The following is a 72,089-nucleotide window of genomic DNA, read 5'->3' on the forward strand; positions in this document are numbered from 1 at the left end:
ATGAAAGATTTAGGCTTTAGATCAGGACTGATGTTTTTTGCAACTTGGTTTTAACCTTTAATCCATCCAGGACTTCACTCCTTCTTCACCTTGTAGTACCCTAAGTTACAAGCAGCAGTAGTAAATACAGTACCTTGTCATGGTTACTTCCTTTGGTCTTCTTTTTCACTGGCTAACACGGAAACATAGGAATGACATACTGTAGGTATATGAGTCTCCGTGCTCCTAGGCCTCTCATTCCTAACCTGGGGATCTTTCAGCCATCCGCTACTGAGCGCTCTCAGCCAGTCATCTCCCATTGAGATTCCCCCATAAACTCCACTGGCTGTCTAACTCACCATGAGAGAGAGAGATACACTCAGACAGCCCTGTTCTCTCCCTAGAACAGGCCACTTATTGTATTGATCAATCCCTTCCGGGATTGCGCTGCAACCTGCTCATTTCCAGGTTCAGACATTATCTCGGCGTCTCATTCTGAGACCCTGTCTTTCACTGTCCCCATGAGAGCCTAACTCCCTGTGAGCTCTGACACTCTCTCATACACTTGACAGTGAGGGTTCAACCCCCTAAATCGACCAAGAACTGAGACACTGAACTCTTATATAGAATACTGACTTCATCCAGGTGATGAATTAGATTCTCTAAAAATCGTCTGCATATTTTCCACTGTAGTATCTGGAGTGCCTGACCAGTGCCCTGTGTTAACTCAAGCCCTCCACTGACACTCCAGCTTCAGTTTCCCTCTTACAGGATGCTTTTTAAAAATATATTTTTTTTTATAAAAGAGGGATAAGGATAAAGAGAAAAAGAACAAGAGTGGGTCAGATGTGGCTCAAGCAGTAAAGGTGTTTACTGGTACGTCTTGAGGTCTGTGCCCCTGACATTGCTAGTTCAAGCATGGGCCGTGTCTCTTTTGGCATGCCAGTAAGCCCTTCTCTGCTCTTTCAACAGATTCTCCTGAGTTCTTCTGAGTGAGTTACTGTGGAGCATGAGGCATGTAAAAAGACAAATGGCTCTGCAGATGGGTGTGCCAGAGGTTCATGTAAGTGTGTACTATTTTCTCCTAAGCAAGAAAGAGGAGTCATTGCTGGAAAGGTGAAAGCAATTGCCAATTTGAAATTGGGTTGTAGAAAATTAACAGTACTTATATATATACAGCATTTCCCTTGTATCTTTATGTACTGTATATACTGTATATATTTCACTTTAAATAATACAAGACTTAAGGATCTAGGTTTTGTTTTTTTGTTGCCAGTAAAAATGCATTAAATGCTTAAAAATATCAACCTTAAAAGAATCAGTCACAAGATTTGTGATACAGCAAGCAATAGGGAAGGAAGTCTGTATTAGACTCAGGACTTTTGACTTAATTTAGCTTTTTCTCAAAATTACACCACTATAAAAAAACTTCAAGCTTTAACTCCATTAATTCCCACAAGGTAAGAAAGATTTGTGAAGTCTATTAGTGAGAAAAGTCAACTACTAGATCATTTCTCTCCAGGTGGAAATCTTTAGAATCAATCTTGAAGTTGCTGCTGGGGATTCTAGATTAAAGTAGAGTAGGTAAGAGTTTAAACCAGTGCCTTTTACATTTAATTTCCAGTTGTTTACTCCTCAAGTTCTGTCAAGTACTTCATTTTTCCTGTGTGAGACAAAATGTTGCTGTTTTGGATAGCTTGGAATTGAAGGTTAAAGACCCTGACTATAGGTACAGTACCGTCACACTTTCCATCCTCACACAAGTGAACATGTGAGTGCGTATTATGGCCCATACAGCAGTAAAGGCAATGGCTTCTACTGTTGTAAGCCATTAAAAGGAGTCACCATTTTGACATTTCAGAGGCATGACTACATCCATCTAAAGTTATATGGCAAAATAAATCAATAACATAATAGAAAGTGCTTTAAACAAATTTAGAAAGCAAATTTAATGTCTTCTAAAATGTCTTTATTGTTTTCAGTGAGTGGTTCAGAAATAAGGCAACTAATGCATCTACAATGTGTTTTTCCAACAGTCTCAAAGGGTAACATGACCAATGGACTAACCCTTAATATCTAGTTTAAGTGAGATAAAATAGTATCCTTCAGGCTCTGAGGCATAGATAAAGTAAAAATTATTTAGGTCCCAAAGAGGCTCTTACAGTATATCACGTACATCTTTGTGTCTGTCTAGTCTTTATCACTATTAAACACACCTGGCCCATGCTTGCAGGTAACACAATTAAACATTTAGACCAGATTAGCAGACATACCAGAGGCATTGTGATGTACTGTACCCTTCTACAGTAAATTATAAATGTTAAGAAGCTTGCATATTTTAATTGAATCAGTAGATATACAGTAGATAGTAATACACATTTTGAGAGGGATAAATATTTTTTAACAATGCTGTGGGACCACTCCTTAGAATTTTTTTGTCCAAAAACAGAATTCTGGGATAAGAAAACCAGTAGCTTTAAAGACAAGATCTGCATTAGTAAGCAGTTACTATAATTATGACAGGCCATTCTTGACGATCTTTAGAGTACTGTATAATTGGTCTCTGTTCATGCATGAACCAGGAATTGAAGCAGTCCTAAGTAACTAGAGATGACTGGCTCCTATACACCTAGCAAAGAACACAAAAGGGTCACTTAAGTCAACCTCATAGATAAAATCAGATACCTAGAAAAGAGATTTTAACTTTTGTGCAGTATCTCTCATCCACTAGGAAGCACACATCTCTAGCTCAGAGAGTCTGGAACTCCTGGTTTTTGCGATAAGATGCAGTTTTTACAGTATCTACAATCACTTACTTCTGCTGCTTTCCTTGACCTCTGTAAATACAAGAGTGTGAAAGACATTAACAGAAATTAGACTCTACATTTTACACAGGGAATCCTTTTTAGACAGAACCAGGTAACTGACTGATAGCGTCAAAGCAGAGGGATTGTTTAAAAGCTCCATTAAGTAATTAGTATTAAAATTATAGGTACGTCTAAAAGTCTTTTCAAGTGTATTATCAATAATTATTTTCTAGTGTATTACAAGATGATGGCTAGGGAAGCTCTACCCTAACCTTGCGAGCGAGGGGAGTCCCCTCTGCCATGGGAGATCCCAAGGTATGAATCCTTCAAGTCATTCTGAATAGAGTGTGCATGTTCCTCTTGTTGCTGTATGACTTTTCTCTTGGTGCTCTTGTTCCCCCACCTTTCAAAAGTATGCTGTCAATGTTCGATAAACTGTGTAAACTGTGCCTTTGTGCTTCTGTGTGTCTGTGTCCTGCAATGGGCAGGCATTCTATCCATGGTCTAGTCAAGCTCTGTTCCCTATTCCTCCAAGGTAAGCTCCAGGTTGCCATGAACGTTTCCAGGCATAAGTCACTTACTGAGAGTGGATAAAGGGATATTTTTTTCAATTCCACTTATCCCAACCTTTATTCAATGCAGAACTCAGACACTTGATCAATATATGAAGCCAGACATTCAGATCAGTTTCCTGAGGGAACATAGACCTGGTGTATTTTTAGTAGTCAGCTGTTTAGTGAATGTGTCAGTAATTTATTTGGAGATGCTAAAATGAAAGCTTAGACAAGGCTGGGATCTAAACAGCAGTTTGTAGTATTTGAATTTCAAGCCTTTATACAATTACCTTTCATGAACAAGACTTGCAAACTGCATGCAATATATGGAAAATGTTCAACTGAAAAGAAACTTATGTAAGTACTGGTTATGCAGTGTTCATCAAGCTAAATAATATTATAGAAGTGCAAAACACCTAATTCAATTGCATAGAAAAATACTTAAAAACTCCAGTTCAGCACATACAATCCCACATAGGAAAGCTTAATTCCAATACAGTTCTGATTTTTTTCCCCACTTTCACAGGTTTCAAACTTGCAAATGTATTAAAATCTTCATTTAAAGATCTAAAGGTAGAACAGAGTCGATATCATGCTGAATCACCCCCCCAAAAAAAGAAATAGGGTAAGTCAAATCAAAATGGTAGCTGTGCATGTGACAATGATACAAACTTTCTGATCACTACATTGTAGTTCACAATACAAATCAATTCTACAAGACCCTCTCAGATGTCCAAATCATTCTGGTTCTGCTTACAAGCTTCCCAGCTGCATTTTTTCTAGATGGCCTCTTTGGAACACAGTTTTGGTTTTGAGTTTCTTAATGCTGCTGGTAAAATGTTCCAATGACAGTCAGCTCAGTGCATAGACTGGCAGCTCTGCCAAACAGAAGAGCAGACTGGCAGCTCTGCCAAACACAGGATCTGAACCTTTAGTCTGGCATACGGTTTGGCATATGTTATTGGATGTTTGGGTGTTACAGTACGTCTTCAGGGCAGCCACAGTCTTGCTTGCCAAATGTGGAAACACCAACATGTATTGTAATTTTGTTTACTGTATATCAACTTCACTCCAGAGGCCTGGACACTAGTAAATAATGTTTGCTTCATTAGAACACTTATTGCAGAGTTTTTGTAAAAATAGTATCTAATAACAGCAACATTCCGGGTAGCCACAATAATCGCCGAATAAAAAGCAAAAGGATCTAATGTATATAAAATATGATAGGGTCAGCCACTAGTAAACTAATTAATGTGCTTAGTAATTTTTGTGCTCAGCAATTGTTATGTTATACTTAATCTAAAACAACTTCATGCATGTTGTCCAAAGTAATTAAGAGGAAATATGTTAAAGAGTACATTGTTCATTCAAGTTCTTGTTTTCTACAAGTATTGTTTTTTGTAAACAGGACTGTGAAAAGATAGAAGGCCTGACAGTTTACAAAAATGAAATAATCCTTAATGGCAGAAGGAGTTTTGAAAAGGACTGCAAAAATAACATACTAACATAAAACATAACATAAAACAAAGAGGCTTATGAATTTCAGTTTAATAAATCGACTCTTCTTATGGTCTTCAATGAAAGACTGCAGTCAAATCACTAATTGAAATTTACATATTCAAAGAATCATTATGCCTTTACTTCATTTGCTTTCAGCTGAAGTCTTTCTGCTTTCAACTTAAGTCTTGTTTTGAAGCATTATGATAGATGCTTAACAAAGTATATATCTTGCAGTCTATTACATTCTTTTCAATTCTTTCGAGTGTGTGTCACACAAAGTCCAAAAATCAGACTAAATGTAGACATGAAGCAGAGAAATCAATGCTGTTCTAAATTAAAAGCATAAAGCTACTCACAGCTGAAGCCCAAACAGTGGGTCACTTTCAGAGAAGAGTCCTAAATGAGAAGACAATTCACGGCTTGTTGATTAAGGTTATGAAAGAAAAAGAAAGCAAATTGAGTATGTATATTCCACTTGTAACTCTAAAAAAAAACGTTTTTCTAAACATTTCTTGAAACAATACGCATTTCTGCTGTTAGACTTCATTCCTTTTTGTTTGTCTGGTCACTACAGAAATGTACTGCTGCTGCCATCTCCTGGTCACATTGCCCTCTACATCTTTTCTGTCAAAATGTAGAACAGGATCTGCAGTTACAGTTGTTTTAGCACCAGTTTGACAGGTGTTCAGCAAAGTGACAGTCTCACATTAATCTCCTGTGGTCAGGGTAAAATCAGGTGACTTGGTTTTGTTCTGTAATGTTTTCTGTAATTCTAGAAAACCATGATACTTCACAGTACTGTTGGACATATTCAAAGAAAAATACAATTACTTACAAAGTACAGTAAATGCTCATCAGGAATTATACACATTTTCATTTTAAGATATGTATGTTTATGGATCTCATGTAATTATAATGGATAACTATGCAATCTTTTAACTTAAAAAAAAAAACACTGAACTGTCTAACATAATCTGTCTGTTTCACCTTAATAAAAAATGTCAGTTAATATTAACAGAAATAATTAATTCATCTGTCTAGTTGTATACATACAGATATTATAGGATTGGGCTGTTTCCCTTTATTTAAGTTTTGGTCCAGAGTTCATAATTATAGTGGAGTACAGGAATTTAGTGGTATACGAGGAGTCATTCTTGAATCAGGGAATAGAGGTTTGATGGAATAAATATTTAGAGCACACATTTATTTGGAGGAACAAATAATCATATTCAAAAAGAAAACAAAAACAAATATGCAGATTTGTCATTTAATACAAGTACAGATAGAACCCATCTTTAAATCAACTGATTGGATGCATTGGCTTACAATTTACAACTGTACAATTATAGAAGAGAAATATCACTCATTTAAAAATAGACAAAATCACTCAAGACTGTTTCTGGACACCTTGGGTATCAGTTATTTCCCTTATGTTACATGCTGCTATTCTTCAGGTACGTTAAAGTAAAACAACAACAGATGGAAATGTGTAACATGGTGCCTTTCAGTGTTTCCTGTAGGTTATCATGTGGAAAGTCTCTCCAAGAAAAAATAATGGGCACAAATTTCTCTTTCCCTCTGTTGTTCATTCTTTAGCCACTGAAAATGGATGGGCAGGTATGTACCTGTAAATTGTTCGCTCTTAAAATTTATTTCCTGTCAGCTGAACTAAATGTTTAATGTTGTTTCATCTCAAGGCTATGTCTGACCCACTTTTATTACCCAGGACTCTCGTTTAACTATAGAAGCACATGTTACCAGCCTCCCTGATTAATGCTTTTTTTTATGCCTTGATGTGCTGTTGTTCTTTTCTTGCCTCGTGGTAGGCAGGTTCTTAAGCATTTAAGTGGTGGTACATTCAAATAGCCAAAAATAAGGAATTAAAATGCAACATGATTTTATTTCTAGAACATAACACGGTATGCAAACATTTATTACTTAGACAACACAAAGTTCTAAAACATAAAGATTTTGCCAAGTAAGAAATTAAAGTGGAGTGAATTAAGCAACAAAACAGAAATATTTTCTATCTAATCAGTATTGTAAGTGTTATTTTTAGAAGTGTATGTAAATACAGTAAATACATATACAGTATATACTGTACATGTACTGTCTAATAAATATAACAAGTCTCCATGTTGGTTTAAGTTTATTTAAGTCAAAGGGTGCTAACAATAAAATGTGAAACTATTAACTTTTCACTATTTAATATCCCCGTGGACAGTTTTGAAACTGCAGGCTAAAGCATGAGTCTGAAAGATAGAGTACACAGGAAAAAATGATTGCAGTTTATCCTGGTTATCTGAACAAGGAATATGTTTGTACAGCACAGCCCTAGGTAAGGGCAGACTCTGAAAAAATGTGATCATGGACTAAATGTGACTGTTAGTGATAAAAGTGCTGATTGGAATCATCATCACCATATCAGTACTGATATGAGAGTGCTCTGAAACACTTTTCTTAGAAGATGTACAAGTATTTTCCTTTAGATTAAAACAAAACATTGTATCATACATTCAGAAGACAGTGACTTACTATGAGAATTTCCTTACTAGGGTAACTGACAGAACCTACCCTCAACCAGAATGGTCCCAATTGTCTGCACACACAAAACGTCACAAAGAAGTAAAGTCCAAGAGCACCATGCATGATCTTTACATATCAAACACAAACTTAATTATACCCTTGTCAGAATGTGCAAGGAACAGATTTCACCACTGATCGAATCAATTACATAATTAACTCTCACTGCATAGCCCTTTTCAGGAATCTGAGGCTGTACAGAGGCCACCAGCTATAACTACAAGCCGTTCTTAAACTGGCCTGCTACAGTAACCTACTGTTGTATGGTATACAATGTGTGCTAATCATAAAAGTGCAGCTTCATTCCACCTTCTATCTATCACCAGCTTTGTACAACTAGCTTGTTTGGCCATGTTTTCGACCAAAAAGATGATGTCTGAGTAACTAGTGAGTTGCCATGCTGACAAGATGATTTCTCTTATTTGGACAGATGACAAATCAGTCAGTCAGAATTTTCTCTCATCCACCATAACCAATTTTCAAATGAGCATGGACCGAGAGTTAATTTTAGTCTTTATTGCAGTAGAGTATCTGACAGGGAGATGTGGGGCACCCATGCAACACTGTCTATAGATAATGTATTTTTATTTTGCTTTTAACAACACAGTATGAATGCTGTAGTACTACAAGTAAAAAAAGTGAGGCTGTGCCAACCACACACTTAAGCAGACAGAGCTCTAGATTGTATGTGGAGTGAATGATGAATACCTATTCAAAAACTCTTAACTATTGAAAGGTCAGATCCCAAGAAGGAAAAAAAAAGAAATTGTATTATTCGTTAAAAGTCGGGATTATACAGGCTTCTTGAACTGTTGCACTGTATTTTGATTACAGCAAGTTTCATCTCAGTGGGAACATTATACTTGAAAGGTCATGCTCAATTGAAAATAATGGATTTGACCTTTTCTCCCCCAAGAGTTGAAATGATTCTTTTCGTTATCAGTCAGATCTCAAGCCAGCCTGAGAGGCACAGTATTGTGTATTTATATCAGGAGAAAGTTTGTTTCTCTTTTGTAGTCAGACTTTTATAATAATAAATGTGAAATCTATTGTAAAAGTTTATTGTAAATCTATTGTAAAAACTGGGACTCCACCATTGGGATTTTCAATAAAATTCATTTTTATTATTTACTAAGAAAAGTGTTACTGTTTAAGTGGAATCATGAAAGTAACATCACACAATGATCAATACGCATTGCTACTGACATGCCAAACTCTGTGCACTAAAATTAGCTAAACAATAGCAAAAATATGTGTGCCACTGAATAAGTATGGGCTTTTACATAAGAAACTGTGGCCTGATTTGTGGGCTTAAAATAGATCACTATTTGGGGACTGAATCAGGCATTAGCAATGTACGAGGCTTTCCCAGTCCTGTTGCAGGAACCCAGTGATGCAGTGACTTACTGCTGGCTTAAAACTGCTTCACTATTAATGGGGACACCTCTCCTGCCAACTGCTTAGTCCTGGCTGTTTGGGTGAGAGAAAAATAAGTTTAGTGTGAAGCAACACCCCTAGCTGTGCTGTATTACGCATACTTAGACATTTGGCTGGGAGCAAGGGAACTGCACTTGCAATTTATATTCAGGGAGCCCCTAGTGAATTACACAGCAGGTCAGCTGTGAAATTGAGGCTGTACTTTTTGTTAGGCCTTCATGTGCTTCAGAGACAGGGCTGCTTCTTGTTTATTATATCTGTTTTTTTTATTGAATTTTTCCCAAAAGACTTTTTGGGCAGGAAAATAAAAACTTTTCTTGGTCACTTCTGTTTTGCCAAACATAGATGAGAAAAGACACAGAACTTTGTGAACAAAATGTCGCAGCAAAATGTGCACCGCTACAATAAAAAGGATGGTAGGAACCACACCTACTCTACCAAGGTCCTACCAAGAAATTTGTTTTCTACATCTGCCTGGTGACAGACTTATTTAGACTAGACGCTGAGGATGCTATTTGTGTCATTGTCTGCATATGCTAGTAGGTGCGATGATTAACTTTTTTTCAATTGTCAGATTTTAGGATACTGCTAACTACCTTGAGTATTATGATTAAAAATTAAAACTTGTAGGAATGTTCTTTGAAACTTAAGCTACTGTAAATTTCTGTGGATAAGAGTGAGGAGCAAAATGGAAACAAATATTATGATTTATTCCAATTGTTGATTTTTAACACTAAATACAGTATGTTTTGTGCTTCTTATATCAAGTGCTAGCTGGCCATCACAGTGAGGTGAAATTCTCTAGTCCAGTGGTTCTCAAACTGTGGTACGCGTACCACTCCTGGTACGCAGAGCGCCACCAGCTGGTACGCCATATGACCCTGGAACTTTGTTGTGTGTACTGAAAAATCGGGACAGGTTTTCATATTTTCTATTTTAAGACGTGTCGAATACGCAGCTTACGTACTACAATACAGCGCACACTAATACCTGAGTGGACGCAGAGCTACAATGTAATTCTATACCACTTTATAGGAATGCATGCTATGAATGTAAGTGACCAATTGTATTTAAAAAAACTTATCTCCAGCAAATAGAGAGGTAGGAGAATGTGCGTGATTTTGGAACAATGCCAAAGTTGTAATCACAGGAATGCATAGAAATGCGTGCTAGGAACGCCAGTAATCTTGTGAGCAGAGGAAAGCGTGATAGATAACAGAAAAATATTTAAGAACTGTTCTAGGTTAATTTGAGAAAAATACACCGAGCGTCTCTGTGTTTCGCTCCATTCGCATGAAATAAAAACTTCTTTTAACTTCTGAGACGGACTCCTGAAACAGAAACGGGACAAAATGCAAGCTTGCGGATTGCTAAAGCAGGTAAGCCCCACACTAGTTTTGAAGAACCTTATTTAGTTGGCAAAAGAGCGGACAGCTCGACCTGCTGCCCCCTCTGAAAGACACAGTCACTCATAGAATTATTGAAATGGCGGATGAAATCAAAAGTACGCTGGTAGAGTGCGTTAAGATGAGCAGATGCTTTTCACTGCAATTAGATGAGTCTGTAGTCGATTTGGCCAATTCGCTCATTTACGTTAGATACGAGTTTGAGGGTATGTCCCATGAGGACTTTCTGTTGTGTACACTGCTACCAACAGGAACTACAGGAGAGCACATATTTCAGCTTCTGAATGAATTTATCGAACAGAATGGCATCGACTGGATAAAATGTGTCGGAGTTTGTACAGACGGTGATAGAGCAATGAAAAACTGACATAGCGGTGTAGTTGCACGAATTAGAGAGGTTGCTGCAGAAATGAATGGACGCATTGCAACATCCACCGCGAGACCTTTGCCATCAAGAAAATGCCTGACGATTTAAAATGTTAGACTCAGTTGTGAATTGTATCAAGGCTCAAAAAATGAATTCACATCTGCTTTGCTTGACTAAACAGGCTCACCCCTCTCACTGAAATGGTGCTTTTTTATTGTTTATTTGTATTTGTTGTTGTTCCTGTTTTTTTTCTGTAAAGGACTTTGAGAAGCCACCTTTAAAGGCACTATATCAAATAAAGTTTATTATTATAATATGTATTATATGTGTGTGTGAGTGTGTGTGCACACGCGCTCATGTTGGTCATTGAGAATTTCTGGGGTTCCTGTGAGAAGATGATTCGTAGGTGGTACTTGGATGCTTTGGTTTGATCAGGGGTGGTACTTGGTCCAAAAAGTTTGAGAACCACTGTTCTAGTCAATGAACACATAAAGGAGAAGGAGCTAAAGTACAGTACAAATGGCTTCTCCATTGTAATTCAAACCTACTGAACATGTTTTTTCAAAGCAGGTGAAATTTCATTTCAATCTTTAAGCTTTCCCCTTTCTTCTCAAGATACTTTGAAACACTTCTATGTAATTATGTGGTATTGTATTTTGCGATACAAAGTTCCGAATTAAGAAAATCTATGCATTTTTCATAACAGAACTGGAACTTCAAAAGGAGAAAGACTTGAAAGGTTAGTGACCTGACCAAACACTACTTAAAAGAAGACATTTTTCATCCCACAGCTTAACAAAATATACTTAATGTTCTTTTATTTCTGGGTAACATTTGCACTGAATCCCAAAAATGTACATTCAAGGTGATTAAAAGTAGAACTTTGGCCTCTTATCACTTTTAATGGTGTGGATGAAGATTTGATTAAGGCTGCTTTCTGTTGATATAGGGTAAAACACACTTGTTTTACATGTATTAATTCTGTGGATGAGTGCATGTTTGTACAGTATGTTTCACTTATTTATCACATATACAGTATTTGGAACATATTTGTTTTTTCTATTAAAAACACTATGCTCCCTTATCATGCAAACTGCATTTCTTCATATTGCTTCTTTGAAATGTTATCTAAAAGATACAAAAACATCTGCCAAATACAACCTATTATTAGTAGTGATCTGGTAAAACATTTTTGTCCTCCATGTTGCTTCAATTTTCTGCATTCTAATCACAGAAAGGAACATCACATTTTCTGTGGGAGTCTGTAGTCAGAATTTTGCTATAAAAACTGAAGACAGTCTCCTGTCTTCTTATTGTGCACTGGTATTAATTTAATCCCATTTGAGTTATTTCTACACTAAATTTGGCAATTACTTCAGAATACACAACCCAACCAGTTAAATCAACAGCACTGAAGATATTTGCAGTAAATCCTACTAAAATGTCAAGACCAGCTGGAAATTATCCCACCTAAATATAAATTAATTATCTTAAGGAACTGTAAATTAAAAAAATCATATCTTACTGACTTAGAATACAATTTGAAAACAAAAGAAATGCCATTCAAGGCTTAACATTATTAAAATGTATCATGTTTTGTAACTAAGGTCTGAAGAAGAGTTCTTCCACTTTTTTATCTTGTAATTCTTAGGTTATCTTACAATGGAAAAGTCTTTAAGAATCCTTAACATTTGCCAGCTGCTCATTATTTTATTAAATATGTATGAATGTTAATGACCCCATATATTAGTTGTAGCAGATCTGTCATACCAATTGTCATTTATACTTTTTTCTTTACAAAAAAATGAAAGTTTTTTTATTTTAGTCAGATAATTAAAAAAAATACTCTGAAACTGCAGACATTTTGTTTTTCATTGAAAACCCAATGGTCAATACAGCAAAGTTGTAGTATTTCTTAAATTTAAGCTTTTGGTGCAAATATGATCATAGGCACATTATAGGCCTACCCTTATAAGGAAAACAGAGCCAAGCAAATTAAATGATAACTCATATTCTGGCTTCCTGCATTGGCAAAAACATGGTTTCCTTGGTTGGTGGGACTCACTACAAACACAGGTACTTAAGCTGCACTGTTAGCCTGTCGTATCTTGATATTGAGGTTCTATGTCTGGGAACTGTATCTCTTGGAACTGTTTCCTCTTCTTTTTTATTTACTTTTCTTTTCGGAAAGCAAGGAATTCATTTTTCTTTTGGTGTAATGACTCAACATACATTGACCCATATGACTGTGGATTCTGGGTAATGTACTTTTAGTCTAAGGGGCTTTGAAAGCTGGACTTTTAATCAGAAACAAGAAGCTGGACTTTCCAATCAAGCACACCTTATAAAACACTTCCCGAGTTACTTTAGTATGCCTATCATACTTAATTAATTGCTACTGAACTGTTTTCACTACTAGAGTATGCACTGCAAGAAAACAAATTCAGGAGCATGTATAGCCACTGAGGTGTGGTGCTTATTCTACTTCCAACTACTATGCCACTAATAATATAATCTGATTTGTTTCTCCTCCATGCTTCAGCACACACATACTGTATGAGGCCACTAAGACTATAGGCTATCATATTTGCATCATATAAACATCTGATTTAATTTGATCTTATTTGTCTAAGAGTTGATTTCAATTACAGTACAGTACCTCCTGTGAGTTAAAAAAAATGATAAAATTACTTACATAAGAAAAATGTAGGTTTACAACTATTGTAAGGCACATTCAACCTGCAGATAAATTAACACAATACAGAGAACTTCAGAATACTCTGAAATCAGTAGATAAACTGATTCTCCAGGGCCCTGTGAATGGAAAAGATGTTAAAAGCAGAATGTAATTTGGAAAAGATGAGGAAACATTGCCCTCTAGTGGTATTTTATGCATGGTGACCATTCGAGCAGCCACTCTTGAATTCATAACAGAAAAGGCACTACCATCTACCATAACATAACAAACTAGATGGGAAATGGCTGAAAAATCAAGAGCACCAGCCTTATTTGACAATAAAATGAAGCATTAAACCTGTTAAATGTTCAACACTTGCTCATTGCCTCCTTTAATTTCTTCACTTCCACAACTTCACAAAATAAATCCACAACAGGATTTTTTCACTATTTGCATAGGTGTAGCTGACAGAAAAAAAAATGAAGATCAAACAGCATCATATGATATAAATAAAATAATTCCTGCCTTTGAGTCTTAGTTGTTTGTTCATGGTTCTCTCACAGTAATAGAAACCAAATTCTGTACAGTGCCTTTGTAAATTTGAAAATAACACTCTCTATAGACATATTTCATATATGCCATGCACAACATAGCAGAAGCCTTTAATATTTTAGGGGGAATTTGTCTGTTTCAGGCAGTTCTGGACAGCTGGTAAGTTTAGTCTAGGGCATTAACCAATGATCAATTAACATTCAATAATTATAAGAGATTAATTCTCTCAGGTTTTTATATTTGAAAACTGGCCATGCCCATTCAAACAGCTTCCTTCAGGACTATATTTCATTGATGTATTCCTTTGCATCTCAGCATGTGATCTGAGAAGAAGTGCTGTGACTGCAGGCACTGATCAGTTGTACTTACCTCAAGTCCTATAATATGAAACAAGAATTTTAATGGAAGTCCACAATGATACACAGAATGGATAATGCTGTGCTCAGGAATCTCCCACTGGTAATTTCTCTATGGTAACCTGGAGTGCTTTATTTTAACATTACACAAATCTTTTTAATATGCTAAAGTTGTCTCCAATTCTTTCATCCCATGAGGGTTAGTGTTGTAAATAGGTTCTGACTAGTCTGACAGTGCTTTATGACAGAGTAAATGAGCATAGTTTTTTTCTTCTTCTTCTTCCTTCTTTTTGTAATGAACTGCTCATTGCTCTTGAGACTAAAATTCACTTTGGAAATCCTGCACAATTAATCCATTTAGAAAGCGCTGTCAGCTCTAAATTGAAAAAAGGAAGATCTTTTGTCATCCAACAAACTCTACCTTTTACTGTGTGAGGCTAAGACTCGAGTTGAATTTCATTAGTGTTTACAGTACAAGTTGATGCTACAATAAGTGACTTCCATTATAAAATGCACAGCTACTACTGAACACTGTGGAAACATTATTAAAGACTGATGTATTATCATAAGGTCTGTGTCCCTGGATTTTGCTTTTATTTTAATAGAACTAGTCATTGAAAATCATGATACCAAAAAATTGCATAAATGATAGGGAACTGGCCTTTTGTTAGTCCTAACAAATTTAACAATAATCAAAACCGAGTACAGTACTGTAAAGAACTGAGATTGTCAAACAGCTTACGTGTGACCAAACCCAACTTTGTAGTTTTGTTTAATTGAAACAGTCTTGGCTTCTCATTAGGGTGACACATACCCACAATTTCTTAATGTTGTTTGGTCTGCATTCCTGATTCTGAGATTCCAACTGGCACAATTTCACTTCCTGCAGATTCTTGCATTCTATCTCTTCTAGTCTAAATTTCTCATAATTATTACCATAGCCTTGTCTGGTATAACCCTTAGTGCCCTTGCCTCTGTATTTTGGTGTTTGTTTCTGTTCCATGATGCCCATTTTCTTGCCTGAAGGGTCAGAAAGCTTTGTGTTACCTTTTCTTTTGTGAATGTGAAATTAGCAATTACATCTACAGTATATGTTCTTATTGGTTGTGGTCAGACTGCCAAATGGTTTTCAGGAACATAACTTTACAGCATACATTGATGCAGCACCTGAAATAATAGCTACAAATAAATAACATAGTATTAAGATTGCTTTTCTTTATGTTATTCACCTAGGTCCCAAGGCCAGATGGTACACAGCATATTTCACTTACCTACTGTAGTTTGCGGGTCTGGAATACAATAGAATGTATCATGTCCTTTTCTACATCTGTTTTCCGGCATACCTCCACAATAAAAGTTTCCATTCCTTTGGCAAACTTTTGACTCCAAGAATTACTTTGAAATTGAATGACTGCATCTAATTTATAGTGTGCTTTCCTGTACCGCCTTCTTCAAATATAAGTAATAATTGAAATTAATTGAATTGAATTTCAATTCAGTAATTGGAAAAAAAGGTTACAACAATGCCAACTGTTGAATCACAAAGATAAATCATTCTGTACTCTTCTAATTTGATCACATTAATATCAAAAGGGTTGAAGCACACGTTGTATTTGCTGAAATCCATACTGCTTGATATGTGCATGAAAATAAGTCACAACTGCAAAAAACAGGAGGCCTGAAGTTGAACAGTTGAAATTATAATAATCCAGCCAGGGAAACTAAAATTACAAACTCTTGCCTGACTTAAAACAAAAGATCTGATTAGGGGACCATGGTTACTTTTCATAGCCTTAAATGTACAGTATGTACTTTGCCAGCACTATTACTGGTATTTTTAGCCTTCCACCCCTTTCTGCCCCTAGCCATAACCTTACCTTAAAGAATAACTGTACCACAGAATAAAGGAGGGCTCCCCCATGAGCTGATTATATGGCGTAATATGGAAATGAGCATGCTCCTTCCCGGTCCACTGTTTACAGCTTATATTGCCTCATGACCTTTTCAGTATCCTATTGGTATCTTTACATCTATTTCTAGGAGCAATTATTTTGCCGGAAAAAGCATTTTACAGACAAAGTATCTGATAAAACAGCCAGCAGATTTCATTTATTTACTTCTTGCATACATCTCTATGAAGGAATGTTATTTTTACATTTTCACATTAACATTCAGTCAAAGGAACAAAAAATCTAGTAAGCGAATCCACAATTTAAGACATCCAATTACTCTAGGACTCACAATTTAGGCCCTGCCTGGTGAGCAAGCATTTCTGTTGATTTGCAAGTTCCACAATGCAAATGCGACAAAACATTCAATTAGCAAATGTCTAACTGAAGGAGAAACATTACAAATATATGAATTAAGAGAATGAATATTAATAGCTCTTGCCATTTCACAATGCAGAGCAAAGCAGAACTGTCTAAAGAGACTTCTAATTCTACCTTTTTACATATAGTATATAAGCAATAGAAGATAATGGTGTTTTAAGAGCAAGCTAACTTTGACTTTATACAGTATACAGTATACAGTATACAAAAGGCAGAATTAGAATCCATCAAAATCTCCCCCTCTAGGGCAGTTTTAACCACAGGATACAGCTTCTGTGTTTGCAAAATGTTCTCTTTCATGAATTTTCAGGTTATGTGTATGAAAGCAGGTTGATCTCATAGCAGCCATCCACCTTTAAGAAAAAAAACAAAAAGGCAAAACCAGTTTTAAAAACACATAAACAGTATACTAATTCTTTTAATCATCATATATAACCCATTTGTATAAACAATTTAAATTGCATCTCTTCTATACTGTACATTCATCATTGCTTTGCATTTTTTCCCAAGGTACTGTAGTAATCAGAATGATTCAACAAAATAAATCCAAAATGTGCACTTAAACAAATTCTGTAAATGATGTTGGCAAAACAAAATTAAAGAGGTATACAAAGATAAAACTGTTCTGATATAAACAGCTGAAACTGTTTTAAAGTTCAAGTTTCAAGTTTTTTATCGCTATTCCCGAGATTCAATAACCTTTAAAAAATGCCTACCATAAAGTGTTTTCAAATGTGTATCATCAAGACCATTATTTAGCATCATGATGTTCTCTTCTATATAGTATGATGAGAAGCACATTTACCAACGTAAGATGGTGTATTAGCTTAGCAGTTTAGCAGCTACAAGTTCAAAATACATACAGTAAATAAAATAGAAAGATGGTAAACATCTGTAATTAACTCACATCAAAGCGGCCTATGCGTGCAGCGGTCTGATTGGTCTGCATTACTTCTGTTAAGGCCCACATTTGCTGGATACTGGATGACACTTTTTTGGGATCAGGTATTCCCTTGATAACAAATAAAGAAATAATACACATTAATTGTGTTAATTGTATATAACATAATCATATCATATCATATACAACATACAGTGTCTGGTTACAATGATTAATACAATACATGTATTTTATCAAATAAAGAAATAACTAACCTGTTAAAGCTATTCTTTGCTTATTTTAGATCACACAATGGATGCTTTTGAATATTACTTAATTATATACAGTATGCTCAATGCATAAGGGTATAATGCATATATGGAGTGACTTAACATTAAATTGAATAAATCCTGGAATAATTATATATATAGTTACATGCAAAGTAGTTCGACATGACTCTCTGTGTCCAGTCTACAAATTGGATTCAAGAATCTGCATAATATTAACTTAATTTGTATGAGACAGATCAAAAGTTCAACACATTCTATATAAAAAACTCTGCACTAAAAATTACAATCAGAAGCCAATGCTGTATCTTAAGAAACAATGGATTTCAAACATTACTATTAAGTTAAACCTAAAAGATAACAATTGTCTTGCAACAACAATTCTACCTGTAGTTATCCACCAAACCAAGAATCCAGAACAAAACATCTTAAATATTTCAGTACAAATGATTTGAGCATATCATTGCTTGAACTCTTAATTAAATTATTCTGAATTTCCATTAAAGTCATAGAAAATAATTAAATTATAACTAAAATATAACAGGAAAGTGATCTAATGGTGGAACAGTTTTCAAAGTGTTAAGAGGATAACAGATGTTATTATTTTAGAAGAATTTGATATACAGTATATACAAGCAGCAGAGGGCACTCTGACACTACAGTATCCAGGCCTCCGATGTACCATTATAAAATAGCTCTGCACTAAATGTACTGTAGTACTGTACATGCTATACAGCAATACTTTGCCCACCACAAGGTTTATGTTCTTGAAAACAGCAGAAAGATTCTTGGATGTTAAACATAAGACTGCCGGGAAAAATAGGGTTAGGGGAACTGAAGTCACAAATGAAGCCCATAAACTTTCTATTTTCACCTCCATTAAGTTAACACAAATACACCAGAATAAAGTGAAACGCAATAGATATCAACAAAACAACAACACACTGTCCATGTCATATCCTAAAAATAAATGGTAAAAAATGTTAGAATAAAGATTTCTTTTTAATATTCTTACTGACCAGGCATACACCTCCAAAGTGGTTCCGCATCCTTTAGCAGCTTCATCAGCATCCAAACATTTCCTATACTACTGTATATAGGATCTTTATTGGGAACAAAGGTTTTCTCCTGGCTAACCCTTCCATGAATGCAACTGTTATTCAGATTGTGTTATATTGTTGAGGTAAGAACAAAGACATCAACTGCAGCAAGAGAGGCCTGGAGATTCTTGGGTGTGATTCTGGTTTTTTTTTGGACATCATGTATGAATTTTGTTGTTGCTCTGTGAGAATAATTTTGAAAGACATCTACATCTAGATAGAGCCACCATGGTCTTAAACTGTCTTGTATACTCTTTGTCTTACAGTAGACTGATGAATTCCAAAATGTTTTACTATGGTTTTATATCTCTCTCTAGACTGATGACCACTTACTGTACAACACTCTTCCTGAGGTAGTCTGAGGTCTCTTTAGATCGTGGCATGGTGTATTACACTAATCTGTATGGATAAGAACAAGTTGACTAGGTTTCTTACCTTTATATAGTAGAGGGCCTCACAAACTTTTTTTGTGGTGATTGGCTCTTTGATTAGTTACCTTGGTAAACTATTACTTTAGCACTTGGTTATACTTACAGTTCCTCATTCACTGAGCTAATGAACCTGTGGTCCACTTACCTTCGCACATGCACTAATTCTTATTTACTTATTTCTTTTTCTATTACATGCATCAATTCATCTAAATAATACATAGAAATTGTGGACGTAAACCCTTTCTTTTCGAAATGTATGGACTAATTTTGATTAAAGATGGATTTTATAGTAACATTTAAAGAACTACAATAAACAGCACTGTACAGTACAAAACATTCAGATAAGAACCACTGGCAACACCTGCCCTTACAGCATTCTTCTTTTTCTTCATTGTGAGAATTGCACTAAATTTTTAATCAGTATATTGCACATTCAAAATACATTAACAATTATCCACATCCAATGCTGCAGTGCAACATTTCTTATCTGTGTTTCTTTGAACATAATGTAAAACACTAGGTACCAGATAGGCCCAGGAAGAGATAAAAAATGTTCTTTGTTTCACATTTCCATATACAGTGGTGTGAAAAAGTGTTTGCCCCCTTCCTGATTTCTTATTTTTTTGCATGTTTGTCACACTGAAATGTTTCAGATCATCAAACAAATTGAAATATTAGACAAAGATAACATAAGTAAACACAAAATGCAGTTTTTAAATGGAGGTTTTTATTATTAAGGGAAAAAAAAAATCCAAACCTACATGGCCCTGTGTGAAAAAGTGATTGCCCCCCCTGTTAAAACATAAATCAACTGTGGTTTATCACATCTTTGGAAAGCTGAGTTCAATTTCTCTAGCCACACCCAGGCCTGATTACTGCCACACCTGTTCTCAATCAAGAAATCACTTAAATAGGACCTGCCTGACAAAGTGAAGTAGACCAAAAGATCCTCAAAAGCTAGACATCATGCTGCAATCCAAACAAATTCAGGAACAAATGAGAAACAGAGTAATTGAGATTTATCAGTCTGGAAAAGGTTATAAAGCCATTTCTAAAGCTTTGGGACTCCAGCGAACCACAGTGAGAGCCATTATCCACAAATGGCGAAAACATGGAACAGTGGTGAACCTTCCCAGGAGTGGCCGGCTGACCAAAATTACCCCAAGAGCGCAGAGACGACTCATCCAAGAGGTCAGAAAACACCCCACAACAACATCCAAAGAACTGCAGGCTTCACTTGCCTCAGTTAAGGTCAGTGTTCATGACTCCACCATAAGAAAGAGACTGGGCAAAAATGGCCTGCATGGCAGAGTTCCAAGACGAAAACCACTGCTGAGCAAAAAGAACATTAAGGCTCATCTCAGTTTTGCCAGAAAACATCTTGATGATCCCCAAGACTTTTGGGAAAATACTCTGTGGACTGATGAGACAAAAGTTGAACTTTTTGGAAGGTGTGTGTCCCATTACATCTGGCGTAAAAGTAACACAGCATTTCAGAAAAGGAACATCATACCAACAGTAAAATATGGTGGTGGTAGTGTGATGGTCTGGGGCTGTTTTGCTGCTTCAGGACCTGGAAGACTTGCTGTGGTAAATGGAACAATGAATTCTGCTGTCTACCAAAAAATCCTGAAGGAGAATGTCCGGCCATCTGTTCGTGACCTCAAGCTGAAGCGCACTTGGGTTCTGCAGCAGGACAATGATCCAAAACACACCAGCAAGTCCACCTCTGAATGGCTTAAGAAAAACAAAATGAAGACTTTGGAGTGGCCTAGTCAAAGTCCTGACCTGAATCCGATTGAGATGTTGTGGCATGACCTTAAAAAAGCGGTTAAGGCTCGAAAACCCTCTAATGTGGCTGAATTACAACAATTCTGCGAAGATGAGTGGGCCAAAATTCCTCCACAGCGCTGTAAAAGACTCATTGCCAGTTATCGCAAACGCTTGATTGCAGTTGTTGCTGCTAAGGGTGGCCCAACCAGTTATTAGGTTTAGGAGGCAATCACTTTTTCACACAGGGCCATGTAGGTTTGGATTTTTTTTTTCCCTTAATAATAAAAACCTTCATTTAAAAACTGCATTTTGTGTTTACTTGTGTTATCTTTGTCTAATATTTCAATTTGTTTGATGATCTGAAACATTTCAGTGTGACAAACATGCAAAAAAATAAGAAATCAGGAAGGGGGCAAACACTTTTTCACACCACTGTAGCTACTTACCAAATAGCAATGATTTCAACCATTTACAGCATATTACAATAAAAAGAATTTTCCTATTTGAATAATTCTAAAATGAAGGTGCATCAAGGTAAATGTATCCAAAAAAGCCTTAATTGGTTTTATAAATTCACATATTCAGCTCAAGGTTAATTTGGATTTCAGAGGACCTAATGGTAACACTTGTTCTATCCTCATTCTTTCACATCAGGCTCACAGGAGGTGCTTATGAAGAAAATCTGAGAAAGACTCCCCAGTTGTCCCTTACACTCTCTTTGGTACGGTTATGAACACTGTCAGAAACTTGGAACTGATCAATAGCAATTTGGGCACTGTCATCCAACTGTGAATTCTGTACAGCTTTCCTTTCACCACTGTCAATTTTTCAATATTAATAGTTTTCATTAAACTGCAAATATCCACTGCAGTGTTTCAGATTATTTTCAGCTTCAGTGAGAGACATTTTGCTTTCAAACAATTAAATCCTGGGATACTGTGCCAATGCAACATCATTTGTGAGGCCCTGGCCAAGACTGGTGTATTACTGCAATGTGTGATTTCCTGATGGTGTTACTCAAGTAAACCTTACAATTCCTGCAGGTGGATCTTGTAGTGGAATTTGAGAACAGACTTTAAAAAATGTCTTGAACTAATTGCTTCTTCAGAAGCATAATTCATTTTGTTATGTATTGAGATTGGCCTTTTTATATATACAGCACACATATTTATTTCCCTCGCATTACAGCTGCACAAGAGGTGTCTGGCAATGTTTTGCATCCTGTGCAAGGGACATAAAGTACAAGCCCAGCCAAAATATTGTCTGGTAAACCTGCAATAATAATACCGAGTGCCAAAGTGAGCTTCTCTAAGCAGGTTGTCCAATTAGAATGGATTTACTTGCCCATTATCGAAATTTCAAAGATAACCAGATTTGGATATTTATATTTCAGATTAGTGGTGCAATAAACACCATGTGGAGCACAAGTAATCTATTGTTTAATTAATTTGAGTTGCTTAGACAAGGATCCTACGAAACCTCAGCTACAAGCTAACACCTGACTAAGATCAATGAAAGTTACATAGAAAGAAACAAAGCTGCTGTACAAATACTACAACAAGACCAGCCCCACTACTGCATCCCTGAAAATGTTTTAAATGTGATTATCATATCCATGCAGAATTCTATTAAGAAATATACTATAAGAAAAATAGAAAGCAAACAACACATCAAGTCTACATATATCTATGAATAAGGCCTACATTTTTACAGTGCTCAGAGAGCTTTGATTCTACAAGTGGTAGCATCAAAATAATAGATCTACTCTGAAGTCAGGAACTTATGTAAATTGCTTAAGGAATGTTAAGTTAACAAAGTTATAGATTTCAGAATTAGATGCAGCAAGAATGTACTTGTCATACAAGACAACCATATATGAAAATAGAAAAAATGTTTCAAGAGACAGCTTTGAACTTTTGCATGTTAAGAGATTTAAGATCTTATTGATTTTATTCCATCTACTGTATTAAGAGGAATGAGTTGTTCAGTGCCATCTGCAGACAGACTATTACCATAGCCTGCTGAGTTTAATGTCTGGGAAATTGCCTGTTTCTATTTGTGATTTATTGAATTCTTCACTAGGATTAATATTAAGAGAATGTATTATCAAAAACTCCAATGTGCCAACATTAAGACATTACAAATAATACAATCTACTGTCTATCTTAAATTCAAGGTATATTTATCTTCTTGTGTTACACCGCTATAATAAACTGTTATTTAAGCGTACAAATTTATTTTAAGTCTAACCTATAAATGGGTGGGCTTATACAGAGTAATGAATAGTCTATTATTATCAACAGTAAATGATTAAAAATAATGAAGATCACAAAAATTGCGCATGATCAAAATCTAGGACTATCTGCGAGAGCTATACAATATATGAACAAATTAATTTTCTATGTGCCAGGCTACATAATGGATAACAAACAACAATGAAGGCATTCCCATTTGTAAGAACACCATTAATTAACATTCAAGCATGATGAAGATAGCACCATCAGCTTGGATATGTAGCCCCTGGTTTGTATCCATTATTTTGAAACTTTTTCACATGAGCCATTGAAATTGCATAGTTTATCTTTATGCTTTCTTATAAACCTACTATATGCATGAAATTTAGAACATTTATAGCAACACAGACATTGAGAATCTCCCAGTGTTAGAGTTTGTTTACTGGAAAGTGTTTTTATGGTAGTCTACAAACAAATTCAAGACAATGTGACTTTTTTTAGCTTGTGTTAAATGTGCTTGTCAAGGCCACCTATTTACATAGTATTGTTAGAAAAAAAGAAGACAATAAAACTGCACATTATAGAATAATATAACTATCAGGATAACCAATTTAATGTGAACATTATAATGGTGCATGCCTATTTTTTCAAGCCAAACTATGACATTTAGCAAAAAAGACATTAAGGGTAACTGTGAAATAAAAATGCAAAACTTTGGGATAAATGTCCTCTATTTAAGAATTTTATGATGGGTGAATGTAGAACATTTACAGCACTTAGACTTGATTTGTTCTGACTGCAGTACCTGAGAGCCAAGGATAAACATAAAATACCAATTTAAACTTAATTATTACTTAATTAAGAAGTGTTACAGGATAATCCATCAGAAGTGAATTCAGGACCTGGCTAATGACCCAGTTTAAATTGGAGATCTTTTATATTTATTGTCTCTTCTCAAAACCCAAATACTGAGGAAGCTTCAGTTCTTTCAACACTGAAATTTTGTGAAGGGAAGAAAGCATTTACTGCTATTTTCTTGATTTTACAAGTATTTTATTTTCAAACAAAAAGAAAAAAATCGTAATGTTATACTTCAGTTATTGTTAAATTTGAATTTAAACTGAGAAACTTTAAATAATGCTCAGATAACATGGAATACACATGGCTGGATTCTTTAACAAAGCACTCTTACACAAAGTGGAAAAGATATATACTGTATATATAATATGTGTAATATAAAATGTATACAGTACACATTACTCTTATAAATTGTAAAGAACTTACTTCTTGCAAATCTGGAGATTGGTCAACAGGTGAAAGGTTTGAAAACCATGATGGAAAGTTCTTTTTTGAATCCTGATAAAAAATAAATTATTTCTATTAGTATCCAGTGAAAAATAAACCAAAAACAATCATTTAAATCTTGATAATTGATTATTTTCCTTCAATAAAGGCTTTTAAATTTGCAAATAATGCACATATTAACGTAATTCGTAATTTTGTATCAGTCAACATTATTTTTTAGAATTACGTTAATATGTGCATTATTTGCAAATTACATCTACTTTTAGAGCCAGCCTAGCATTCATAATTCAAAATCTGAACACAGATGATATATACAGTATTTATAACATTTTTTGTGCAACTGTAACACTCCTGGCATCTGTACTGTATGTAAGAATTAAATGTGTCCAGGTCACCTACCTCGTTTACACAATCAAAGATTTTAATTTCTTCCAGAGTGAAGGTTAGCCATGATGAAGAGGGCTGCCTCAAGATGAGACGCACTGAGGTCACATCATCCGGTTCAATAAGCATCTGCAAACAAAGGATAGTTGAGCACAAGTATTATAGCTCTATATTACCATAGTTTACACATTCATTGTAAAATGTGTTTGGGTTTACTCTGAAAAATATACAGTATCTTCCTCAGAAGAACTAATGTGACACCTAAACTGAATTCAATTTAGCAACTTAAAGATAGATAGATAGATACTTTATTGATCCCGTGAGGGAAAATTAAAAATTAAAATATCCCACCCTACTTAATAAATTGTTGTTTTTATACTCTAACTTTAATTTTTAACTGATGCATTTAACTACCATGATTTAAAGAATTTCCGGTATATCATTGCAATTATTTTAAGAAAACTGACACCAAACTACAGTAATAACAGTGCTTTTAAATTGAGACTACAGATAATAACAACATTCACAGTATAATACAGTCAATCCACTATGGAAAATTACCACCAATCTGTTGGTAAGAACTGGCAAATAACCTGAACGCATGCCATGCCCTTGAAGGGACCTACCTAAATAAGGAATGGTTTTCTCTCAGGTCACTGAGAGACAAGGCACTAACGGTATTTAGGCCAGACAACATGAGGCCATTTCAGGTTTTGAATACTATCAAATATTTATCATTGCTAACATCCAGTCTGTGTTTCTGTTGTCACATCAAGATTTTCTTCAGATATGACTTGACATTACCAATATTCAGTAGCTCAGACTTCCATTTATTTATTTTACCAAGTTAATGTGAATGCTGCATGCTCAGTGATGGGCTGATGCAAAAACCTATTCTGACAATGCCCTTGACAAATGGAATTTTTGCTCTAACCTTGACACCAAAGCTTTTTGTACCTTTTTAAGAAAAAAAATTGATCTGTAATTAGTTGACAATGCACAATTCCAAAATGTTTCTAAGCATATAATGAACATATATACTGTGTATGTATGTACTGTAGCCTGCTTGTTTCTGTTCCATTTAGACTCTGGCCAACAACATCTTCCACCACTCTAAAGAATATTTTAAAAAGGCATGTTATGACAACACAGTGCCAAAAGTGAAGCAGCATAGTATGTTATATTAATTGTCTGTTCTAGTAAAGCTGTATTTTTTTTTGTCATGAATCAGATCCACCTCGATCAAATGTTGTCGGTTGGAGTGATGGATACACAAATTTACCCAGAAATAGGTGCTGATATCATGACAGGCCAATTTCTTTCAAAAGGGAAGAGAAATGTGAAGCACTAATTTAAGTACGCAAAAAGCATGGGAATTATGAACTGTGCATCCTAATGATGAGGTGACAGCACCATCACAAAATTCTGTATGCAGTGTTACTGCCAACAACAAGCTGCATTATTCCAGTTTATAAACAGATTACTTTAAACCAGGAGTACCTTAAAATTGCATTGCATAATATAAGAGTTCTTAAAACAATACAGTTATGCAAATACCACTTCTATGCAAAAGGGTAAGGGTTTAAAAAACAGCATAAATGCGCTGTTATTTTTTTCAAGTTGGAATAAGTACTTTTTTATTATATTCCACTCACTTTGCAATATCTAGTTATGACTCACCTTTATGGAATATCTTAGGTCCTTATGTGAAAGTCATTTATCTTTTTTTACGCTACAAGCCCCACAGTGCAATTCAGGAAAGTTACTGATAGATATGAAGTAGCACATCTCTTACTGGCATCACTACAAGCTTTCAGGAATCCAGCAAGGAGCTGAAAGACCTTTTGATATATTTTTGAAATACCTAAATATCATATGTAAATTATCAAAATTTCACTTGTTTTAAAAAAACAGGAAAGACAAATTTCATCTGTTACATAATTATTGTTTAAACTTTTTAACTAAGGGACTCTTAGCATCTTGAAAGACTTCAGCTAAACCTTGCTGTCTAATTGTGCTGATTTCTGTGTTGAAAAGTGGGAATAAACTTACCACTCTGCTAAATGTATGAAGAATATAGGTTCATCTGTGGTAGCTGTACCAAAATGGTACAGAAAATAAACATTCTAAAGAAAAAACTGTAGTATAATTATAATTATGATAAGTATAATTTTTAAGACAATTTTTAAAAGTCACCAGTGTGCTTCTTTTGGGGAGTTTGACTAATAATGTGTGAAATACATTAAATTACTGAAAGCTTTAGAAAAAAAATCCCTAGAAAACAACCAAGTGATCTGAATGGATGCAACGAGATTAAACTAAATGTGTTTTTAACAGCAACCATTAGTTCAAATGTTCAGTTTCATGATAAGATTGGCAAGGGTTAATTCAGGTCTGCTTAAAAATAAACGTGTTTCAGCTGACTTGAGAATTACACTGAGGCCAATCTGGTGACCAGTTCTACTGTACAACCCTGAAAGCAATTCAATATACCTCTGGGACATTCAACTGTAAATACAGACCGTGTTACTCTTGATGAATTTAGAATTTATAGTTATGATGAAAGAACAAGTAGACTAGTCTTAGCTGTCAAGGTATCCTATTAAGTAGATCATCCCAAAAAGAATAAGTAAAAAACAGGTTGAGTGCAGTAGTTCTCACACAATTCAAAACCATTGCTGGAAATATACAATACTTAAGACAGGTGTAATGAATCATATAAGCATATAATACATAAGCTCAGATGCAAGATATTAACACAGACTACAAATGTATTGTTCTTCAATTGATACACTAAATGTATAGTAAGTAGTGGGTTTTGTCTTATTAGAAATAACTTGGTGAAAACTGTGCTTTCCCTGGACTCACCTGCTGTCTATAGATAGAGAAGTAATCCTGGGATCCTCTCTCAGTGTGTGGATTGGGCATAAGGCAGCAGTCTTTCAGGCCAGTAATCCACTTCAGAGCATTCTCTGGAGATTCAGGGTCCTGTCTCTGGAGGCGCACCGTTAGAAAGGCAGTGTAATAGTTCTTAAAAGAAATTTCTTGTATCTGAGAAATAAAAAAATATATATTATTGAAAAACAAGAGCAAGTCTGGTGTACATTATATTTATATATTCAGTTAATAGCGTGCTTCATGCTTCCACGGTACAAAGAGGATATCTGGTACAACATTCTATAAAAAGAACCAGAGGCTACTGAGTGTATGATGTAGTTAAACTATATGTCTGAAGTGAACACTGGATCTTCAAATCCTGGCAGTTATTACATGTGTTGTGGTGTTTTCAAGCACTAGAGGAATGGCTGAACTGGATGGGATAAACCCAATGTTAAATCCTAGGCCTTCTGTTGTGTTTTGAAGGAAACGGATCATATATTTGTATTTGCACATTTTGCGTCATTGGTTATTCATACAAAACATGTAAAAATATAATGTTGGGGAAAATTCATTTTCACCATCATAACAAATAAATATGATGCTGTAAGCAATTCAAAATGTATAGAAATAAAAAGCAGGTGGTGAGAAGTTGTTGCTGTAGCAGGCAGGTACAACTACAGTACATTTTCAAGCAAAAGCAATTTCCAATATCCTTCAGGTCATATTCCAGAGCCTTGCATGTAAAAGACCAACATTAAACCAAAGGATGATCATAAGTTCAGTTTGGGCATACAGCATGTTTTATTTACAAATAAACCTTAATGGAATTTTGATCATAAATCCTAAACTCCCCAGAAGACCCTGAAACTGTAAGCCTAAAACTGCAAGTGAAGTACACTAATGTTTTATTAATGTATTTTGAAATGTTTAAATGCTTCTGTGTTTTATTTAATGATTGGTTAAAACTGCAGTAGACTGATTCTTCCTTAGACCATAAAATCTACAAAAGAGTACTGACATTGAGACAGCAAGTACTGTACATCTGAATTGGGAGATACAGTATGAAATGAATTAAACTTCAGCTATACTGTAGGTTGCACAAAGAGCACTAAAGCACTAAAACAATCTAAGACCTTACATACAGTAAAACCATTTTTTCAAACAGACTTTAAGCCTTTTGCATGGATTTTAGACTTAGGTTAACACTGGTTCATAAACAATTCTTGGCATGATCTGACTGATAGGTCTCAGCTACTGGTACCATGTCTAAGTTCAAAGGACTACAATGTGGCTACGCCTTTACCTCTTTTAGGCTTTTTATATCACATCAAATTCTCATCAAGTTCAGCCAAGACCATTAAATGCCAACTGAATGCATCTGATTCTCTAGGATCTTATTCTATTTACAGTTTCTTTTAATCTAAATAAAGTGCTGCCTTTGACCAACTGGGCCAGTATTATTACTAAATCCAGGTCTTGGTTGAAAAAGTGAAAGGCGCCAAACAATCACAGCTTACATCCCTGCGTCAAATGCTTCATTTCTTCAACTTACATTGACAGTCTGACCCTGTGGAAATGTGACGTCTATAACAAAGATCCCTGGCCTGGACATGTCGGTCTTCACATCTCCCATCTGCAGGGCCACTGGTCGTTTCACAGTGCATTCTACAGTGTGCTCACTCATTTTTAAAAATGTCTCCAAAGAAGAATTAAAGCACAAAATTAAATATAAATGTATAGATTTTGTGTACATATATACTCATAGTTAAATGATAAAAAATAAGAGAAAATCGAAAGAAAAGGAAGAAAATATTATTTTATTGTTTATGTTTTATAACAGGTCGATCTTAACACCTGGGTCCATTTAATGGAAATTTCCACTGTGCAGTTAGGCTTCCAAAAAAGAAAGCACTGACAAAATCGTGAGATTAAATATTCGTTTTATGAAGGATGAAACTGACAACATTCTGTATCTAAGCAGAGACAAAGTTTGATATTAAACAGTATAAGCATAATAAAAATACAACAGACATGACAGACATATTAAAGGTACAAAAAGCAGTTAATATACTGTAAAGCAACTTTCTAGGCCCCAGTTTTATACTAACTATACTAAAGGAAACAGAAGATGTCATTCATAAAATATTAACAAAACTCTTCAAACAGTCACTGAAGACAAGAGTAATACTCACTGACTGGAAAATTGGAGTAGCATCCATCCTAAAAAATAGAAACAAAACCAGCAACATATCACCAATAACTCTTACTTCTACTGAATGTAAAGTTATAGAATGATAATTATAACTAAAGAGGATCATGTACTGTATATGGCAATAGTCAAAATTGATTTACTGTACATAAGCTAATGGTGTTCTCTGAAAAATCAGTTGCAGGTGAGGATACAGACGTAATAGGAGTATTTAGATTTTCTATTAGCTTTAATAAATTTCTTCATAAAACTAATTTTTAACTTGCAGCCAGTCAGTAGGCTTTCAATGTAATGCATGTCTTGAAATTAAGAACAGTTCAATGGATAAGCAACAGGGAGTATAGTTAAGAGTGAATGCTCAAACTAGACTAATGTAATTAGTGCAATAACACACAGAACTGTTTTGGGACCACTGCTCTTCCTAATTTACAACAATTATCTATATTCTGGTATAGTTAATAAACAAGCCCAAATCCCATATTCCAGATGACACCAAAATGAGAGGAAAAACACTTGCTGTAGTGAACTTGAAAAATGACATTTAATGTTTAAAAAGTGCAGATTATAACTATACAGTATATGTATTTAGCAGGCACAAACTATAAATATAATGTTGAAAACATGAAGCATGAAGAAGCTACTATGAAAAAGATCAGGGGTTTTGATGAGGACAACTTCAATATACTTCTGTTACCAGCATTGTCCACAAATACATATTAAATACAGTACTTTTCTTTTCATATTTTTATGATGTATTGTGAGAAACTTTCAGATGGTATGCTTTCACGCTAGAGGATTGAGCATACTGGTTTATGTATTTTAGATTTGCATCTATTTGATAGTTAAAACAGACATTTATCAAACAGAAAAGAATTTGGTAGTTTAAACTTTTTGAAATCGGGTGTACAAAACTATGTATGTAAAGCTTGCCTTGGTTTTCTTCTGCTTTTACTTTCAACAAACACAAAATTAAAAAATACAGTGGGGAGCAGCATTCCCAAACACCACTACTGTACAATAACACAGCATTTACTGTACTGTATATGCATTATATGTTTCCATGCTTTGATGTTTGTCTGCACTGTTCATTAAACCAAATTTTCATTATTAGTTTAAAAAACTTTCTTCAGTTTGGAAGTCACCTGAATTAGACTTTGTGAATACATGCGCTTTAAATAAAGGCAAGGATATTCACTCTAGGTCCTGAACAAGCAGAGACCACCAGGTTCTATACCTACCGTAAATTATAATCCTTAATAAGTAAACCGGATAATACATTCTACAGCATGGGTTATCCAATTAATTGAACAACTGATTATTTACCTATTCTCCTTGGTAGAGACTTTGCTTTGAATTCCCCAAAATAAAACAATTTTACTATTATTCTACTATAATGCTTTTGGTTTGAGTGGACACTGACATTTTGTTACCAACATATCAGTGTCTTAGTCAATGTTATCTAAACTTCCCTATAGTGGGACAGGTGTTTACTGTATGTTGACACCATTTTCCTACTTGACAACGTGAGGAAGCAATAAAAACACTAACAGATTGTTAGAATATAGTTAGAATTGTAGAACTTAAATCAAGGGATAAAAGGAATGAAGAAGAAAATGTGTAATGCATTTATAAGGTTTGGGCATTATATTTAGAATAGTGTGCACAATTCTGGACACCATTATAACAAGAAAAGATCATGTGCCTCTGGAATCAGTGCAATAACAAGCAGCCAAATACATCCCTGGCTTTAAATAAATTATCTCACAAACTAAAATAAATCTTTGTATCTTGAATACAGAATACATTAACCTGAGTAACGTATTCAAAATTCTGAAGAATCTGACAAAAGTCCACCCATTGGACATCTTCAGAACCAACAATGTACTGTACACAAATCAGAAGACACAAATGAAAACTACTGCAAGGGATTTCAACCTACAACCCAGTCAGAAGTTCTTCCTTAACCACTCCACACTACCACTCAATTATGTTATATTATAAACAATACAGATCACGGGATACACTTTATTTTATCGTACAATTGTATTTAAAAAGAAATAACAGCAGACGTGATGACAAAAGGGTGCTGGACTCTGGAACAAACGACAGTATTCAACTATATTGTCAAAGCTGATGCTGATGGCTTCTTTCAAGAAACGATTAAATGACATTCTGAAATCACTTCATAACTAGAAACGAATTGAGCTAGATGGGCGAAACAGCCTTCTGTCATGAAATCAAACCATTTTAAAGTTCTTATTTATCTCTCTTTTGTATGAGCATCAGCAATTTATCCAAAGCCTCTACTAGTGGTATCTACTCTTAGAACAACTTTGTTATTAATACAGCTTAATTTGGATGTAAAGAAACCAAGCTTGCCATTAAACAATCTTTAATTCACATTGATCTGCATCTTCAAAAATGCACAAAATTTACTAATCAAAACAAATGTATTCACTGTCACGTGTTTCTCATCATTAACATAATTTATTCCTCTTTGTACTTCAATGAAGGTAAAAGGATACTTTTCATATTACAAAATGCAGGTCTCCCAGGATTAATGATTAATTAAATAAAATTAATAACATTTTAGATCATCACTGTAAAATTGCTTCTGCTGGCCTAGGGAAGGAATATGTGAAAGGAATGCAGCAATGTTAAACACCATTTACAATTTATAATACACATTATAGATATCTCATACATTTGAGGTGCATTTTCATAATGTACTGTAGCCTACAAAAAAACACATTTATTGCCAAAACTAATGCTGCGCAGAGCCTAATATATACAGTACAAAATGAATCTTTGAAATGAGAGGCCAATTCAAAGGACTAGGCTATTGGATAATGCTGTTTTTCTCTTCTGCTTTGTGGTTGTGGGAAGAAAACATCTATTTGTGTCGTTCTCATGAGTAGCAGAATATATTTAACTGTTAAATTAATCACAAACACTACACTAGAATGCTAATAACAGAAATTATTGGGTTTTTTTTTCCTTTTTTAAAGTGCTATTCATCCGATTGTGATTTAAACACAGGACAGGGCCCACTAAAGTGCTGCACCCACCTTGCTAAAAGGTCTGGCTGCCATTGTGCACCAGTAGCTCCACAACACAGGCTGGAGAAATGAGAAATTGAGTCACCATATGATTTTTATAGTTGAGAACATCCACTTCATCATGTGTACCTACATAAACACCTCAGATAAGTATATGAGCTATATAAGTATAAGAGCTCGGGTGGAAAAAAATGGTTGCAGTCCCTCCAGGAAGTCTGAATTACCTGCTTTACCCTTTATCTAACCATGATGGACTGTCTGTTAAACAACTAATACTAATATTGATATGGTACTTTCAGAGAACTATGTGGATTTTATATTCCCAGTATTGAAATGAGCTCCGATAAAGAAAGTGATTGCACTTCAGCTGAAAACAAGCCAAAAGGCGTATTACAGTATCTGCCACACCTCCAAACAATGGAGAACTTGCTCTAATCCTGGTGGCAAGAAGGTTACTTTCCAAACCAGGTTGGAGCCCATGGGAAAAGAATGGGCATAACCTTAATCCATATCTGTGGTTCCAGCTCTACAGCTCCAATGACCCATAAAGTCACAGGTCACAAGAAATACAGCTCTTTCTGGCAAGCACATCAATCGTGATCTCTCACATGCTCCAATAAAAGCTCTTGGCACAGGACGGTAAGATGGGAAAGGAGCATACTGTAGCTTAACCACCTTTAAAACCTGGAGAACCATAAAGTCCACATAAATAGCACAAATCACAGACTGTAAAAGTTTTAATGGGTCATTATATACAGGTGCGTGCCTCAAACTCCTCAATCCCTTCCCAATATTTTGCCTTTATATCTTCTTGTAAAACTGGCGACGTCTTTATGCTCATCAACTAGGAGTCCTCTTGGAAGCAGCGTTAACGTCACTACGACTACTGCAGTTTTACACATACAAGAGAAGAGCGGTAAGGTGTTCCTTATATACTGATTATTGTTCACTCTTGTTAATATTCATAATAAATATTTAAGCACGAGGGGACACATTAAAACATTATATTTACTATACTCTAGCCTTTCCTTTCGGTCTCTGCAGAGCACGATGTCTTCACTGCATAGCTAGCACAATTAGCAGATTGGTATCGAGGTATAAAACCAAGACTATAAAACGTATAGTTTGCATAGAAATGACACACTGCTGCACAAAATGCACGTTGTGTTTTTAAACAGCTAATATTAAATTAATATACTTACATAATATTCCGTTGGACTGGGATTATACGAATATGCAAAAATCACGGAAGGGTTTTGTCTAAATATATTTTTCTTTAAACAGCACAATTACATTATTCATCCTGAGAGTGAGAGAATATACCAAAGCTTCCTTCTGTGCACAACTTCCTGTCTGCAACCATGGCAACACCGCTGCTTTTTTTAAAGAGACAAGAGACTAAGAAAAATAGTTCTATTGACAAGCAGTAAAAAAAGCACCATAACAGGAATCCTTATCACAGCGACCGATATTTAATTTAACCTTCATCAACCACAATTAAATTAAAATATCTGGATGTTTTACTTCACAAAGCTCCTTTCTGTTGCACCAGATATGCACACTTGTATTCCATTTAACATACTGTAGTCCAAAAAGATATTGTTCTTTCCTATTTAATTCTGAGTGATACCTTTATATGAATTTAATTAAAATAAAAAGCTAGTAAATATGTAATGAGTAAGTAACTGAAAGGGAAATGAGCTGAAGCAGTAGAAGCTCTGAATCCTGTTAAAGGAGTATAAGTCATTGGAAATCCTTTGCTATTCCCTTCCACTGTCTTGTTATCGTGTTATTTCAAATTCATTTAGAAAGAAGTGCTCAATCTAGCAGCAGGAAGGACACACAACTATCCCAGGGGACAGAAAAAGACTGGAATTTGATTACCTGAAAAGAAGCTGGCAGGTGTGATTTTCAAAAATGCACCCTACAGAAATATTCTCATGTAGAGATATACAGTAAAGATAGTTTGCGGTTGTCATTTAAGTGGTCACATACAGTATGATGAGGAAAGGCACTTCATCATGAGGTAAATGACCAAAAGCAGTTTGCCTCCCTTCCCCCATATTCCCTTCCATTTACACCTGAAGAGTTATACCAGTATCTGTAGGGGAATTAAATGTGTGAAAGTGATATTTAAAAGCCAATGTATCTTCCTCATTGTAGTGCTAGTGTAAAAAGTGAGGAAGCAATGGGACCAAAGAGCTATCAACTTCTAGATTAGCTGGCTCCCAGAAGAAATCCTGACTTTGCTTGCTTTTTTTGCTTCAGTAGCCTTAAAAATTTTCTGCATTCATGTCATACGAAAGAATCATATGATGAAATGCATACCAATCTAATAGATTTGGCAGTAGTAAAAATGTCAATTGAAGAAACTGTTCTTTAAAAAGAAATTTGTCACTTATTTGTATGTTTTTGACATCAGGAATGACTGAACATATTGTATTACGTTCTTTAATCTGATCATTCTAATATGATTTCTTTTTTTTTCTTTTGGTATCAGTATTTTCTGTGGATAATGGATATAATAAATATTATTCCATTAAGTAGAAGGCTATCTAAAGATGCATGCAATATAAAGTTTACTCTTCGTAGATAAATGCACGCCATAAACTATTTTCTTAATCTCTTTTCTAATTCTGTGAACCTCTAGAAAATATTACATCAGATATTTCTTCAGATATTTTATCAGATATAATCACTGTTCCTACTTCCTTCCAGCAAGTTTCTGCTGTACAGATACCCCTGTAAAGTTACTCCTGTTTTGCCATGTATCACGTTTTCTTTTATTCATTAGGGCTTAATGCATTCTGATACATGATGACAAAAATCTTTTTCAAGCTCTTTTCAGGTGTATCGAACTAGAGTTTTAGCTTTTGAAACACAAGGGTGTTTGCTGTTCCAACAAGCAACAGCACTGTGAGCAAGCTCTAATTGCTAACAAATTCACAGAGAAGTATCTTTTTAAATATAGATTACATATACAGTCTACAGAAAACAAAACCACTTTGCTTATCATTTAATACAGATCTAAATTGTGAATATTGTAAAAACAGGCTAGACCTGACAATGTTCAAGATGCTTTGCAGTGTAAGGTAAAGTCTGTATTGAATGCATTACCTATAATTGTAACATAATAGTACATAATATAATGTCCATTCTAAAATTGAGTCTTTTTCAATGGAAATAAAACTGAATAGTGAAACAATACATAGATAAAAAAATAAGATCAATATTGTAATTTATTGTACTTTATTTACAGTATTTTCATGCACAAAGAATACAAAACTCTGTATGTATTAGAGAATCAGTATAGGCACCACTGAATTGTAGCACCAGGCTTGGCATTGTGTAACAGACATTTGATCATCAGCATCTCACTGCAAAGCGATGGAGGAGTGAGAGATTATTTCAACAATTAAACCAAAGGAGGAAATCTTCGTAGGCTGGACAGAGCAAGACTGAGCTGGAATTTAGCCTTTGACATACCCACTCTTATGAACAATACTGAGGGTTTCTTAATAATGACAATGGACAGTTGTTTAGTTTCTCATTTGTAAAATTACATCACGGTTTTCCCTTTTACTACATGTGGGCTTTGGGTTAGAATTTCTCATCCAGAGGAACTTGGACATTCTGAAAAAAGTTCTTCTGGTTGCAAGTGTGCAAAACATTGCTGGCAGCAAAGCAACTGGGGCAGGGCCTTGGAGCTGTGCATCAGTCCAGTGTAGCTAGTGGTTCCACATGCTTTCCCTTTCTCTCTTTATTGTCAGTCTGATGTCCATTTGAAGCCCAATGTAATGTAATTGATATGTCAAGTCAACACTACCACACAGTATCTATATATATAGTACATACAGTACATTTTAATTTTTAATTTAATGTTTAACATGTTTTAATTGATTACAGTACTACAACACTTCTAATGCAAGAAAAGCTTCGGTATATCATAAAATGTCTTCCAGCTTGTAAAAGGCTGCAAATTGGATGTGAGAATTAGAACAAAATAGGTAATAAGTACACAGTGCAACACAACAACCCTCTATTAACTGTCTCCAAATTGAATTTGAGCACTAAGTGGATGGTCTTATAAGCAAAAATTTAAATCTAGCTGTGAAAGACAGAAGTTGCAGTTAAGTACCTATTTAGGAAAGTTGTAGCATCTATCTCACCTGATGGTTTGTGCTATGTGTAATCAGACTAAAACCAATTTGTCCATGAAAAAGTGGTAAATTTAAAATGGGTATCTCTTAGAGATAATTTCATTATGGTTCTATTTTGTGTTCTGGATAGAGATTTATTTTCCTTTAAAATGTAACACGCTAAACTGATGTCACCATAGGGTGCAACAATTCATTAATTCAGGTGCATTTTTCTGATTAAGTGCAGTTCTACAGGTAAACGCATGAACTGATCCACTTGAACAGTGCCATGACAGACAAGTCTAAGCATACTTACTGTACTTTAACTTCTTATGCAGTTTCCTACTATGTAATGTTATTCCTCATGAATAAGATTACAGATTTCTTCACTGTCATTGCAGTGAAAGCTAGAACAAATGTCTAAGGCACAATAGATCCTAGAAAAGAAACTACAGTAACTCATTATTTTGAGTTCTTATAACATCTTGTCACTGATAAACCTCAAAACTTGTTCTTTTCTAGGACAAGAGACTGGTGACTTGAGTTATCGGTGACATTGCAGTTCCAGGCTACTATTAGTATGCCTGAAATGTTTTAGCATATAATTACATTCAGGGTTATATAAAAAAAAGGTGAAAACCATTCATCTCTGGTGTATTCTCAGAAACCAATTATGACATACTTCTCTGTTTTAATATACAGTGTATATATAATTAATCATACTAATTCTGCTCTAAGTACAACAACATAATAGATTATAATATATTTTCAGTTTGATCACAAGTACAAGATATGTAACTATTTATCATGATGGCATTACATGAATTAGTGATTTCCACATCATTCATAAAGTATCCTGAGTTAAAAATGGTACTGGGCATTATTTCATTTTTACTTCAATAAAATGCATCTCCAGCTTCTACAGGATGTACAGTATGTGTATGCAGGTACTGTACTGTATGTGTACAGTATATATTTATGTGTAATTAATTAATGGTACCCTATTTTTAAACTTTTCTCAGAATCGCAATCTCTTATGAATTATAAAAATACTGCCACAAATATGTTGCACACACCTCATCTAACGTATAGTACAGTGTTTTAAAAACGATCATACCTATCTTTAGTTTCTCCATCAGTCATTATTACTTTTTCTGGTGGTGATGATGACCTTGTCTAAGGTTTTCTTTCCTTTCAAATGAAGCACTGGATAATATGTCTCTTAAATGTCAAGTACTTTTAAGATATTTCTTTTAGGTAATTGAGAAGTTACCTAAACCATGCCTGATTTTCTGTTTATGATGAAGACTCAGATTCAGAAACCTCAAGCAAAATTGAAACATTAAACGAGCCAGTTCATTATAGTTTTCAGTCTCGGTAGAGAAGGCCAAAAACAGCATTGAAAAGCAAAATAAACCACAAATTGCTCAATTGTAAAAGTTCTGAAAGTGTCCATTATCTTGGCTGCTGCAGTATATCTGTTGCTAGGATAACACTGTTAAGAATGAATAATGCATGACATTCCCACTAATTAGCAAATGACAGCTACATAACATTGTGGAGTAAAGTCACTATTTGCTATGCATTTGTCATAAATAATATATTGAAATAAAAATGTGGAAGTTAATTTCTCTTTTTTAAACTATATGTGAATTATTTTCACCTCACAAAGCATTAAGTAAAATATCTGTGTTTCTTTAGCATTATTTTTTGTTTGAATGGTCATGAGGAATTTGCCTGATCATTCTTGTTTAATGTGTCCCTAATAGATTTTTTGAAATTATGAAAATGAATTATGAAATTGTTTTTAGACAACATTTTTATTTTTTTAGACCAAAACACAAGAGAATTCTAAGATACAGAAAAATACAAAAAAAAAATAAAACAAAGGGTAAAGGAGTTCTAATTAAAAATATTATGAAGATATGAGAAAGCACCTAAATTTTCTTTTATATTTTTGGCACTAGCAAAATATTAATTGGCTGTATCTCTTTCCATAGCAACACTTTTTGCAAATCCATGCAACCACGTGTGGTTAAAAACTATTTCAGTTTCCATCCAATATCATAAATAGATTTTACTGGCTGCAATTAGACACACTAACAGTAGGAATTATTGTCTGAACATTGATAGTAACTTTGAAATTGTCATTGAGGAGGAGCGACTGATGTCTCGACAGTATACTTACATTTCTAAGCACATTAGTCAAATGTACACAAAAGTGCTCTATTGCTTGACATTCCCAAAATGCACAGTACACAGGCAGGTGTGCAGTTTTCCCTAAACAAAGCCAGGGCTTGAGCCAACAATGTTAGGATCTTGAGATCATACAGTTTAACCTTTGCTATTCAACGAGTGATTAGACTGACGGAGCCACTCAGAAGCTCTGCAAGAAAGTCATGAATTACTTTTTTGTGTTGAAATTGTCTGTTCAAATAATAGAAGCCACTGTTTTCTTGTTCTTCCTAGCATTGTAAATGAGTGCTTCCAACCTACTTTTTGCACAACTTATTATGTCATTCTTAATGGATGACGTGACGATCCTATCCTATCCGTGATGATAACTACACTTAACGGTATGTGTTAAATTCATTTGAGTAGGTGGACGATTGTTAAGAAACCTAAAGCTAAGCAGGCTGCATTCATATTCAGAAAGAAAATGGGTTGTCCATAGGCAGTACTGTTTCATTTTCAGCCTTGCTGATATTTATTTAGAAGAGGAGCATTGCTTAATTTTTCAGATCTATGCAATTTAAACAGATGTGAATTAGTAAAAATAGGCTGCAGTGAATCACCACTAATAAGACAGTTACCAGTAGGATATTAATTGTATATAATTTTCTACATTCAAATCAGCCCACATTGGCATTAGATTCTTTGTATCTTCTTTTTTCCTTTTTATAGCTTCCTGGAAAGGAATTTGTTTTGGTTTTTTCTTTATGTGGCTGCTGCTTTGGTTGGTGGTTAATATAATAGTACCCTTCAGTTTTCTATCTTAAGCAAAAGAATGTCAGGCAGTGAAACATGGAGACAATTTTTGGAGAAGCATATTTTAAGATACTGTGCTGTAACTAATGGCATTATCTTCCTTATAGACATGAGGAAAATATCTATTTTATTCTGTTAATCCTTTTATAATTCTAAAAGTTTAAAGTTTAATGAACTAAAACTAACACCTCTGAGTTCTCATGGAGATGACTGTGCCTTTAGTTATAGGACTTTTAGTGGAGAATGTAAAAAATAAATATGCTAATGAAAGACTGACTTGAATGTGTTAATAAAATGTAAACCCATTATTTGTCAGCAGTTTTTGTTCACCAGAAGCTTCTTCTTCAGTTAATGAAAACCCAACATCAGTAAAATGGGTTGGAAGAAAAGGAACTCACTCAAAGCAGAGGTTGATCTCTATAAGCCTGACATAGCATGTTTGTGTCTAGGCCATGTTGTTAGTCTACTGTGATCATTGTTCCCCAAGTGATAGCACACAACTGGCTGTACACCCATAGGGCATAGATCGGGATGAATCAGAAAGAAATCTCTTGGTTTTTCAGCAAAAAGGGCCTCCTGTGGCCCACAAAAAGATGTATCAGGGATTACAAATTGAATTGGCATATAATAAAAAGTCTTTGGTAGTTCCAAATTTATTTAAAATGAACTGAATTGATCACTTTTTAATTAATGGGCAGCGTGTTAACATTTATTACTAACATTTGTTTTGTACTTGGGCCCACATTAACCATCATTTAATTTGGGTTTTTGAATAAAGCAAGTGTTCACTGTGTGTTCTTGGAATCTAAGAATGCTGTGTGATAAATCTATTTCATATGGATTTTTTGGGTGTGTGGCTGCAGAATTTGACAGTAACAAACTGCAAACCAAAAATCAATTACTAATTGATGTATATTTAATGTAAGCGGTACCTCAACAATAAGATATAGAAACGTAGAGATGTTATCTATCAATGTTATGTATAGATTTATTTTTCTTACAGCATCATTAGCAGCAAACATTTGCAAATAAAACATTTGGCAAGAAATGTGTATTATATGAAGACCGGACAAGTCCTCTTTGAAAGATGAAGGTTAATTCTTATTGTATACCATTATCTTCCCAGTTTGTACTTCCCAATCTTTGTTCTATTGTCTTCCAAGACATCAGCTTGTATGCTGTAACTTGCCAATCCCTACATTAAGAAATGCATTTTCAGTCTTTGATCACACATTATTTTGGATGTGTTTTTATTATATATTTATATGATCAAAAACAGTCCTCTGCAGTGGTTTTAAAAAATAGATCTTAAGAAAACTGGCTTAAAAGTAATTAGAGTTTATCACTCATTTATGAAAAGAGCATTTCTAAATATTAAGTAAATGCAGCTAAATGTAACTGCTTAATATTTTATCTTCTGCTTTGAACTGTCACTTTCGATTGATGCTGATTGACTTCTGAGGCAGAAAAATGTTCATTATCTGACTGTGAAATATGGTTCTCCTAAGAAATCAGCAGAAGAGCCTGATTATTAAATGCAGGAGCACTTGGAGCTTCAGAATCAAATTATCTGAAAACTGTTTCGGTGCTGGTACGTTTCAGGTCCTGGACTAACAGCCGCTCAAAAAACAATATTCACAAATCTTTCTAGTTTCACTAGCACTGTTCACTCAAGATAAGCCTTTTTCAGAACAAATTTAATCATTTGATATGTAAATGATTGAATCATTTGTATATACAGTAAAAACAATAGAAATTGTGAAATTTCAATTGTGAAATTGGGACTTTCTTCATATTGAAACAATTTAACTTAATCTGGGAAACAAGTTTTCGATTTTGTGACTTTTTAAAAATGGTACACATAGTATTTCATGACATTGAAATATTGAAGATATTAATATAATTCTTTAACTCTATTAAAAATGAACAGGAAAAAAAGTCAGTAATACTCAAAAATAATCTGTTACAAAACCACAGGTAGAGGGCAGAAAAGTTCTCCAGACGTCAGCAAAAGGCAGGATGATCGAATAACAATATCAATGTGTTTAAACATCTTAAAGTGCTGTAATTTGTGATTTAAAAGAAAATTATCTAGCAGGACTACTTATTAGTCCGTGAGCATTCCATGTTATTCAACTGCTGAGGTATCACTAATGATAATCTTAATAATGTCCTATCATTTGTAACTTCTGAGTACTTTTTAATGTAAGCAAATGCCAATTGTAAAGCTGACAGACTATCATTGGCAGTATAAACTACATAAATAAATCACACTCTCAGTGGAATAGTAACAGAGGTCTAGACTGAAAAAATGTTGATAAAAAACAATCAGATGAGATTACCCAAGTATTCATAAAATTCATACAAATTACCAAGCACAGCTACTAACCTTGTACAGTATATAACAATTTGAGTGTTCATGGTATAATGTTACTTTGTGGACATGTAATATTACACTTTAAGAACCTTGTGACAAAACATATCCCAGAACAAGTTCACTCTTTGAAAAAGTGTATGATCTAAGGGGAAAAGAATGCTTTCAATTTAAAGGATATCTTCTCTGGCAACTTGTCTGTTCACATTGCCATTAACTTCCCTGTTGCAGAGAGATAATTGACCTTGTGCTTCATGAGGTGCCCTTCACCTTAAAATGGTGCTGACAAGATTCTAGTCTCTAGTCAATTATAGAGTGAACATGAATGCTTAATTCACATTCAAAATTCTAATGTTCAGTTATGCAAACACAGCTCCACGAACCCACAGAAACCTTTACTGAGGTGCCTAAAGAAGACCTCTGCTGACACTGCAGTTTTAAATGACAAGTTATTACGTTTGGGAAATAGAGAGATTTTAAGACAAGTATCATTCAGAAGCAATTTGAATAACAAAATTATTGTTAGTGTTCTTTGTTATTGGGCGTCTTTTATATAAATCTAATATGTATGAGGTGCAGATATCTATGAAGTCAAAATTACTCTCTTTAACACTGATAGGATTTTGAGGCAATTTCTTGTAAATTCAAGCCTAAACAGTATATTGCCATTTCTCACTTAATATAGTATGTATCTCACAATGTAAAAATCCTCTTTTCATTCCTATTTTACAGTTATTCAGAAATAATAAAAAGAAAACATTTTATTATTTGCTTTTTCAGATTGTGAACATGAACAAATGTTTTCATCTAATTGTGATTTCTAATTGTGAGTAAGTGACTGATGACATACAGTACATTTAAAATAATAGAGACACCACTTATATACAGTAATATTCAAGAAAGGTTAGGAGATGCTTTTCTTCTAATGATATGTTCAAATGAAGTTCTGACGACTTGGTCATTAAACTGCCATAGCACTGTTGTAAGAGTTTGGGTACTAATCCAACCCTACCCAATTTCATAATTCTCTCCCTAATCTGCTGTGCATTGGGGCTGCCACATGTCAATCTGGTGCATTCTGTACTTCAGTGCTGGGCAAAGTGGGTCTGCTCCAAAAGTGAAAAGGGATTTGGGATATTTCAGAATTTAAAACTGCTGTACAGTAAAGTACAACTAATTATTATTGTACTGTAGCTCTAAGAAGAAAATAATCACTTTAAAACATCTAGGGTCTCGTTAATTTTGTATGGGACTTTATCATACTTTTCACTAGCCCAAAAAAATATTTAAAATGATTCTCAGAGACAATGAACTTTATTCTGATGATAACTGAACTAGCAATGAAACATTATTTAGAAAGAAGGTTCTGGAACAGAAGTACAACTGAACACTCTGCATTTAAAGGCTTAGAGAAATACATACAGTACAGTATGTTTCATGTCCCTTTGTTGAGCAAAGGGCTGAACTGAATCCTAATTGAGCCAGTTGAGCAAAGAGCAAAATCTGAGCAAGACAAAAGACAAAAGTGAGCATAAAAAGCAGGGAGCACATTGCCTAGCTATCAGATTCCCTATAAAAAAATAAGTCCATAGACTATAGTTCTTTAAGATTCATTAACATTCAAGCACCACCATACACAGACATCAGGTTTTCAGAATTTGGGATATTTGCCATATTTGCTTTGATTGTTGAATTTAACACAGGGCAGCTATATTACAGCAGTAAGAAGCCACTTAAATGTTGATTGAAAATCAATCCACGCAAATTAAGGGACTGTTCACTGTGGTTTCAAATAAGATAAGCTGCACAACCTACAGTATATTCCCCCATTCCTTTACCTTCTGATTTCAAGTGTAAAGCATACAAAAACATGCTTTTCTGTGAAAATATAATGCTTTTTTTTTCATTTATTAATTGTTAAACATGACCAGGTTGAAGGCAATCATTTGGCCATACAACCAGCGAGAGAAAATATAATTAAAAAACGCAAGGAAAAACCTTAACCAGGCATTACTAAAACCTTTAATTACTCAGTAGGACCATATGACTAATCTATTCACTTATTTAGGTGCAAACAGCAAACCATGAAATGAACAAAATTCCAACCTCAGCAGCAGTCCTGTATTACAAAGGCATGCAGGCAGGAGTCCAAACAAACCAATTGTCTGGATTATGAAGTGTGTTTCAAAGCAGTGTGTTTCATATGTTCTCAAAGCTTTGATAGAAGTTTCTTTTGTGCTAGATGGGGTAATGTGTAGAGGGTCTGGATTTGCCAGGCTGACTGATTGATCCTCCAAGTATCTCACCCTTATGAGTTCTCACATTGTCAGAGCTGAAAGATTAAATCTCCCTCCTCTGAATGTAAAACAAGCCGTGGATTCAAGCCAATGGATATACCAAACTCCAGGAGTGAGTGACACTAACTACTTTCACAATGCTGTGATTTACTGTTTCACAATCCTGAGTAGAGTTTGAGAGTGAGCTGTAAAGGACATGCTACATGTTTTATTTGTTGCAGTGAAATAATGCAGACGTACAGTATACAGTAGCATCCCTTTTCTGCTACTCATTTGAAATTCACCATGGGTGAAGACTGTGACACAGCCATAGTCTAATATTGTTTGACCATCATGTGTTTTACATGAAAACCTGTATAGCGGTTGTTTTTATAGGGAGGGATTACGTTTTACTATATATATACTTTAGCTTTGAATATGTGACTATTTTGCCCAATCATAATGTATCAAATAATTACGAATTGTTACATAATGTACAATTACTTTGGCTGGTTCACCACTTCATAAAAGAAGCTGACAAAGACTGATGTTGAAAAATATTACAATAAGAGACCTCATCGGACAACTCAGCATTCTAAATAAAATAGTTATCCAAAATAAAGAATAGCAAGGCAGCAATTAGACAGCTGACTCTCAGTTTTAATGGATTTAAAGTTGGATATTGGAAATGAAATACTGTATGAGGTGATGACAATCTCAGTAGCTTCCTTGCTACCTCATTCCTGACACTCAAAACCTATCGAAATGTTTAACCACAGGACAGGAATTAAAATTGATCATCCATCTTGCCTAGGTGGAAATACCAATGGAAATTCAAAGACGTCAATTAATTTTCTTTTTGTATCAAACGTGCACAATGAGTCTCAATCGGGAATAAAGTAAAATAAATGTGTGCCAAAAAAGTCTTGGGGTGAATTATTGCTTTAACTCCAATGAAAGTAAGTTCTTCCACATTGCTTTTAAATTCTTTTTTGTGTGTGTGGTGAAGACTACAACATACAGTACTGTAGTCTGTCAATGTGTTTCTTGCATTTTAGTAGGTGAAAATTTTGGATCAGGAAAAAACAACAACACACTAATAACAGTTAGCCCCCAGAGCATTAATGGTGTTTACTGCTTTTCATTGCTGTGGATGCTGTATGTACCTGTCAGCTTCTAAAGGGCATCTGCGCTGACTTGATATGTTGCACAATAAAACCTGAGGGTTCATCTTGTCCTGAAAATCACTGCTCCCCTATCACCGCTCTGACCTTTAACAAAATGCGCCGAAACACTTTCTCTGGGTAACACATGTCAATATCACTAGTGAATTGCATTACCTACCTGCATGCTTGATGGGATCCTAAGCTGTTTAAAACCACTGAATAGAGAAAATAGAACCAGGTTATAATTTAAGATCCTGTCAAAATCCCAGGAGGCATGTTAAATCTTTTCTCAGGTCTTAATAGATCACAACTATTCTTTTCTGTGAACTTTGGCATAATGTTACATACAGTACTGTACACTAAAGCCCCATCAGTGATTCTGGCACTGATGCCAGACACTTCTGAAAGACAACACAGGTGTTACTTCACGTCCATGATCCTGGAGTGGTTTTTATTACGGCTAAGGAAAGTGAGAAGCAATAATTGCAATGCTACTCTACATTGAATGCTTATAGTTAGGAGGGGACTCACCTTGGCTTCTGCTTCACTTCTAGATGTTTCTATTTTGGTTTTATCTGGTATATATTTGATTTGATTATTCATTTTCTTTTAGAAGCTGAGACTTCAGTTTGATTTATTTATGTGCCGTTACCTGCTGCAAGCTTTGGTTGCTGTGATCCCTGCCACAGACTGGGATCAGTCTCTCTTGTTGTGTCTCAAAGCTACTCTTTGTTGATTAACTTGTCTCCTAGAGGCAACTACCCTGGGACAAATGGCCAGGCTGGCTGACCACTGGTCACCCCACTTGTGTATTACATAGTGAGATCCTTGACTGGCTGAGTTACATTTTCTTCTCAGTCTTTTTAATACATTTTGCAGAGTAAGCTAAGCCACTTTATTATCCTCTCAGTACTTACTGTACTGAGAGAAGGAAGACTTTGCTTTGTGACCTTCACAACTGACCCCAAGAAAAGTTGACCATGTTATTAACTTTTCACATTTCATTTAACTTCAATTCATGGGAATACAAATGCAGGGTTAAAATTCATCTTTTCTGACAAAGACCTGGTAGATGAAAGAACAGTAAATAATGTATACAGAGCTCTTAGTTACAGAGAAAAAAGGACTTCTTCCCCCAATAAATCATCCACAGTGTCTGTGCAACATGAAGTTCATGTGAAATCAATGAAGGATACCTCAAGGGCTGAGAGAGGATGTGTTTTCTGCTAATGTAATCCTGGTTGGTTGAGCCATGACATAACATCCCTGTAAAATTAAATACATGTCTCAGAGTAGCTGGTTAGTAGTGCTTTGCTTTTTTGAGCTTATTTGACCACGAAATAAATACTTGTTTTACAGCATCTACAATTACCCAGCATGGAAACCTAAGAGCAACAGAGCTCATTTTTTGCTAGACATTTGTTAAATAATCAAATTAATTCCCTAATTGAACCTGCTTTCCAAAGTCCTCATACACCTGTTTTAAAATATTTATTTAAGCTATGCCAGACAATGGCTATTGCAGATTTGACCTCTGCAGTGCTGTTTTAACATGACTCAGCCTTGTCTTGAAGAAAGCAAGTTTAGCAAGAAATTGTATATACTGTACACACTCATAATCATGAAGGGAAAACCAACTGGAGATGTCCAAATCCAGATGTTAAAAGCTGAAGATAAGTAAATGAAACCTTTGTGAAATGTCTTGTAGCCTTGGCACAAAATATTGAGGACTGGTACAGTACATAAGGGAGATATACTGTACACTGTAATATTTAGACTTTTTTCTGTCTGTAAATGACACAAAACTACATCTCTTACAAAGCATGTGGAAGCAGAACATTTACTATAAATGCAGGATACTGTACAGTGTCATCTTTTTTAGCAAGACAGTGCTAAAACAAAAAAAATGAATCTTTACTATTTTATCCATAGATGTCTTAATTTACCTGGCACTTTATTCTAAAATATAGACAATCTGCTTCAAAGTAGACCAAACATTTAAGATGCAGTTAAACATTAAAGCATTCTGAACATTCTTACCCTTAACTTCAATTGAATAGAAGTTATACATTTTATTTAAATTTTTAAGTTGGCCACCTGAGTTATTAATGGCTCACTTTTAACTTTGTATTAAAAAAACAAACATGGTGGTTTTATTGAAACCTCAGGAGGAGGATTAATCTAAGTCATATAACACATAGAACTGAATCATTTGTATGAATGACTGTGCAGACCGGGGGCGGGAGGGGTTGGACAACTGCATCATTTCACACACAGAGTCCCGTTTTGAAAGGAGAAATGATCTGAAATTTTATAGCTATCAAAAATAGGCAGCAAAGTACCATCTATCATTTTTTTTTTATTGAAATGCAGGTGACAGACACTTGGCTGGTGAGTGAGTGCTAGATTGTAATGAAAGTGAGTAATACACACCTGAAGCTTTTGTCCTTGGAATTCTGATAAACTGCACACAAGTTTCTGTGTCCTTGGAAAATCTGCAACATATTGAACTGGGAAATCATTTAGTAATGACACCATTGCGAAATGAAGGAAAATGGACTCGTTAGCACAAGACTTCTTCAGGTTCAGAGTGGTTTTAACAGTAAACTGTATTCTACAAATATATTTGCTTTCCAATAATCTGTGTATATTAAATCATACTGCTTGCTTCTTTACTTTGTATTCACTGTAATATAAAACACATTATCTTTCTTCTACTATGATGTAAAGGTTATTCAAGAGAAACCCATGGATAATTATGCTACATTCTAGTAAAAACAACTTTGATTGTGCTATTTGGAAGATTTAACTGTTTTATTACATTCTATTCTGCTTTTATATTTGTACGATGCAGTAAACGTTTATAAAGGCAGTAGAGGGCGGTCATTATCATAACTCGGAGAATATTGCAGTACAGTTTGCCACCCTGCTGTGATTGTGTAGTGCTCTTTTCTGTTTAACCAGAAAAACACAATAAAGAAATAATTGCATATAATCTACATTGCACACTAACCTTTTTTCAATGCTATTATGGTGACAATTTGTGATTTTCTACTTTCTTTACTTGTGATTTAAATTAAAATGCATAACTATAATGTTTTTCTCAAACTTTATTCAGTGTGTCTAGTCTCTCTATTTCTTTCAGGGTTATGACATCTTTCATAGGGACTGGGTGACATCATAACCCTAAAAGGTGTTCTTTGAGAGATACATTACAGTATATATTCCCATTTCATTGGTCAAAAATAGCTGTGTCATGCTGATATGAAATGTAAAAGTTATCTTTATTTAACAAATTCTTTATAACCTGTAATACAATGGCAGAGCTGTAAATCGGTGTCAATATACTGCTACTAACATCTGCTGTACCAAAGATTAATCAAATGTTTACTTAAAAAAATAGATTGATCTCATATGTATATATTTAAGAATAGTGTGTTTTTTTTAAACATTTATACAGTATTGTTTGGGGTCCTGAAGTTTTACCTGATGCATAATTTAGATTGTTATAACTGTCTCAGGAAGAAATAGAATACAGGGGGCACAAGCTCAACAGCAATAGTATCGTCAAAACCAATATCACAGTGTCAAGGAGCTTTTTCATCAGTCAACAGAGGAAACTAAGAAAAAGTTCTCTGTTGAAGAAAACTGTTATTATTCCTGAGACTAGGGACGCCCCTTGAGGGGAGAATGTGAATGAAATATAGAAGCTTCACTGCTTCTTTGTAGGGAAGTAAAGGATGAGAATACATTTCCCTCCATTTTTTCCAATGGAATTAATTTACTGATAATATTTTATATACCAATACCTGCAAAAGCAATCTTTTCATAGCATAAGACTGCAGTGTAAAGCATTTTAAACATTTAAAAAATAGATGCTATTTTTGAAAACCTCCTTTAAAAGATCAAGAAACATTGTAGTGACTTGGATATTATGCTCTGGAAGCCTCAAGTAATTTCTGGACGCTCAGAAGGTCAAACTGGTAGCAAATCATATGCACCAGTTGTGGAGGAAGTTAGGTAGATGTGTACATAGCCAGTGCTGAGAAGGTTCCAGGCTTTGCATGACTGGAGACAGAACACAGAATTATTTTTCTTCATTCTGAGCCTTATTTTCCTTGGAACCACATATGAAAGGTGTTGAATGGACTTGACTTTAAGAGTGTTGAACACATACAATGTATTACAATTTTGATCCTTTTCTTTGAACTTTATTATTAGACTGACCTTTGTAAATGACTGATTACCATTTTGTGTGGATTTTAAGAGTAGCTCTATCTCTTGACCTTCTTTCAGTACATGTCATCTTGCTACATTTATGTATTTTAAGAGAGGTTCTGAGCTAACTATACTTTTTAAAATCTTCCCCTTCCTGCTTTTATTCCTTCTTCAGCTTTTTTTTAGGAGTTAGCCTCTTTCATCCTTTGGACAAGGTGTCTTTTATTGTAATAAATAAGGGTCAAATGAAGTGAACCAAAGTAGATATACAGTACTGTATTCCACATTATCCTCTTCATAGCATGTGTCTGTTAGCACACTCAGTGAAGAACAAAAATAAAACATTATCCAGCAAGTCTCCCAAAGTCAGATTTATGTATCCAAGACTAATGATTAAGGACATTGTTGGACACCAAGATGACTCAAGCATGTAAAGGTCACATTTTGTGATCAAGACATCACAAGTTCAGCTATAAGTAGGATTCCATTGGCCACAGTTGGTTCAAAAATAATAATAAGAAAAATTCAGTAACGCAATACAGGAAAACATGTTTCCAAAACGTACTTAACCACATACAACACTCCCAAAATGTGTACACTCAGATTTTCACAAGGGACTATGAGCAAGATTCATGTGGTAGCAACTACAAGGATTCAGGTACACTCAATGAAAAAAAAAAATCAAAGAACTTACACGTAGATGAAAACATATAACATTCAAAAAGATGTTAAGCACTTATATTTACTAACATTGCTCATTCAGTTTATGGAGTTATGAACTCTGACCTTTAATGCAATATACAGAATTCTTCTAGGTTATGTAGTAGATTTACTAAGACAGATTTGGAATGTGAAAAAAGATGTGAGGCTGTAAGGTAGAACAATGTAGATAATTATTCAGATTCTTTGAGGTCTTTTTTATTTGAGGCAAATAATAAGGAGGAGATTTTCAGTTCACCGAGTTACTAATCATCAATAAAATATTTGTCAAAATGCATAACTGAATACATACTGTAGCACTACAGCCAGTTCAGACAAAATGGCAGCCTCGTCAAGACCACATAACCCAGATGCCTTTGGAGAATGAGCTATAGCTGCCCTCAATCACCTGATCAGCTGGTGGAAGGCTATTGGTCAGGTGAAGCTTTAAAAGTCAGGAAGCAGAGGCTTTCGGGGTCAGTCAGCCACTGACTGATTTTAGCCATCTGGAGACAGAAAGGCAGTCTCCTGTGCAAAATCTTCAGAGAGGAAAGGAAAATCTATGCAGTTTACGCACACACACACATACATGTACAGTATAGTCTGGTGATGAATAATGTTGCCGTTACTGGGGTAAGTCCAGTAGATAAAGGCTTCTCTTGGTTATTTGATCATTATAATTGGGTTTATAGGTTTTCAATAGTGCAGAATTGTTATCAGCCATAGTTATTGCTGCCCTGAACATATATCGCAAGTAGTCAATCCTGGGTAATTACAAATGGCTAGCCAAGTTGCTGCAGATCTGAGATCCTACCACACAGTTTAGTAGTGGTACAGTTTAGTAGTATAATAATATCCCAAGGACAGACCCTGAGTGCTTTAAGAGCTTCACATTATGACATTTCTTCAGAAACATACCCAAAGCACCTTTCACTGAACCATGACATTGCTGGAGTGTGATTGAAATTGGCAAATCTTGCTGTCATTTATAAGAGCAAGTATCACCTTTGCTTGTACAGTGTCACAAACAGACATCTAACCGCACACGCATTGTCACACCACTTACTCAAGACGTAGGAAGGAGAGGGAAAAGGAGATGTGAGCTCTCCAGGCGCATCAGACCTTCTTATAATGTCACACTGAAACATTAAATAATGCTTCAAATTATGGGGTGAAAATGCATGCCTTTCAGTAAATGCATATACTGTATACAGGTGCACAATTATAGAGAAAGCAGATTCTCTTTGCTCATGTGGATTAAATAAGGTGCCATTGCAGGTTTGCAGTGAATTCATTTGTGAGGTGCGCTTTTTCCCAATTAGCTATTGAATTGAAATAGTCCACAGTTAGAGATCCTTATAATTAGAGTGTGTCTAGGCAGAGCATTGTTGGCCTTGGGGACGTCCTACTGCTTATCAAACTGTTCTAATGAGAGCTATGGGGACAGAAGGAAAATTAAACACTGAGTGGTAATGGGAATCCAAAGCAAAGCAGGTGGGTTAAATAGCTGAAACACAGTAATACAAAAGCACAACTGTTAAAGAATGGAGCGATTGGACTACACTATGGATTTAGTAGCAAGATTATTTCCTTGTGTTCACAAAACTTGGTTTGGATTCAATTAATTCACTACTGATTCACAATCATTTGTCATGCCAGCCTGCATAGTTCAAACTAAACAGTGCATTGTCTTCTTCTTGAGGTTTATTTTTTAATAATCATAGAAATTCAGCTCACAGAGGACCTAACAAAGTAGGTCACTAAAATGGATTTCTACAATAGGTTTAGAGAATCCATTTATCCTTCACTAGAAGTAGAATACATAGTTTTAAAAATTACTTTTTCCAGTTTATTTGTGTATGCACTTCTTGTGTTTAAAGGTCTGTATTTCACAGTCATTTTTTATTTGTTTTGGAGAGAGCATAATAACTGTGCTAATGACAGCTTTGTTCTGAAATAACAGACAGCTTTAATAAAAAAAGAACACCCACAAAACAAACAAATATAACTAAAATGCCTTTACCCATACTGAAATTGGTTAATTTCACATTTTCAGTGGAGGTTATCTCACTGCAAAATGTACACCTCTGAATATTAAATGCAGAGTTTGCAGTGTGCATTTTTCACTTTCTGGTGAAATTTAAAAAAAATACATTCAGCATCTTTAATCTTTAAAAAGGAAAGAAGAATGACAATGAATTTGAGTTCATTCAAGAGTCAGAAATCTTACTTTTTAAAGTAGTTATGACAATTACATTCCAGCCTAAATTGCTGGAGATCTGTTTTTAATTCCTCTTTGCCATTCTAAAGTTCTCATGCATTTGATATTGCACATCAACCATATGAAAGGATCTAATAGTATTTAGCTATGTTCTGCAATTTATTAATATTGTAACTCAGTAGGAGTTTTTTTTCCTTCTGAATCAACTATAATAATTCAGTGGACGGATGACTAATATTCTTTGAACATGAGATTAAGATGATTAACAGATATCTAAATGGATTTGTCTAATATTCAGTCCTTCTGGCCTAATTATCCATCCTTCAGTTCCCAATAAACTTGCTTTATGATACAGTATGTCTCGTATTCTTAGAATAGAATACAACTTTATTTATCTATAATGTCTCTTTTTTGGTCTCCCAACTTCAGTCGGATGTTTCATAATCTGATCAACTCGAGGAGGAAATTACTGTCTGGCTTTATTCTTTTGTTAGTTGAGCTAGAATTTCATACTGTATTTGCGCTAATTGTTTCCAGTCCCTAATTCTAATTCAACAGCAAGGCATGGTCTATTTAAAAAAAGAAACAATGTTGTATGGACAGATGAAAGGTCTTTACCTCAACCTGATATCTCATGGAAAAATCATGAATAATATCATAAGAAAATAAAATAGTGAAATATTTACTGAATGTTTAGTCTGATTATTTACTCTACTAAAGAATAGGGTTAACTTTCTGATCCAATTTCCTGTAAAGTTTTTATAATGCTGTTAACTTAATTTTAAATAGTTGAAAGCCATCCTTTAGTGAATTAGAGGTTTTTCTGAGAATACATTTACACAATGCACACTAACAGGCCAAATTTAGGCAATTATAAGAGACAGCCTTAGAACTAATCACAATAGGAGCATCTCAGGCTGGCCATATTTTGTTAACTGCTATTGGATTTTATCATGAGACTGGGGTTGGAATAGAATAGGTTGGAATTTTGCAATAGAAATAGTGCCAAAGGACCTATAATGTCCAAAGCTTGGACAGGTGCTTTAGCATTCGATTCCCAACAGTTATTCATTTTAAACCTCATTACCTGAAAAACATGGAATGCCTTGAGGCTTGTGGATTTCCATTTCACTCTGCCCCTGACACTCTTTTGATAACTATGAGGCAACACTGAAATACTGTTTGACTGAATTGGAAGCCCCTTTATTTAAAATGCTTCAGGTGCCATAGGAAGGTATAGGCACAAATAATTTTGAAATACTGTATTGCCTCAAATTGTGGAGGCTCAGTTCATCAAAGAGACCTGCCTTACTTAATGAATACAGCACTTCTATTTTCTGTATTAAGTATTGAATTGGAATATTTAAGTTTTCTTTATATCGCACATTAGATCACACATTATTAATGCTGGAACAAAACTAAACAAAAGCTTTCTTCCAGCCATCCTTGAATCTAAACATTTGTAAGATTGAGATCAAAGGTTTCTAATGACATTTTAAAAGCATATGATCAAGTAAAAGCAGTGTTTGTAATCAGGAATTTAATAATGTCTTTCAGGAAAGCAGCAATGACCTGAGATGCATTAAGCAACATGCTCTTGCCTGTTTAGAACTTCCCCTGCAATTGTTACTTAATTGCCTCAAAAAGTTGAATGGCCCATATAAAAGGGTCAAAATATAAGGTTTTCATCTGATTGCACTGAATGTTTTGTTTAATTTCTTTGTGAGTCACGTGTGACAATTGTCTGGAATGCATTCCTTGAAATCACTTGTTAAAACTATTTAATTGAGTTATTGGAAGTGCACCTGCATAAAAACATTTTGGAGTCTTTTAGACAGCACAGGAAAAATGTCAGCCCAGTGTGAGTAAAGTAAAGGGACCTACTGAAGCACTAGATTTTAGATTTAGAACAGGTCTAAATTTGAGGGTGACTTTTGTTTAGAAAATACAAAGGCTCTGGTTATATTTTAGTAAAATCAAGTGATCTATAAGTTTTAATATGAAGCCACAGGTGATAAATAAAAACGGGCTGTCTAGGATATTTTTTTCTTTCTCTCACATAACTGCAGGGCTGTGTCCTATTCAGTATTTGTGTTTAACATATATCACATACTGAACACACTATTATTAATAGCTGTTAATACAAGCTACTTATTTATACAAGATTATGGGTTATATGGTATACTAGCTCTCTTGTACTGTCATACTGCTTTAAGTGCAACAAAACTTTAAATGTTTCTTTTAAACTATCTCAGGTAGAGAAGTGAGAAGGTGCAGAAATTTTAATTGAACCAGATTGTATAAACCCAGAGTAGAATTTAGCATGAGCGCTGTTAATGATATTATTCTTATGAACAGTACCATGGAATCTTAATGACATTTAACATCTCATTTAATCATACTGGGTTATTGGTTGGGAAAATCACCTCTAAAGGAAAAGCCACCTACTGGTCTACCAACACCTCTTATGATGGCAACCTGATATTCTTTAGATGTTACCCAAGTCAGTACTAACCACACCTAGCCTTGCTTAACTTCTGAGATCTGACAAGATCAGGCTTGAAGGTATTAACACCGCTGTCACTGTCTACAACTTTAAGTCACTCAAATTTACTGTAGTAGCTTGAATATTATTCACCTGATTCTTCTTTAAGACTAATTTCTACCAAGGAGCAGTTTTCTTCCTGGTTTTAGAAGTGAGGTTGGATAAACGTCCAAAACATGTTGTTCTCTTGTCCTCCTGATTGGTGTGGAAGACCCTCCTTACAGGTAGGGAAGTTATGAATGGCCTCTGCACAGCAAACCTTTTTTTTCCACTAATTTCTGTGTGCCCCAAAAGATAGCATAGCAATTTAAATAGAGAAAAATCATAGAAAGAGGACCTGCGATCCATATTGGAATCGAACCTTTTCACCTTGTCTTAGATCATGAATGTATTCAGCTTTCCACCAATCTTTCTTTCTCATACCTCATGGGATTTTCTCAGCTTTTCCTGGTGATTGAAAATTCTCTGTCCCAGAGGTAGCCCTTTCTCCCTCTCAATGGGGCTTTGGCTGTTCTGGAGGAAGTTAATCATGCTCCCATCGCAGCCTGAGACTGCAACCATTCATGCTCATTTTTGGAAGAAAGCCAAACTTTTCCTCCTTTTCCTGGAGCAAAAGCATGGATTCTTTAGAAGCCAGCTTAAGAATCAAAAGACAAACCTTTTTGTTTCATACGTGGTCAGTTCCAAACAATTTTCCATAAAACCTGGAAGAAACGAAACTGTCCTTAAACTTTGGAGGTATTTCAAGTCTTTCCTAACCTTCAAGTTTTGCAATGGCTTTTCTTTGAAAAAGACACTTTCCAGTTGGTTCTTCATCTATTTAAAGAAACCTTTAATCATACAGGGTTGCTAAGCATTCAGGTAATTACCTACAACATTGTGCAAAAGTATGCAATTAAGCCATTCCTGGCACTATGCAAGAACTCTTTTCCATAAAAATGAATTTAGACCACCCTCTTAAAGCTTCTCTGAGCCCTCTGAGATTGAAGAGGCTGATTATGAAGAAGACTTAGGTATTTATGTTGACACATCATTTACAGCTTCTAGACAATGTGAGAAAGCAATAATAAAGAAAAAAACAATCTAACCATATACAATTATAAGTATATATTTTAAATCAAGGGATGTTATGGTAGAATTATACAATGCATTAGCAAGGCCAGACAGATTTTCCTTGCAGCTGCTACAGCTCTGCAGTGGGTATTGACAAGCCTTTTCACAGCAGGAAAGTAGAATTCACTTCACATGTGACCAATGATTAATATTTTATCTCCTCTACCTAATCCCTGTTGTTAGCATATTTCTGTACACCTGCACATTGACTAATAAGGTGTAAAACAACTAAATTGACTTATCACTTGTAATTTTGTTCAGTTATCGCAATTCTGAATTCTGTTTCACAGAACAGATTCAGACTGCAGACACAAGACCAAAGAAAGAAACAAAGAAATTACCTTATTCATAGCTAATTATAAGTAAATGTTTGTTTTGTATAATGTGCTACTTGCACTTACTAACCCTCTCAGTCATGACTGCTTAAAATGATTTGCAGTTATGTAGGGAGTTTCCTCTCTGCATACTGTATATGACCTTTAACCATGAAATATGCATTCAGACATGGGAGAACTGTCTGAAAAAAATGTTTTTCTATGAAGAAATTATCTCATTGCTTTGTAATGCCACGTTGTGCCAAGCTATACAAAAATGAAAGGGTGATCGCTTTACATGGCATATCACTAGTTCTCCAGAATTTCAAAGGCAGTTTCCCACTAGCGATTTCATAAAATAATAACTTGAGGCTGTTTTGCTGGCAGCATAGTAAACCTTATTTAAAATCCATTTTCATGTTTTTATTGCTTTTATCATTTAATTCAATTCTGATAACTGCCATTCTAACAGTTTTTAAACAAACATAGTTAAAAAGTATCCCTCAAAAAGTTGTGAGTTGTGGTTTGAAGAGCTTTGTGTCGATGAGCAGGATGAAGAAAACAACCAGGCAATTCCAGATCCAATGCCTTTCAAACCTGTTTAATTTCTTCTCACATCATTTTTATAATTTTATTTTTCTGACAATTTATTTCAGTGATCTAAAGACCATGTTACTTTATTAGGCCACGACTAAACAATATTAAAAATCTGCACGGTGCTGTTTTTGCTTAACAAATAGCTTGCAGCACAACTGCTTGCATTGCCTTTTTGTTAGACATGTTCTTCACCTCATTTTTCACAAAAAACTACACTTTAACTTTTGGGCCATAACTAGCTCTGTTGGTAGAGTATGGGACTCATAATCTCAGGGTAGTGGGTTTGTGTCCCAAGTCGGGTGCCAGGTCCTCCATGTTGAAAGTTGGGCACAAGACTAAACAACCCTGTCCTGTAAAAAAACTAATGTTACAGTAACAGCAACAGGATATTGTTGCTCCTACATGCCGAAAGCATAACGGGCAAACATCCACATCCATTAACACACCTTTCAATCACTAACAAACATATTTTCAAACAGTAAATATGTGGACCTGCAAGCAGCTTATATAAACATTTGACAATATTTCAACAAAACTTAAATAAATTAAACAATGAGGTATAGTACATGCTGTAAATCTACCATGTTGCAAAACTATATTCTTGTTTTTTTCTAAGTGCCTATGCCTTTAAATAAAATGTAAATAATACATTAAACCATGACAGCAGTTTTGAAAAACCAGTAACCTTTATGTACAGTATTTAGATATAAATTCCCTTTTAAAAGATGAGAACTTTTAGACCTGTGACCTCAAAAGATTTATTGGATTCTATGTGTACTATGGCCCAAGCATGTTTACAAACTTCCTTGATAGTACATACTGTACTGGCACCATCATAACATCAAGTAAAAATAACAGAAATCTCTTGGGCTGTTAGTGTTCCACTACTGGGCCTTGAAATTTCTTTGGGCAAGATATGGACTTTCAACAAGTCCTCAATCAAGAGGGGGAGTGCAGAACTACCATGGAGCAAAGATATGCTTCTACTTTTAAGAATCAAGCGCTTTAATGAAAATCAACTTTTACCTGCTTAATTGATGTTTGCAAAAGTCCTGTAGGAGTTCTCATGTTTGGTCCTTGAGGGCAGCAGGATTTTCTGGTTCACATTCTGCCTGCACACTTGACTACCTAACTGAACCCCCTTAATGAGACAAACGTAAGCATTTTTCACCATTTTCTAAGATGATGGTTTAAATGGGTTTATAAATAACTGCTGGGTGCTGCCTTCCAAGGACCTCAGCTGAAAATTCCTGGAATAGATAATGACACTTTAACGTGACTGCACTTTAATCAAAAACTCCCTACGTAAAACATTCTGTATGTCTTTCGTAATTATAAATTGGGTGCCTTCTCCCTGCATGTGATTACAGATTAAGGCTTCGGAATTTACAATTATATAGTGATAACTTTGTCAGGTCATAATAAAACCTGAAATGAACTCATTAGCCACTCTTTGGAGTAATGTTTGGACAGGAGACTTTAATCTCAAAGCTGCAGTCAATTAGCCACTTGCTGTGCTTATAATTTATAGTAAGAAAGCCCCCCTACACACCAGCTTCCCCAACCCCTCACATGACTATTCTCATCCCCACTGCTTTTGTCAGGGCTGCAGGCTTATATAATAGAAGCAATTTTTTCATTAAGAAAAGCCATTAGAAGTCAGAAAGACAATTAGGTGTCATTATGTAACTATAATGAAAAGGAAATTGTCTCCATATTTTAATCAAAGCACAGAGTTTCCTAGTTTATTTATTTAATAGCAGGCTGTCACTTTGGAATTCACCCTTTATCATTGTTAAGGGCAATCATAGGGAAACTTTGGCTCATTAAAATAGGACAACAGAGATAGTAATATTAGTTGTTCTCTTTATTATTAATGTTGTTATTATTATTGTTATTATTTAATTTGATTTATACCATTCCATTACTTATATATAGTGTCCCCATCACTATACTGGGGCATTAGGACCCACATAGACCGTAGGATGAGCACCCCCTGCTGGCCCCACTAACAGCTCTTCCAGCAGCAACCTTAGCTTTCCCAGGAGGTCTGCCATCCAGGTACTGACCAGGCTTACACCTGCTTAGCTTCAGTGGGTTGCAGGGTGATATGGCTACTGACTGATATAGATATCATTAACGTAAAGATTCAGATACTGTACATAGCCCTGACTAAAATTCTATATACCACTCTCTGCATCAGCTTTCACTTGTTGTAAATAGCTTTAGTATAAAATAAAATCAAGTCCCATCCACAGAAGGTCTTCTCACAATTTGTTTGAGGAATTCCTGTCAAATGAACATGATTCACTCAGCTACTGTATCCAATCTCATACAGCATGCTTGGTTACCCAGCCAGAAGTGAACAATACAAAAATAAGACAGGTTGTACAATGTCCTTCTGAAGCCCTACCTTAGATTGCATGATGTCTGTTATGATGTTTGTGCTGCAGAAATCATAGCAGGCCATGTTCTCTAACCTTGAATATCCACCACACATGGAACAAAATACCTGTTACTAATGTTTCTGGGCTTTGAAACAGGGCTTCTGTGCTAATTTGAGTAATACAGTAGGTAGGCCGCTGCTTGTCTTTGTATTTATTTTTTGGTGTCCTTAAGTATTACAGTTCAGTACTTCCAAGTTATTTCACTTTCCAATTCCAATTCTTAAAAATAAATTACAATAAATCCTTTATTCATTCTTTTTCAAATCAAACCTAGCTCTCACAGTTATACAACCATTTTTTATACTTTGGAGTAACTACTGTTTACAAAGTTTTCTAAGTCTCTACGTTAATGATGTGTGTGTTTTCTATATTTTTATTAAATATACAGTAGATCACCAATGCTACAAAACTGCAAGGATACTTAATACTGATGTAAAGTAATAATATGATGTAATATATAAATTTTCTGTTCTTAAAATTCACACGTTTGTGTTATTTTGACTGCTAATCTCCATGACTACACAAAGAATTGGGAAACACTTGTCCAAGTTTGTATATGAGACCCCACATTCTGAGTTAAATTCATGGATTCTGACAATTTTGTTTTTACAAATACACCTTAGAAGGCTGCATCTGTAAAGTTCCTAAAATAGGCAAACACTTCTGTAAAATCTAGCTCTGTACATAAAATGTGACAGACAAAAAATTAACCAATTATGTTGTGAATTAACATATTGTACTGTATTTTAGCTCGGTTTTGGAGAGTGGGCTTAGTATACCACTGCAAAACATGACATACAGTAATTTTAAATTAAGCCTTCTTGATGCATTGATTTTAATGGAATACTGTTGTTTGTTTGCTACATGTCACTTAACATGACCCCATGCCAGTAGGACCCATGCATTTGCTATGACAAGCACAAAACATTGCTCTGTACTTTAATGGCCTTACAGAACCTGGTAGGAATTTCATGCACAATAACAGCTCTGGATTTAACCAAATACCCAAAGATACAGCCTCTCTCCCTTGTTTTGTTTTTAACTCCTGCAGTGTTCTCGAGGATGTACTGTAATTTACTACTTCTGTACTATATAGGGCTAATTCATCCTCTCTATTCTTAATCATCATGCTAAACCGAAAACTATTTAGTCAGTTTTGAATAAGGTACTCATGCAGCACATACACATACCATCATTAAATAAGGTATTGCTCTCTTTCCAAATCCTCAAATTGATTTCACAGGGATTAGCTGTCATTGAAATGTAAATGTTTTTATTATTATTATCATTTGTGTTTTCATTTTCTTCTCCACTTTTTTTATTTATTTATGACTGGAAAAAGACTGTTATGAGCAGCTTCAGAGAGAGTGGAACATTTAAATGCTTCACAGCGATGAATGTAAATCTGGTGATGTTTATATACAAATTGAATTGATGTGCCAGGTCAGCACATTTACACCTTGTTTACACAACTGAGATTAGGTATATAAATACAGAGGATCCAACATTCTTTAATTTTAAACTTAAAGAACACTGGCTAGAGAAGAAAAGAAAAAGCTAAATGGGAAAATACGATTATATATGCTTATAGCTTGCAATGCTTTCAGTCCCAGCCTTATATATCCTTCCATTCATATTCTAACAGCTTTATTTAGTACAAGATCATAGAGAAGCCACAACCTAACATGGAAAACAATAGACACAAGGAAGGATACACCCTACATGGGATGCCAGTACATTGCAGGGTACACATAGAAAACAAACACACACACACTAACAACAGTGCTTATTTCACCCAAAGCCAATTCACCTACAGTACCAGTACTGTATGTCTTTGGACTGTGGGAATAAACTTGAGCACCCAGAGGAAACCCACAGGATCACAGGGAGAACATACTGTACAAATTCCACATACCCCAGGAACTGAACCCAAGGCCACAGTGCTACAAGCGAGCAGTGCTAACCCCTGCCACCCCACCTCTATATATTGCTATTCTAACTGTGGTAAAGTTGTAATTGTAAAACTGAAACACACAATTTCATATTTATTGTATCTTTTTGGATAAAACTACTGCAGATTAGAATTTAAGCTCCAGTGTGAATTCTGGACAGTTTTCATTGGAAGTTTTTTTTTTATTTAAAAGTAGTGTGAGGAGCAGCACAAAGTATATTTTATTTGCTCAATTTCAGGTTTGCTTTCAGTTTTCTTCAAACGATACAAGATATACTCTATAGCTATTTTCAAACGTTTTTCAAAAGTTGGGTGTGGACAGTCGTTCTGACTGGCATATCAAACAGGCAGGTGGATAGAACTGTAGAGTGTTTTCACCTGCCAGCTTGATAAAGCTGCCTGCCTTTGGCCAGAATATCAGTGATTGTAGTAAATCATATTGAACTATGATTGCACCAAGCTGTAGAGAACCACACCAATATGTCTATTTTAATACTCCATTTAACTTTAGGTGCGCTTCACTGGCAGCAGATCCCAGTAGGCGTTGCTGGTAGAGCATCAAAACAAAGTTATTTTTTATACAGATTGTTCTCAGCAATTTTGGAATCTTTTGAGAGTTTGAACTAATTGTTCAAAGTTCTGATAGCATATGGATAATATTTACATAATAAAAGTAATACACTAAATTTAAAATATATACTGTATCTTTATAATGTATTCAACAGTAATACAGTATTTCTCCATCTACTGTTTGTCTAAAGAAGTCCATGTTTTTGGTGGCTTTACATTTAAATAAACTATTTTATAATAAGATTTTTTAATTCATTTATCTTACTGCATTAGTCAATTGAAATCAAATTTGCATTAACAATGATGACAAATTAATTTATCTGGACATTTATGTTGAAGGGCACAACAGCAGTATCCCACCCTACATTTGAACCCGCAACTCAAAGCTGGAATCCAGAACTGTATTGTGTTTGAGTAGAATGTGTGCAGGCCTACAGTACAATTCTTGTTCATTATCTGATCTGATCATCTTTTAAGTAAGCAGTATATCTTGGCATTACCAAAATTTGAATAATAATAATAATTTAATTTAATTTAATTTGTTGAATTCTGTCCTATTGTGCAATGCAAAAATGCTTCAGATTACTTAATCATTTCGCGTGCATTAGCCTGCATCAATTATGCCTACACATTTGTCATATTTTTCAGTCCTATTAGGGGGTCATTTTCCAGGGTTAAATTGGCTGAATTTAATTTGCAATATATTTTAGTAAATGGGACACCACTACTTTTTTATCAAACAACAAAAAACATACTCTAGAAATTTACGATCAACTTCAAAATCCAATAGATTCCTAAGGACTCTGATCATTTGAATACAAATGCAAGACCTTTTAATCAGCTAAAACAGTAGGAAATCAGTTAATTTTATTTCTGTACTCCTCCTATCTCTTCCTTTCAACTTATTCAGCTGCCCGTGCTTTAAAATGATCCCTGTGCCGGTCTGATATGTCTCACATTCCTCAGTTTATATGATTCCATTATAGTCTCCCCCTTCAGGGTAGTGTACCTGCAGCCTGAGCCTGACAACAGAATGCTGTAGCAGTTTGTTTTTAATGGCTTATGTTTGTACAGTGAAACTTTGATTCTCACACAAGGAAAAAGGGTTCTTTATTCCGGAAATAATCCGGCTCTGGCTGTGGATCAAGTTGAGTAATTCTTTTTCATCCGTTTTTTTTTCTCTGTCCAAAATTATTGCAAGCTGGTTTTTTATACATTTACACTGTCTCCAAAGCTTCATTACTTCATTTATAGAAAAAAACACAAAATAATAAAAAAGGCTATTTACTTCAATAAACACCCCTCATATCAATCTTAGCGACTTCCAGGATGACGTACAGTGCATAAATGCAATTCTGTGTGATAATGTGTAATGGAGTTGAATGTCTGTGCTGTTGTTTGTGTCTGTTGTACTGCTTTTTTGCTGCTGATTAATTCCATTTGACTGGTGCTGAAATTAAAGGAATTGAGTGAAGTGAGGAAGGAGAAAATAGGTTTTCTCCTTGATTCTTCATTGTTGTATGTAAAATGTGATGCATCTAATATGTATAGTGATAATTCTTCAGGGATATTTAACAATTAATAGGCCAGTCAATTATTAGATTGTGCAAACTTGAAAGGTGTTCTGTATGAAGAGAAGTGATGAGGCACATTGTATAAAAAACTCCATTGTTTTAACTGAACTGTTTTGTATGCCCATTGAATAGTAATATATTCTAATCAACTAAAATTATGTTCCTAAAACAATTGTAAGGCATCATGGGGATTTGGGGGACTAAACAAGGATTTATCAAATTGACAAGTATAGCATAATGCCTCTTTTGATTTACAATCTTGTTTTCCTTATCTTAAGCCCTCTAAAATTATGAAAACCAAGTATGAGCTGAGAATGAGCATGTCTTGAACCAAGACAATGTAATTGTCCACATGGTAAAGCAGAACATTTCAAATACCAGATAGCTTGGTTATTAATTAACAGAGATAGAAAATAAAAAAAAAATAAGAATAAGAAAAAATAAGAAAAGGCAATAAAATAAAAAAATAAGAAAAAGCAAACACATGAAATTTCATGAGAGTGTAAAATGGTATCCATTACTACTTTAATTCTCAATTAATGAATTCTCACCACCCAGTAAATGGATGGAAGGAGTTGATGTTCATATGATGATGATGGATTAAAAGTTAGAGTTTTAGTCCTACTGATTTGAGTTTCTCATTGAATCGTCTTTTATGCGTTATGAGAGGGTGGTGGGTTCAGACAAGATTGCAGTTCTTGTCTGAGCCGACTACCCTCTCACATCTTAATAGAATGATGTTACCAAAATGTCCAAATTTTTTTAATTCAACGTTGAGCTAATGATTTATTCAAAATATTTTTCACAGTAGTTTTATTTATAAAAGCATATGTGGAAAAACAAAAGATATCTTTGAACAGAACTTGAAATTAATGAAAGAGAACATGACTTCATTGAAATTTACAGCGAGACCAATACTGTTTTTTTTTAAGGTCCAGACTTCATAGTGAAACAATTAGATGAATACATATAGTATGCATATTTGGAAATAAGCCTTATACTATCAGCCCAGCCAAAGAGCTTTGATAGGTCAAGTTAGCTATACCACTGACAATGTAGATTTATTGTTCTATGCAGATGACAGAAAAGCCTTGCTTTGCCATAGCTACTGGGATGTAGCAAAGCCTCTTTTCGCAGAATAAAGATAACTGTTTTATCAATATTTCCCTTCTCACAACTCTTAATAGGCTCTTTTCCCAGGGATTTCACAGCCCACAGATGCAGATAAATCTGGGATTATTTCCCTTTGGCAGCCTCAACTGAGAGATTTAAACTCTAGGTCTGTTGTTGTATTGAGGAGACTTGGAGCAGGAATCAAACCTGGATGTTTGTAACTCAACATTCTTGAAAAAGACAAATGCTAATCAGAAACATTTCTTGAATGTTCTGTAGGATAAGAAGATCATTGGATGTGTTGGGAGTATAATGTTTTTGTTACTTGAAATTGTTCTAACCTTAGAAAACCACAAGCAGGCTGAGGAATGCGCTCCTACAGTAATCTCTTAAATGTATAGGCAATTAGATTGATGAATAAGTGAGTCTGTTGCTTACTAATCTTTCAAGCTTAGTTTGAAGACATTTGTTTAACAGAATTGTGTGCCGTTTTCATCCCAACTACCCAAGCTCCTATAATTACCACTATGGCAGGCTCAGAGATTTGTTGCCCTTAGCAACATCTCCACAGGTACATCCTAATCACCAATCTAAAGGGTCTAACCTAAAAAATTAATTCTTGTCTCAGAACCCTTTATGATTACTTTCACTAGTTTTGCATTAGTATTTATTTTCCTATTTCATACCATATTGCCACAGAGACGCATTGTATTTTTAGGACAAGTATCTTTCTTGGCCATCAATGTCTAAGTTTTTGGACCTTTCTATAGCTCTGTCACTTTTAATTGTCCAAGAGAGGACTAAATCAAGTTTCTCCATGACAATCTTTAATACCCTTTATTTAGAAGAGCTAGTCATATCTATTGTGATTGTGTGCAGCAGGTATTTTCTGATTATCCTATTCATTTCTTTTGCAGAGTGGTAATCAAATTCCAATAAATAAGCCATTTAAGGATGTTTTTTTTAATTACATTGCGCTGAGGTGTTAATTGTGTCTTAAGTGATGTATTGAACAGTTTCCCTGTTTCTCCTTTTGCTTATTAATAAAACATTGCAGTGTAAGTGACTTTTATTATGTATTATTTTTTAGCCTTCAGTATTTCTTTCAGATGCTTTTTATGATTCTGTAGTTATTTGAATGTAAAAAAAGCAGAAATGCCAATGTAAAATTGAACAGATCATATGACAGAAGATAATACAATATAACAAAAATAAATTAACTAAATGGAAACTGCAGAGAATATAACCTCCTTTAAATAAGGCATTGGCCTTAAATGTTCTCTGATATAGCTATAAACACAATAACCATTAAGGAAACTGTGAGGGCAGTAAAGCCCACTGATTATAAAATTGGATCCTTTTGATATTATGCAGCTTACGGCATCTGCATTCAAAAGTAACTATATAGCATGAATGAAGGATGCCATTCCTTGTGAAATTGCTATCATTTTGATAGATGTTATGCTCTTCACGACATCTAAACAATACTCCATATTTCTGCAAATTAAAATGAGCATAATGGCAATCACATAGCTTCAATATATGTTGATTGCAAATTATTCATATAATGTGCAGCTGCCTGGAATGTAATTTCTTGTCTTGGAGCCCTTTGTAAGCTAATAGTTGCTACAATGAATTAAGGATTAAAGGGGCAGTGAATATGAGCAAAACATTCCCATTATGTCAGTTTGTAAACCAGTGAAAGTTCAATTGAATCTTTTTTCTTGGATTATTTTTCTTGTTCAATTCTTCATTCATGATAATTACTTCATTAATAATAAATACAATAACTACAGTATATATTATTACCTAGATCCAGTTTTTATTATCAGACAATAATATATGAAAGTCTTGTAATATGAAATGATTTGTCTGGCAGTTTACAGCTGGATGTGTGGTGGGGAGGCATTATATATGTCAGCCATTACTGTATAAAGTGCATGTTGAAAGTGATGTTAGGGTTACACTAGGGATTGAGGGAGGTTATGTCTACGGGTGTTCTTCTGTGACAAAAGACATGATAGGTGAATAAAAAATCAAGAGAAAATCAGGTTTGAAGAGTAACATAACTGATGGAGACAGGTTTATCAATGCCATCTATAAGGAGAGCAATGCATCAGATCTTATGCCATGTGAAGAACAGCAAACTGATAAAATAGCCAGATCAAGTAGGCAAAGGTCAGACTAGTGTCACTTAAAACGTAACAGCATCGGAAAACATTCCCGGTACCCACCCCAAAGCTGTGTGCTGTGTGCCCATTTTAATAGTTTTTTTTTGTCCTATGTCTTGCAAATTAACTTTTTGCTGTTTCTTTCATGCCTGCCATAAATTCTGTAATATTCACTGCATTTTTACTGCTGATTAATTCACAAAGGAGACAGCATTAGGGAAAAGAGAGCACTTAACGTACAGTTGTGGTACACCACAGACATCACTACCTAATGAGGTTAGATAGGGGAGCTGCATCAGCAAACAGACTGTAAAGGAACAAATAGAGGTTAACTACATTCTGAAAAATAAAAAAGGTCAAACACCTGAAAAACACTTCACATCCTAAATGTTGTGCCTTTTTGGTTTGTTTCTCAATGTGCAAGTGGAGCTTCTGCTGGTCCCATAACGACTGAATGACCTAACACAGTGGTTCTCAAACTGTGGTACGCGTACCACTCCTGGTACACGGAGCGCCACCAGCTGGTACGCCATATGACCCTGGAACTTTGTTGTGTGTACTGAAAAATCGGGACAGGTTTTCATATTTTCTATTTTAAGACGTGTCGAATACGCAGCTTACGTAGTACGATACAGCGCGCACTAATACCTGAGTGGACGCAGAGCTACAATGTAATTCTATACCACTCTATAGGAATGCATGCTATGAATGTAAGTGACCAATTGTATTTAAAAAAACTTATCTCCAGCAAATAGAGAGGTAGGAGAATGTGCGTGATTTTGGAACAATGCCAAAGTTGTAATCACAGGAATGCATAGAAATGCGTGCTAGGAACGCCGGTAATCTTGTGAGCAGAGGAAAGCGTGATAGATAACAGAAAAATATTTAAGAACTGTTCTAGGTTAATTTGAGAAAAATACACCGAGCGTCTCTGTGTTTCGCTCCCATGCGCATGAAATAAAAACTTTGTTTAACTTCTGAGACGGACTCCTGAAACAGAAACGGGAAAAAATGCAATCTTGCAGATTGCTAAAGCAGGTAAGCCCCACACTAGTTTTGAAGAACCTTATTTAGTTGGCAAAAGAGCGGACAGCTCGACCTGCTGCTCCCTCTGAAAGACACAGTCACTCATAGAATTATTGAAATGGCGGATGATATCAAAAGTACGCTGGTAGAGCGCATTAAGATGAGCAGATGCTTTTCACTGCAATTAGATGAGTCTGTAGTCGATTTGGCCATTTCGCTCTTTTACGTTAGATACGAGTTTGAGGGTATGTCCCATGAGGACTTTCTGTTGTGTACACTGCTACCAACAGGAACTACAGGAGAGCACATATTTCAGCTTCTGAATGAATTTATCGAACAGAATGGCATCGACTGGATAAAATGTATCGGAGTTTGTACAGACGGTGATAGAGCAATGAAAAACTGACATAGCAGTGTAGTTGCACGAATTAGAGAGGTTGCTGCAGAAATGAATGGACGCATTGCAACATCCACCGCGAGACCTTTGCCGTCAAGAAAATGCCTGACGATTTAAAATGTTAGACTCAGTTGTGAATTGTATCAAGGCTCAAAAAATGAATTCACATCTGCTTTGCTTGACTAAACCGGCTCACCCCTCTCACTGAAATGGTGCTTTTTTATTGTTTATTTTTATTTGTTGTTGTTTCTGTTTTTTTTCCGTAAAGGACTTTGAGAAGCCACCTTTAAAGGCACTATATCAAATAAAGTTTATGATTATAATATGTATTATATGTGTGTGTGAGTGTGTGTGCACACGCGCGCTCATGTTGGTCATTGAGAATTTCTGGGGTTCCTGTGAGAAGATGATTCGTAGGTGGTACTTGGATGCTTTGGTTTGATCAGGGGTGGTACTTGGTCCAAAAAGTTTGAGAACCACTGACCTAACACAAAGAACAGACCTACTGTATACTGTTTGAGAAAAAATCAGGTTCTAAAACTACTCCGGATAGTCATCTTTGAAAGGGGATTTCTAAGGCAGTATTCTCTGTGCTTTACACTTTTCCATTCATTTATATTTTATCAGACATATCCATCTATGTAATTAAGATTTTGACCTGTGAGTGAGTGATGATGTTATATATTCATAGGAAGCAAAGCAACTTTTGTGGTCTGATCACTCAAACAAACTTTCTAATGCAGATTGCAGAGTTAGGTACCCCTTTCAAAGATAGTGATTTAAGATTAGGTTTAATAAAACAGGCAAAACCCAGTCCCATGTTCATGATGAGTGCGTGTCTTTCAAATTTATCATTCTGATCTACGCTTCCTTAGAACTATGTATTCAATGCAGGATGATTTGAAAATGCTGCAGACTTTAAAATAATGATATTATAATCCCTCATGTGTTGTTAATCACTCATGGAGATTAATGGCTTTTCTGTCACTAAGCAGGCTTTTGTTTGTTTTTCCCATAGTTTATTGCATTTCAGGCCCATGTGTTACAAAGAACTGAGAATACTCTTAGCATCTTTCTATTTTTGTTTAAAATGCTATTCCAGCATCTAAAAAGAAAAGAAGACAAACAGGTTCAAAGGGATAATTTGTTTTAAGCTCCACTTGCAGAAATATTACACATGAAGCCGGTTCCTCACAGTCATAGATACTGTACCTCATAGTTCTTTTCACAGATAAACCTCTGATGTCACCACTTCATTGAGGACATAATAGCTCAATTCACAAGGGTTTGTGTGCCAAATGTATAATTTTCACTAGATTTGCAATCCTGAACTCTTAGTAAGACAACTAGGGATCTGTAAGGCAGTTTTCCTGAGTCCTTGGTCAGGCAATGTTGCAAAAACTGAGTGAAATGAGATTTAATAAATGCCTTAGACATACACAAATGCATTAAATATGTAAACAGGTTAAATGCAAGGTCGCTTACAGTACGTGAATGTAGATAGGAGCTGGGAAATCGATTAATATATTTGGTTATCCCTATAGAGTGCTGACAGGCAGTTCTGAACTTGTACCTTCTGTACTGCAGGCAGGAAGGTTGCTAGGAAACAGGTGGTTTTAAAGGGCAAGATGTCTCTTTTACCATTTTTAATAAACAGTAAGATGGATTTGACGTAGATTTCAGCCACTTGACGACTTAGTAAATATTGGTCTACCCTGTGCAGGTCCCTTTTTACTACCCTTTCTGCAGGTTGAGGATGCAGTGGCTCCCTAAAATATAATTTCTGGAGGAATCAAATAATCAAACTGTATTTTGCCTTACCTAATGTAACTGAGGAGGTGCATTCAATATGCATTTTTGACATTCTGGCATTCATATTCTTCCTTGAATAGTGAAACTATGAACAAGATGGTGAAACCATTTTAAAATATACATTCCCATTCTTTCCTGGAGTGTGATATAATTAATGATGTTCTGCATGCAGTATTTGTTTTTATATTTCTTTTGTTCTGACTGTTCTTTATATCACTTACTGGATAAGCATTCTGCTGCTTTTGTTTGGTTAGTTTTTTTATCACTATCTGCCTTCAATGTTATAAAGGACATTGTAAACTCCATAAAACAGATATAAAACTGAATTAGTCAGTAAATAATAAATTTATTGAGTTCAATGACACAAACATAATACTGCCACTAAGACAATGTTACCAGATAAAAGTACTTTGAAATACACAGCATTAGCAGATACTTTTCTCATGGAGTCTGGGTGAAAGGACTGCCCTTTACAGAACACAGCAGTTGGCAAATACCCACCAAACTAATAATGCTTTAGAGAATGCAATGTCTATATATTTGAAAACACAAGTAATTCTCCTTTTACTGTTTTATAGACATGTCAACTAGTCGGAAATCTCCATGAGTCATTTACTAATTAAACAAATGCATAAAAGGTGCCTTAAACGTATTATCAAATTATGTTAGGCAAGTAAAAACGACACATCTAGGGACTAAAAGCAACAAAGAACTAAATTCGGATAGTGTATGGGGTCAGTAATTTAACTGAGAGAGTCCCAAATCCTCTTTGCTAATTAGACAGCAGCCACTCTGGCAAAGTACTAGTTGACTGGTCAGATATTCATGGAATTCCGTGCATGAAGGAAGTGCCTTGGTTACAGCTGGAAGAACATACAGAACAATGGGCCACAAACAGAGCTCAGGCAGAAGCACACTCACTCACTCATTGACTGACAAGGAGGAGAATACAGGCTATTACAAACACAGCTAAAGAGGCTCAACTCATTGGTCCATTTTAGGTTATATCTAAACGTCCTAACAATTTGGTGCTCAAAAATGGCAACAAAACTAAATCCCCACCATCATGTTCAGTTGGTGTACCCTGGACTAGACAAGATGGACAAGCTAGCCACTTTATTGCTGGGTTAGTTTCTTGTTTCTATAACATTAATAGACAATTTCCCAATTTCCAGTGTTACTTTCAATTGTTATATGTTGCTAGTGCAACAGCTCCTCGAGCCCACCTCAATACATGCACACTCCTTTCATATGCCTATATCTGCAGGTTCTGCACAGTCATGGGTAA

At 35.0% G+C, this 72,089-nt stretch overlaps 1 protein-coding gene across 2 annotated transcripts; it reads right to left on the reverse strand.

Annotated features, from left to right (window-relative positions):
* Positions 1–16,303: 16,303 nt before the first annotated feature.
* Positions 16,304–34,454, reverse strand: nicn1 (nicolin 1). 2 transcript variants are annotated; one of them, XM_088915996.1, is made up of 8 exons: positions 34,293–34,454; positions 30,015–30,042; positions 29,375–29,518; positions 27,811–27,993; positions 24,958–25,071; positions 24,538–24,609; positions 17,456–17,560; positions 16,304–16,901 (listed from the first exon to the last, which is right to left on the reverse strand). In XM_088915996.1, coding segments are annotated over exons 1-8 (690 nt in total). In that variant the 5' UTR covers positions 34,295–34,454; the 3' UTR covers positions 16,304–16,859. The 2 variants fall into 2 exon arrangements, with proteins under 2 accessions (XP_088772122.1, XP_088772123.1); XM_088915997.1 differs by lacking the exon at positions 34,293–34,454 and having other exon boundaries at positions 30,019–30,036.
* Between the last annotated feature and the right edge of the window lie 37,635 nt (positions 34,455–72,089).

The sequence above is a fragment of the Atractosteus spatula genome, chromosome 5 (assembly GCF_055471065.1).
Source record: "Atractosteus spatula isolate fAtrSpa1 chromosome 5, fAtrSpa1.hap1, whole genome shotgun sequence".
NCBI classification, from domain to species: Eukaryota; Metazoa; Chordata; class Actinopteri; order Semionotiformes; family Lepisosteidae; genus Atractosteus; species Atractosteus spatula.

Coding starts and splice junctions, on each gene's coding strand:
- nicn1 (XM_088915996.1), bottom strand. Junction 29,519..30,014: donor CTACTCCAATTTTCCAGTCA/GTGAGTATTACT, acceptor TCTTCTTTGGAG/ACATTTTTAAAAATGAGTGA. Junction 17,561..24,537: donor AATCTCCAGATTTGCAAGAA/GTAAGTTCTTTA, acceptor TTTGTTATCAAG/GGAATACCTGATCCCAAAAA.